Below are 72,089 nucleotides of genomic sequence, written 5' to 3' on the forward strand. Positions count from 1 at the left end.
CACCGACGGCAGTGTCAGCCATGCAAGGCGCCATCCAGCTCGTCGGGAGCAGCTGGGGTTAGGTGTCTTGCTCATGGACACCTTGACACTTGGTCAGGTGGAACCGGGGATTGAACCACCAACCTTCCGGTTCGTAGACAACCTACATGAACCACTGAGCCACTGCCGCAATATATGAGAGACTAAAACTCAAATAAATATAAAAATTATTTTGCCCAAATATCTTGAAAAATGTAGAACTGCATTCTATTGACTACATTCTAATCCCTAACATTTAAATGAAGTTCTTAGACTTAAAAATATCTACTAAAAATAATTTTAGAGTACATGACCTTAAACTCCTAGATGACCTGTTAATACACATATTTACACAAATCAATACAAATTTAAAACCCTCACACCACGTACAGTGTTTCCCACAGGTTTACAATATACTAGCAGGCATAGCAGATTGAAAAATCCTCCCACAGCACAAAAATAGTGACAAAAACAACAACAATAATATCTGCTTTTTAATATGTTTATTTATTAACCCTCTGGGCTCTAAGGTCTTTTTGGGGTCCTTGAGATGTTTTGACATGCCCTGACATTTGTGCTTTTTTCAGTTGCTTATAAACATATTAATGGCACAGGTCTAATTACACGCTATTTAGCACAAACAGGTCTACCATAATATGTGAGCAACATGTATGTACATGTTTGTATTTTTGAGAGAATAATGTTTATGCATGGTTATTGAAAGAACTAAAAATTAAAGTTTCTGAAATAAGGCCACAAAACACATATTGATTATTTATTCACAAGACTTTTGAAAATTGTATCACATAGCCTAGAATATTTGCTTCAAACCTATGTGAGAATCATCCTGACTACTCATTCAGATAAGACAATAAAGTATTTTTACATTTTTAATGACGTGTTTAGTGTGAGAAAGCTTTATGCGAGGAGGCGTGATCTCTCATTAATATGTATGCATTTCACACCTGAGAAAGACAAAGACCCTCCCATAATGGCCCTATTAGGTGCTATCAGGCCATATCATTACGAGGAGCCTTGCACAAAGAATGAGGAGATTTTAAAAAGAATGGCTTTTAGATTGTTTGGATTTATTTACAACACAACATAATCCAAAGATACACAACAAAGGACAAAAAAGCACATTAGTAAACACACTGATCTAAAGACAGAGGCTTGAACAGTCACACAACTTTGTGCCATTCCTGAAACATAGTAGCTACATACCCGTCATTTCCAAGGTGTTTTATTTTTAATTTTACCATGTTCATGTACAGAGATAGTTGAATGTTGAAGTCAGCAGGACTCATCAGTGGGATCTCTCCCTGTAAAAAATAAAATAAACACCTTTGAACATGCTGATATCAAGAGAAACTATATGGCTGCACGACTTTGGGCATGCATTGTAGATTTTTCTGGTTAAAATTGCGATTTAATTATATATATATATATATATATATATATATATATACACACACACACACAGTGCTTAGAATAAGTGAATACACCCATGCTAAAGTTGACTACCCTTCACAATATAGACATGGTTTTATTTCAGTTAGCCTAACTGAACATTTATACATAAATAATATATTGTATTTAGACAGTATCACATATTTTACCGGAGGCTGAAATATATTTCACTAAATCATTATATAACCTAAGCAGTTATTCGCAAACAAAATAAATTACGCATAAGGCAGTATTTTAGCATGATAATCAGTGTCATAAACTAATCTCAAAACTGAGTGAAATATATGTAGTAGGCTAATATCACATTTAAAAAGTTTACACGAGCGTGTAGGCCTACGTATAGGGATATTGTGACTGTGAGGTAATCTTTCCTATGTCAAAAGCTAGCCAAAACTAGACAAAATATAGTCTGCAAATTAATTTGAGCTCTATAATCAGAAAAGGAATTATATTCCTTTATACACTAAACAACTTACTCCGAACTTGTATCCTCGGCGGGGTCAATTCTTTCTTCAAAATGCAGCCGTTCGTCGTCCGAGTTTCAAATTCCTCTGAGGAAAAGGTGAATCCTTCCTCGCTGTCCAGAATCATCTGAAGGAGTAGAGTGCCATTCTCAAAACGCGATGAGCTATCAGTGAATCTGATGAAGAAACGTATTTTTATGTCATTGATCGCTGGCCGTGTGCGATGCATAACGTTAGATCACCTATTTACCATGTGAAAAGCTCTGGGGGCGTGGCGGCCTCAGCTAATTTAAGATAATGAAGGGAGAACGAAAAAACTGTACCTCTCCTTGGTTTTAAACGGATTACATAAACTGGATTTTTTCTTCATTTAAAAGAAGAGAATTTCAGCTTCACAAAGAGGCATCTCTCGTATCTCTGTGACAAGTATTGACTTAGTTACAGTTCATTTTTCGGACGCGTTTCAGAATGGACTTCACTGACAGAGAGAAGGCAAAACGCGCATCAGGTTTATTTTCCTGGTAACGCTTTAGATTACAGCCCGGAAAGTACTGTGTAATTAAGAGGAATTTACAGAGTAACTTTCGGTAATTATAGTGTACCTATAAAGTACTTACATGTAAGTATAAGGGAACAATATTTTAAGTTTGGGGAATAAAGGGGTAACAACCAGGAGAATTAAAAAAATATTTATACTGTAAGTATTATAGAACTAAGGGGTTCTTATTCTACTATTATGATACAACAATCTTACATTTGGGAGCAATTTAGCGAGAACATACACTATGTAGCTTTTTGTAATAATTCTGGAAAATAATTAAAGAAATTTCTTAGTTTATTTATTCATTTATTTGTATTTTGTAATGTGTTATTGTTACTTTTTAAAGGAGTCATAAGCTAGTATTACCTTGGATACCCACGCTCTATTATAGTCTTTCAGGCCCTTCTAAAAAAGAAAAGTGGAAAAAAAATCAACACAGAGCTCCTCTGACCCTTATTTCTGAATGCATTATTGTCTCGCGAGATCTGATGCCATATTTTGGCTGTCGTGGACGGTCATTTTAATAATGCAAATGAGGGGTGCGTTGATTGGTGGCAGGAAGGAGGGGGCTTGACACTGCAGGTAACTTCAGCATTTCATTCCAAAATGACATCATGGCGCAAGTTGTGAATGAACCCGACCTGGCCGCGACCGTCACTACTGTAGTGTAAAACAAAGTGGAAAGATGTGGCTAGCATTCGTAGAGTCCATTCCCCATGTTTACCTCGAAGCTAACGTTACATACAATAGCCGCATTAGTAGTTAGCTGCTGTTTGTTACGCACAGTAGAGTAATAAAAACACAGTCTTACCGTTTCAATTTCAGGCAAGTCCCTGATTGTTGGAATGGCACCTTTTTCCAAACGTAGCTTCGAGGCCAAATTCGCCAGATATTGCCCCAATTTTGTAAAGGATTCCTGTGTAAAATGTTTAGCGCAGACACCTAACGTTGAGCCAGTTGATAGGGTTGTTGGAACAGCGTCATTAAAAATGAATTTCATCCACTGGTCCCTGGTAGTTTGGTCCGTTTTTGGTAGAGAAAACACATTTGAATGTTGATTCTGGCAGTCAACCACAGAGCAACTCACGTGTGCACTACATTTCTGCATCTTTCTTGACTGAATATGAGGGGGAGCGGGGCAGGGCGGGCTTCCTGCAGCATATGTCTGCGGTGTCCATATATGGTATATCCTGCCCCGTCTTGACGTCAAGTCGGGGGAGAAATTAAAATCTCGTATTTGAGTGCGTGTGCACGTGGGCTGGTTTACGAACCCTGGGGTAAACAAACGCTTCACTTTTGAATATCGGCTTCCCGGCCAATGTATAATCGTTAGGCAATCATAACATACATTGATTCTCGTGGAAAAGTGAAAATTACAGGTTATGACTCCTTTAAGATGTACTGTGTGTGTCAGTTTGTGTCTATTTGTGCTGCATCCAAATTGCCCATAAGGGGATCAGTTTGTTGTTGAAATTAAATGAAAATTTTTTATATTAGTTTTTTTATTACTATTGCAGATTCAGCTAATTCCTGGAACCACCAGGGCCCAGCAAAGGATAGCTATATAATAATAAATAAGTTGAGAGACCAGGCTGCACCATTTGCTATTTTAGATCTTTAGACACACAGCAAGCAAACTGAGGCAGATGATGTGGAAATACAGGTGTGGACCCGTCCAAACCCGAGCGACTGCATGCCCGCTGTACGTGTCCATGCGTGAAAACCACAGCACACCTGGGCACGTGACACTCCAGGGCCAGTCCCGCCCGAAGCAAACGAAGGGTCTGACCACGGGCCGAAGCTTTGCCGGCTCTCCGATTTCAACAGATTCATCCATGTTATTGACGCGTGAGGCTACGGATTGGATTTCCGTCAAAATCTGATCCATAGTTGCCGTGCCGATAGCCCCCACGGGGCTGGTTTCGCCATGCTGATCCTCAGTAGTCGAGCACGCGGTCGGTTGAGTCTTCGCTTTCTTCTTCCCGATGGACAGACCGGGGGTTGAAAATATAGGAAAATCTTTGTCATGAGGATGTTTAGGCATACTTGAAATAAAAAATAACTGATAAAATGATGTTTGTTTTAGGAAAAATGGGATTAAAATCTGTGTTTTAGCGAGGAGCGAAATCTCAAGCGTCCATCCTGCTCAGGGTCATGTGACAACCCCTTTATCACCACATTTAACGATCAAGATGTACTGGTTCTCAGAATCCATCGATATTAATGACAGAATCCATGTCAGCGTCCGTCAGCCACGTCTCTGTGAAGGCAACACACACACACAGACACATCTCTGAACTCATGTGTGTAAGATACTCATGCCTGAAGTTTGTCCACCTCGTTTTTAACCAATTGGACATTAGCAAGGATTATTAATAACTATATCTAATTTCACTGTTGTCATTCAGAGGTCTCCACATTGTCTGCAATGGTCTACAAAGTTGACAGTACATCTGAAACAGTGAACGTGAACAGTGTTGGCTGCGAGGTCAAATACTGTCACTTTGCTGACAATACAGACACAATCAGACTAGCACTATGGGAGTCACACATTGAATTAATTCAAAACAATCAAACTTCACTGATCTGGCTACAAGAGTATACCAAGGCGAAAAACACTTGACAACAACACGGAGCCCAGTCATTACCGCATTGGCCGTGCCAGTACCATTCAATACAACACTCCTGCACTTGACTGCACCACTGGAAAGTGCAAAAATAAAGGTACTTAAACAATGTCCAAAATGTCTCTGTGCTCAACCTAATTTCAATCCAAAACAGAGTTCCACCGATGCAACAAATGCAAATTTCTGAGAAAATCTGACAAATACACAACAAAATGCAATGGTGTCCTGACATTCCTGATAAAAAACAACAAAGTGGACCTAAAAATCGCAAACTCCCTGTTGAACAAAATCCTACTAGAGAAAGCCAACATCTCCCACATGGACGAGGTGGAATGGACAATTCTGGCTTTGATATATAAAAAAAACACATCATCTGCATATAAATATATATGTTGGGGTCTATCATTAATAAAGAGGGGGCGATTTCTACATTCCCCCGAATACTTTCTGCCAAGGCTTCCATCGCTAGTGCAAATAGATACGGGGAAAGTGGACAGCCTTGACGTGTTCCTCTGTATAGTGAAAACGAGGCTGACAGCGTCAAGTTTGTAAAGACCGAAGCTTCTGGTTTAGCATATAAAATACTAGGGGTGTAACGATTCATCTACTACAACGATGTATCGATTTATATTCCTATGATCCAACTACATCCTTCCGGACGACATATATCGATCTAACATCGTTTTAAAAGGTAATCAATCGATTTTATCGATACTAGGAAATAACGCATTGGATTTAAGCATAAAGGCGTTAAACCTTACTCGATTCAGTCTGCCCATCTGTGACGTCATCGTCACGCGCCAGGAGCAGCGCAAAGACAACAAAACAGCATGGCGGATGGCAGAGGAGAAGCCGACGAGCGAGAAATTATCAAGCCACCATTGCGGTCCAGTGTGTGGAAACACTTTGGCTTTTGCAAAGACGGAGGTGTTCTAAATAAGTCACTCGCTGTTTGTAGGATATGTAAAGGTCAATTGGTTGCACTTTATTCAAAGAAAATGTGAATGTATTTGCCATTAATTGTTGTTTACTTGTTTGTTCATATCCATAATTAATTGATACCCGATTCCTTTACAAGAAACAACATGAATCTAGGCACTGTCCAGTATCCAGGTATTTATTTCAGTCACACTGGTTGAATCTTTGGCTAAAAAGTTACTGAATCGATTTCAAGTCACTGAATCGTTTCGGATCGTATCGTTCTAAATGAGCCAATATCGTCCTTGAATCGTATCGACAACCATGAATCGTGATACGAATCAAATTGTTTTTAAAATGAATCGTTACACCCCTATAAAATACTGATCAATGAATTTGGCCCCAAATCCAAATCTTTTTAGAGTAATTAATATATAAGTTCAACTGGGCTAATGAGTGATTAATCATACAGAGAAACTTCTAAATCTCTAATTCAGTAACTAGGGTGTCTACTGTATTTCATTTAATCTCTTTTGATCTTCTTTGTTTTTCCTTATTTGAAATGAGATTATATCCCCCTAACAATTGAGTCCCACAGTACTGAGTCTGTCACATTGCCTATATCATTTTCAGACAGAAAGTACCCAATTTTTTCTATTATGTAATAACAAAATTTAGTTGTCAAATCTCCAATTATAGGTCCCTTTTTCTGACTTCAAATTTAGATCCAATGTTAATGGGGCATGATCTGATATTAATCTGTCATGGTATTGAGATGATTTAACCATTTTTGAGAGATTGGAATCTATAATAAAGAAATCAATTCTGGAATAGGATTTATGCACTGATGAATAAAAGGAATATTCTCGAGCAGATGGGTTTAAACTAGTGCTGTCAAACGAAAATATTTAATCGCCATTAATCCCATCAATGTCATAGTTAACTCGCGATTAATCTCAATTAATCGCAAATTTTTATCTATTATCAATGTCTCCTGATTTCTTTTTGTCCCATTATTTTTTCTAATTGTAATGCTCTTATCAACATGGAAAAGTGGATCGGCTTGCTTTGTGCAAATGTTTTTTATTGAAAACAACATTGCCATATACTGTGTTCAATTTCACACTAAAACATTCTCACTTGGAGCAAATAATCTCTCACACAATGCAACACTGTCCATCAATAAAAGGGTGAAAGAAATACTGACGAGGTCCTGATATTGATGAGGGTGCGGAGAATTCGCATCAGCTGTGTGTGTGTGTGTGTGTGTTTGGCCATCATCAAGTGGTTTTTCAGACTGGACATGCTGCGATGATGATAGCTCAGTTCACAACGACAAAACACACAGATCACGTTGGTCTTGTCAATGGGCAGTTAAAGCTGTGCATCTTTAACTGTGTCAATAACACAATTAAAATCTCCCCCTATAATCACATTAGACAAAGCATCGTCAGGTATTTTGTCTGAAACCCTTTCAAAAAAGGATGGGTCATCATAAATAGGACCATACAAGTTAACTAATGTAATAGGAACTAAATTGATTTCTCCACAAACAATTAGATATCTACCATTATTGTCGGCAATCGTCTGTTCATGTGTAACGGTACCTACTGGAGTGCCCTTGAGAGCCACCTGAGGGTACTCCACACCAGACTATTAACACTCCATTACAGACTACATTTCCCAATACCCACTGCCCCGGACTCATTACTGATTGCATCACACCTGTGTCTCATTATCACTGATTGCATCACACCTGTGTCTCATTCTCTTGTTAGTTTCAGTCTATTTATTCCCTGGTCATTATGTTTGTCACACTGCATTTCTGAGCATTTCTCCCTGGTTCCCTGTTCCCCTGTTTTTGGATTCCCTGCCTGTTCCCTGGATTTCTCTTTTGCCTCTGCCCCCTGCCTGTTTTGTTTGTTTGTGTAGTTTGACGTGTAGTTAGTGTCTTAGACAAGAGCTGCTCTCTCCATGCAAACCGTTATCAGAAGTCTACAAAAATATGATTAAACCATATTTCATTTTGTAGTTACTATGATTTTTTAATAACAACGTAAATTAGTATATTTATTAAAATCAAAACAGTAAACTTGAAACGGTAAACCTCTGCTGACACGGGCTCCAACACCAGGAGTGTCCAAAGTCGGTCCTGGAAGAACATTGTCTTGCAGAGTTTAGTTCCAACTTGCCTCAAGAATTTCATATAAACAGAAACTACAACATAATCATGTCCTCAATTTTTAAAACCGTTAACTACTGCAAAATGTATAAATGCCTCAGATAAAAAACAAGAAAGAAACTTAACCAACTCTAAAGGTTATTCCCAAAAAATATTACACCCTCTTCATACTGGTACTATGACAACACCACAAACACTCAAACATGGTAAAGGAACTTTTACTGAAACAATTAAAATGTTATAAAATGCAGTAGGATGAAATAACAATGCGAACAATTTAATAAAAGAACACCTTAAAATAAAAACACTAAGTTTAGCATTCTAAACAAAATAAGTGTCATTCTAGACCATTTTTTTTTTTTAAAAAGAAATCTGAAGTTTCTGAAATCACTTAAACGTAAGTGTGACACATGTGCTTCGCACTTTCAGTTAGCAGGTTTATCCTTCAAATTGTCAGCTTCACTTGATACAGGATTGTCCAACAAACTCTTAGATTCAGCTGTCAGCCAACAAAACCTCACTTTCTATTTCAGCACACTCGTCAAACCAACTCTCCATCTCACCTTCCTAACCTTCTCCAAGCAAATCTTCGACTTCAGGTTCAGCTTCAGCCTTTCCATCATGCTTCTCCTTGCTGACTGCAATCACAACGAACACATCCCCATTTCCAGTAAATATTCCTTTAACATTCTGCGCATCCAAAAGCAAGTTGCCCAGTCCCTCTTCCTGTAAATGATTCTTCAAAACTGTATTGGACAGTTTCAATTCATCTTCCCCAAACTCACCTGACAGAGAGATTTTTGCTGTGACCGTTGGCTGAAAACTGACCATCCTTTGCAGCAGCCCACGTTTTATATGGTTAAACTTCGCTTTTGCATCAAAGTCAGCCTGCCAAGCATGGCACTTGACACCGCAGTGACGGACACTGACCCCGACACCATTGATCTCACCAGTCAGTGTTGTAACTTCTCCTTCATCAACTGTAAGTGGAGAATCTATGGCCAGATCAGAAAGAGCTGGCACCTCTTTCATTTGTGTAGATCAGGTGGCTGTCACATACAGATCACCCGCAAACTCCCTAGTGGAGAGATTGGTATTTTCATACGAGTTACCATTCACCAACGACGCCACTTGGGTCTCCCACAAATTCAGCTTGATACCATCGGTGTAATCAGCTACGTAACAAGTTTGCATATCCACTGGTACTCCCCTGATCTCAACGCTTTCACTTGCAGAACCGACATGAACTGATAGCAACCTAAAAGTAGCAACCTGAAACAAAACAAAAAGTCTTTATTTACTTGTGCGCACAAACGCAAAAAAACCCTCTATTACATAATCCTACATGTTTCGTTCCGCACAACAGAAAACACATTTAAAATAATATGACTCAATAAATAACAATTTTTAGATTAAAATGATTTTTTTATTAATATGAAAAATATAAAATATATATTTTTTAACACATGATGCACTTAAAAAAATAACTGCCACTACAGAGCAGTAAATGTCTTAATCACTGATTTAAGAAGTTCAGTCATTCATTAATTTGTTTTGTTCAAAACACTAATTTATTACAAAAAAATACATTACGCTTTACAGTTAAACCACAGATCCCATTCCTGACAATCGGCTTCTTCTGTGAAGAAACATGATTGTGTGACATTTCTGTAAGGAAAATGGCCTAAATCTCCTTATGATGGCTCTATTCTATGATTTATAGAGCTAGTCATAACTTTGTAGATATTTTATCCGTTTTAAGGGATATTTTAATGGCCAATTCAACAAAAACAAACTAAACAACCTCTTAAATATGCAAAGTGTTCTAAAAATGTTGGTCACCACTGTGCATGTGTAATATATATGGTAAATGGACTGCATTTATATAGCGCTTTCACAGACCCAATGGCCACCAAAGCGCTTTACATTTGCCTCACATTCACCCATTCACACACTCATTCACACACCGACGGCGGTGTCAGCCATGCAAGGCGCCATCTTCCCGCCGTTAGGTGTCTTGCTCATGGACACTTGGTCAGGTGGAACCGGGGATTGAACCACCAACCTTCCGGTTTGTAGACAACCTACATGAACCACTGTGCAATATATGAGAGACTAAAACTCAAATAAATCTAAAAATTATTTTGCCCAAATATCTTGAAAAATGTAGAACTGCATTCTATTGACTACATTCTAATCCCTAACATTTAAATGAAGTTCTTAGACTTAAAAATATCTACTAAAAATAATTTTAGAGTACATGACCTTAAACTCCTAGATGACCTGTTAATACCTGTTAATACACATATTTGCACAAATCAATTTAAAACCCTCACACCACGTACAGTGTTTCCCACAGGTTTACAATATACTAGCAGGCATAGCAGATTGAAAAATCCTCCCACAGCACAAAAATAGTGACAAAAACAACAACAATAATATCTGCTTTTTAATAATATGTTTATTTATTAAAATGTATTTTAATTAACCTACAATTACACTCTAATATTATAATTTTGTAAGACTGGTGCCAGTAAGTCTGATCGACCCCTCGAGGAAACAAAAGGCCCTCATAAAAATGAACACTTGAACTATCTCTTGCATATGCAACAGGAACTTCTGAGATGCAGCACACAGTGCAGCTCACACCTCACACACACTGGTAAAATGGTCTCATTCTCCCAACTACAATGAAAAGCTAAAAAGAAGTTATGAACTATGAGAAAAATGATGTGTCCCTTAATTCACAACAATTCTGAAACAAACAACATATATTTGTATGTCAGACTCTGTTTTTCCATCCCCAAGTTTAAGACCTATTAAACTGATAATTTTACTTATTCTAAAATTAGATAGTTTTGTTATACTATTTAAAACTTTATGACCTTAAATTTGATCAAACCAGTTTTAAGGCCTCGCAGAAACCTTTGTACTAAAATGCTCTATTTTTACACTAAGAATTTGTGTTTTCTACATATGAGGACAGTAAACTTTAAAGTTGTGTACTGTTTCTTGATTTAGTGTTATTGTTTTTATGTTTTGTTTTTAGATTTAGGGTAATTCAATATATGTACTACAGTGATATACTATTTTGAATTTTCTAATCTTTCACTATGGGTTTTCGCACCGGAGGAACCGTTTCATAGTTCTTTGATGAACACGACAGACATCAGCAGGTTTATTAGTCTGCTGTCACTTTAAGACCTGATGCACAGCTCTAATATACTGTTACACAACATGTTATCTTTTTTCTAATATTTACATTCCAAAACTGACTGATTTTACCCGAATACTCACCAAGACTGACATTTTCACATCATTTTGTGTATATTTGACTGTTTAATTGCAATAAGCCACAAAAAAGAACTCAATTTGGTACTGAAAACACGCGAGTTGTGTGAGAGGTAGGGGTGTAACGGTATTCAAAACCGCGATACACCACCCACTGTACGAACCGTGATACTCTCATGTCGAACCGAACGCGCCCCGGCCCAGCTCTTACTTCACCTTATGTCACAAAACTATTTTTTTCTTCCTTGACATTTGATTAAATAGTCATTAGTACACTTTTAACAACTAATAAGAGCTGTATTTTTACTAAATATTAGTATAATAATATTATTTACTAAATATTCACTAACTTTTGTCTTCCAACCAAGTGCAAGTCACATGATTTGGGTGATCGATCACGCTCGGCAGTTTACATTCACACTGCATGATGGCAACTCCGCGTCATATTGAGATTGCAGACCCTCCAGTCACAATTACGTCTCCTGGGCACATTTTGGTTTTCCAGTGGAGTACATTAATGTAAATCGTGTCATAGACAAAACGCAATAACTGCCGTAAGTGTTTCACGTAAGAGACCTAAGAAACAGGAAATTCTTCCCACTGCCTTTAGAATTAAGCTAATATACAATTACAATTATATATTTTTGTGTAATTGGGTAAACTTAATACACAAAAGTGATTATTAAAATACAGTAGAGATCAATATTAGAGAACTGTCACGTATCTGGTCCATTCCCTTCCGGACAGTCTCCCACTCACAACTCTTGCACTTCACTACAATCCCCATCATTCATTGCACTGACGATTCACACAGCTGATTCCACTAATCACGCTCACACTTGAGAACCATCTCACACCCTTTATAACCCTTGGACTTCCTCTCTCTGTTGCCGGATATTGTTTCTTTGTACTGTATTGTCAGCGTTTAACACTCCCCAAGTGTTAGCTACTTACTGAGCCTTCCATTGAATTCTAGTCTTGCCTTGTCCTTCGTGTTTTGATTCCTGCCTGTGTCACTTGGATTCTCCCTCAGCCTAGCCCTTCGGATTCTGTTTGCACCTCGTCGACCCACGCTTGCCCTTAGGGTTTCTCTGTGCTATGCCTCTGCCATACCTGTCTGCTGTTCATTGACCTTGCCTGTACTAAGACTACGTTTTTGGAATAAAGCCTTGCGAATGGATCTGTACGTCTCTCCTCTGGTTCGTTCTGTTACAAGAACACCCTACAATGTCCTAAATTTCAAGTTCATTTGAAGTTATCTGAACAGGAGTGAAAGCGCAGTCATATTTTAGCATACATCTAAAATGTTAAACTAAGGTTTAAGTTCTTCTTTCAAAACACCATCATGTCCACATTCTCTGGTGAGAGGCTTGCTCTCTGTGCCGTAACAATGTCCCCTGCTGTAGATCTCATTACAGATATCAACTATCGAGCCGACCGCATTTTAGTCAATGTTTTGCCTCAACTTAACAACAAAGTGAAAGCCAAACTGGTGGAGGAAATGAGCAATGCAAAATACATTGCTTTAACTACAGATGGGTGGACCTCGCGTGCAACTCAGTCCTTCATCACGATCACGGCGCACTATATTACGACAACTGGGTAATTGCAAATCCCATTCTCCAGACACGCGCCGTCTATGAAAGCCATACGAGTGATCTTCTGTCGGAAGTGGAAAATTGACAGAGAAAACAAGACTGACAACGGCAAAAACCTAGTGAATGCAGTTAATGGGTACACTTACCCTATATGAATATTTCAGTATCAGATATTACATGGGTCTGAATTGATAGACATGTGCCGGAGAACTTTTAACAGCCACTAAAAAAAATCTTGAGAAATTTCATGCATGTTGCATAATGAATTAGGGCTGCACAATTAATCGAAATCAATCACGATTTGAAACGTTGCGATTAGCTAATCGCAAAAGGCTGCGATGTGGATGCAATATGAAAAATATGTCCCAGAGCAAAAGCATGTCCTCTTTGTGTGCCAGTCTAACAGAAAGTGGCCATAATAACAGTTAAGTTGTGACCTGCCATTAAATAGAAGAACTTCTAAAAAATATGTCTGATTGTTAGTCAAACATATACTTACAAAGCCAAAGACGATCTGTGCTAGGGCTCTTCAAAGAGCCTTTGGGGTGTAGTTAGCTGATGTTGACACACAAGGAAAGGGGAGAACAAGTTGAAACATGACTGAATATGAGTGAGATATATGTTTGCATTGCTTCATCAATGATTTTTGATTAATCGGGATTACTGCTAGATTGTTCACTTACAATAATCAGACGGCAATTGATTCTAGGAAAGAGTTTTTATGGTAATAATTTTATGTTATACATTCCAAAAGTTAATAAAGGCTTATGTCTAATACAATACTAAATCATATATAGGGTAATATCTGCTAAATTGGGCCACTTTTTGGTAAATCGTTTGGGACAATAATACAATACCATATATGCCTTTTCCATGTGCTTTTATGATTAATAATGACTTGATCATTTTGTGTTGAAATTATGTAATTATTTAGGCCCTACAGTTCTTGAAACATCAGCTGTGCAAACTTTTTTTGCATGAGCAGTTTCAGGTAAAATGGGCCAGTCAAACTGCAAAGGGAAATAGTAATTTATCATCAATTTTAATTTTAAAACAAAATTGCTTATACAGCCACATAACATTTAAACTGCATTAAACAAACATATGTGCCATTAAAAAACAAACATTTTGGGTGCAAACTCACATATTCAAATGTGCAATTAAAAAAGTCAATTTTGGAACAGCATAGATCAGTGAACTGATGTCAGTGGTGTGTGTGTGTGTGTGTGTGTGTGTGTGTGTGTGTGTGTGTGTGTGTGTGTGTGTGTGTACAACACATTTAGAACGAAATGTGCAAATTACAAAAATTCACATTCAAAATTGATAACTGATATGTGTGTGTGTATGTGTGTGTGTGTGTGTGTGTGTGTGTGTGTGTGTGTGTGTGTGTGTGTGTGTGTGTGTGTGTGATGAAAACATTTTTCAAACACAGTGTTTGCAAATGAAACACTCGTCATCACAGATACCGTTCTCTTCACCACAGCTCTCATGAAACCAGGCAGAACACGGATCACATTTGACCCATTCCTCAGTAGCCTTCGGGTCATTTGGGTCGCCATAGTGGGTGTTGTAGACTTCGCAAGGTGACTTGCTTCTCTTGCCCTGCTTTTTTTCCCCTTTTGGTTGCTTGCTGCCCGGTACTTGCTGGCTTGCTTGGCTGGTTGCTTGCTGGATGACTTTTTTGTTTTAATATATTCAGTGTTGGTCACTTGTGAGGTTATATGATGGTGGCTTCACTCCCTTTGCGGCGGTGAGTGTGAGTGACACAGATGATGGCCCATTTTACCTCAGTGGGTTAAGGTAAATTGGGCCGCCAAGAAAAACATCACTTTTTAAAAAAATATGGTCATATACCTAACTTACAATATTATTTATGATTGATGCCATCAAGACAGATATTATGCATAGTTTTTTTCTGTGCATGTTTTTTTTTTAGAGATTTATCATCCTTATAATAGTTTAGTTAGATTTGGGCTACGTCCACATTAATCGGGATACATTTGAAAACGGCGTTTTCGTTTAAAAACGCTCTCCGTCCACACTAGCGTTTTCAGGCGTTTCAGTGTGGATGAGAAACTTCTAAATTCACCTTTACTGCGCATGCGTGAAACCTCACAAAAGCTCACTGAGATGATACAGATGGAAAAATAAATAATAAAGTTATCGCGCAATTCGTCTAAGAGGATAAGTTTGTTTAGCTAAATCTCTCCCCATCACTGATGCGTCCAGGTCGCACTCAGTCACCATATGTTTGGTCTAAAACGCGACTGAGTACCGGTACATTTTCTGTCATCTTTGCAGGACTGCGATATGAAGAGTGTGCAAAGTAACATATTTTAGCAACAGTGTAAAAGTGAATAGCACATAACAGGCACAATACCGGTAAACATGAATATATATTGGTACAACATGGATCACATGACTAAACTTACGTCATCGTTTTCAAATCCCTCCGGCTTCACAGTCCACACTACAACGCGAAAACGGCGTTCTCAAATTTATCCGCTTTGGAGAGCGTATTCCAAAAGCTACGTATTCATTGCCTTAAAACGCTGTCTCAGTGTGGACGGAAGGCCAAACCGGAGAGAAAAATATACGTTTTCAAACGAAAACATATTAGTGTGAACATGGCCTTGGTATGCCAGGCTATTTACCATGCAGCTTTCTGGTGTAGTCTTGATTTGAATTATTCCTCCGCTCACCATAGCAACCATAAACCAATCAAATCACCTGTTACTTGTCAAGCACAGTTATGACAACAGTTTGAAATCCTTTGCAGTCATTGGCTCTAAATTCCAGAGGGGCTGGGACCCCCAAACCTTAAATGGCCCATTTTACCTGATATCACCCAGGTAAGTACAATAAATGTGTACAATAATAATAATATGCAACGTTTCGACCCTCAGGTCTTCATCAGGCACAATATCAATGTAGAGTGAAGTCAACTTTAAATAGACACAGGTGATCACCTTAATTGGGCACACATAAAAAAAATCATATGACAAATACAAGTAACGTGACAAATATTAGACGCACTCGTATTAGTGAACATCGCAGTAATATTAGAGATATGGAGATATGCGCAGTCCTATAGCGTCTCACTTTAGACAAGTAGGCCATAACGTCAGCGCTTTGCAGTATATCCGTATAGAAAAGGTTACAAAATCCTCAAGAGGAGGAGATTATGAGAAGAAATTATTATAGAGGGAATGTTTTTGGATTTATACTTTAAGCACTTTGTCACCTTTAGGGTTGAATGAGGATTTTGATATTAAGCCATTTTTATAGTGATGTGTAAAAACATTTTTTATTATTATTTTTTTGTGTGTGTGACTTGTCACGTTACTTGTATTTGTCATATGCTTTTTTTGTGTGTGCCCACTTAAGGTGATCACCTGTGTCTATTTAAAGTTGACTTCACTCTACATTGATATTGTGCCTGATGAAGACCTGAGGGTCGAAACGTTGCCTTTTAATACATTATTTTGGAGCAGTAATTTTCAGTGTGCGGACTTCACACTTCTTTATTAGTTTATATCATTTAGTTGTCCTGCACCTGAGCCCAATTTGGGTGTTCGGGATGTGCACACCATTTTTGTATTTTTTGACTTTTCAATAATAATAATATAGCATTACAATATCCAGAAATCAATTCCAACAGTACATTGGGATTCATTTGTTGTTGTTGATGATAACTATTAGCATTGTTAGTGTCCTCTGACACAATTTTATTATTTATATTTTTTATGCATGTAAGTGTCTGTGCGCTTTTGTGATTTAGCGTGTGAACGGGACTTTTATTTTGGTATGCTAGTGTGACGTCACAAGGCTGCGTCGCGCTACTATACTGTTGTGATTCGGCTGAAGAAAGGTTTGTGTTTTAAATCATTTAAAGTATCAATCTATGCAAACCTTTCCGATAATTTTATCGTTTTTACAAGAACTGTAAAACGAATACGTTTTTTATATTCTTGTACGTACTTGTACTACACGTTATGTTTATGAGTAAAACGCATCTATACTCGAGTAACAGTAAAAGATGCGTCTCATTTAGCTCCCTATATCGTGCATGAGGTTATTATCAGTGAATCAGTAGCACAAGTGCTATAGTTTACTAATGTGATGATTATTCTGCCGCCTTATTCCATTACGTGTTTATTTACTCCTGTCATATTTCGACTGCCCTCCACGTGCACCCGCACGACGTCATTTGCTGACATTGGTGCGGCAAAATGAATTGAATACGTTGTGTTGGCCTTTTATTTTCATTTTATTGATTTAATGTAGCTATTGCAGCCTTGTGTGGATTTACATTGTTTGTTAAATGTTTTGAGAACATACTGAATTGTTTTGTATTTTTGAATTTCAATTTAAAAAGATGAATAAAATAAATAAAGTTCAGCATTGTTTGCTTTTTGTAACCAAATATCTTCCACCCAAGTCACAGCACGACAACAGCAAACGTTCAAGTCGTCTCATTGTTTTATAAACCAACAGGTTATGAGTCATATGGGTCTTGTAATCTATTATTTGTCTGTAAATAACAGGAACCGTAGTCCTGCAATAAAAGTAAAATAACTGAGCACAGTGAAGAAACGTCAGCTTTAAAACTTTGAGTAATGGGTCTTTGGCAATTGTCAGCCAATTGTTTATAGGCTAATTAACGTAAATTACCATCGTAATGCTGATATTAGTGTTATCATTATATGTGAAAGGTCTGTTATATAGGCCTAAACACATTAACATATATTTGAATTTATTATTATAAATGTCAGCAAGTTATTTAACATTCTTTAAAAAAAAAATTCTATTCAAATAATCATGAAAGACAAATGTATCACGATTTAAGCAGCACAACTGTTTTCTTGTATCATTGGTAAATCATCACATTATAATTATTTCTGAAGGATAATGTGACACTGAAGACTGGATAATATGCATTAGCAGAGAATAAGAAGAAAGTGAGTATTTGAAACCTGAGAAAATGGCACCATCTGTTAAAAAATAGTAAAAAAAATATATATATAAAAAAAAAAGCCTTGCCAACTGAATGAAAGCCGATTAACAAAGACTGCATCATTTCATAGTTAAATGGCCCTGAGATTAAAAATTGCAGTTTAATAGGGTTTTCAACGGGGACATTTCTGTCCTTTAGCTCCTGATTGTTACTATTTTGTGTTACAAGTGTAAAATAGATCAGTTTTCTTAACGCTTTCTTGAACGTTCGATGTCGCCGTGATATAAATATGTCTGGGAAAAGATTGTTTATTAAAAGCTTTACAGTGCATAACTTCTTTCTTTCTTTCTCTTTTTCTTATTTCATTTGTCATATTTGAATTGTATTTCAATTGAATTAAATTTCACAGAAGGTAAAACAATAACTACATGAAATCAATTAAATGAAAGGCCAAGCCAAAAATTATTCAGACACCTTAACAAGCACAATAACAAGCACTCTTGACAATTTGTTAATAAATCTCCTCGCAATTCTATTTTGATGTAGTTTGTAGTTTCATTGGCATCTTCAATCCTCACATGTGTGTTGCAAGTGTCATTTATGCAGTGTCAAATTATTATCTTGATATAGTTTATAACTAAAGTGTTACTGGTACCGGCCAAAAAAAAAAAAGTGCATCCCTAGTTTTCATGAAAGTGTAATATTTTAAATATAATCTGCAAATATTAAATACCAAAGAAATCATAACTAATGATGAAGTGTATACTTTTTGTTCATCTCTTAATTTGTAGTGCTAATTTTGAGTGGAGGGAATAAAGATCAATAACTATCACTCTGAATGACTCCCTTTCTAGGGAGATTATTAAGACTTTTTCTTTCTTTTAATTATTCTCTTCTTAAACAGGACAAACTCCTGGTGAAGCGACTGAGATCCACATGACACACTATTGTAAAGATGGCGTTTATTAAAGAGGAGAGTGAAGACGTGAAGATTGAAGAAACATTGACAGTGAAACATGAAGATACTGCGGGACAATCAAAGATGGCGTTTATTAAAGAGGAGATTGAACACATGAGGATTGAAGGAACATTCAGTGTGAAACATGAAAAAACCGAGGAACAGAAAAAGGTGCTGTTTAATAAAGAGGAGAGTAAAAACATGAAGATTGAAGAAACATTCACAGTGAAACATGAAGATACTAATGAACAAACAGGTTGGTTTCATTCTCAAACCGAATTCAGTCATATGATCCTTATTATAATGTCAAGCTCTACAGAAATTAATGATAGTTTTGAAGAGAGCAGGGCTCCAGACTGCGACCAAATGGTTGACTTTTGCTTTTTTCCTTCCGGTGCGACTAATTTTGTTAGCCATTTCTAATGCCAACAGCACATTGCCAACTGATAAGAGCTGCCTTTAATGTTGCATGTGAGAAACATCAAATGGCAAACGAAAGTGAAACAAAACAACGCTACACGACACCGTTACTACACAGCTCTGGGAGATCCAGTGAGAAAGCGTTTGAATTCACCACAGTATTAAAAACATTGCTACGGCAAGATCTAGTTGGAAGCATTCGAAGATATCAGATCAAACAGCACTGATGTGGAAACCAAGAGAAACATTGTGCCATGAGCGACCAAGTTATAAAAGGCTTTATAATCCACAAATTAGGTTGGATTAAATGTAGCAATGCTAACTAACCATGATATTGTGGCAGAATGTTTTTTTTTTTTTTACGTTATTCATGCGCAGAAGTCAGTCTCTTCACTCGCGCATTCCTGGCTTTTTTTCCTTGTAAATAACTCCATCCCAAACTATTCCCAGACTCCTTCCCCCATCAGCAGGTAAATACATATTAGTCCCCACCAACAAAAATAACACCAGTGTTTCCCCAACCATTGTTTTGGGCGGTGCGGCCCCTAAAATGCTGACGAAATCCAGTCATAAAAACGGAATTTAGTGTATAACGCGGAATTTCTCGGAATTTGTTCATTTTTTGAGTAATAAATAGAAAGCAGTTCAGTACACTTGAAATCAAATCATGATGTAGACTAGTGTGTGTGAATATTAAAACACAAAGACTATTTAACCCTCTGGGGTTGTTCGGCCCAAAATGGACCCGAAGCATTTAAATATTTTTTTTTTTTTAAATCATTGCTTTATCGGAATGGTCCGAAATTTGGTGACTTTGTTGGTACTTGGCATATGAACACCCCAAAAAATTGGGGACAGGATTTGAATAGTCTAAGTGGTTGTAAAAAAAAATAGTCACACTCAGGACCTTCGGGTCCAAATGGACCCGCATAGGAAATGAATGGGAAATTGGCAAAAATGTGAAAATACAGAGTTATTTTGTGCGTACAAACTACAAATCAGCCACGATCCGGAAAAAAAGCACACAACAGTGAAGGGGTGAATCTATAAAACATCAAGAGTGCAAAACAGACACATCCACACACACACACACAAACACACTTTTATACACATACACACTAATAAATTCAGATTACATATGGGTTTTGAATTTTTAAAATGCTCAGTTTGTCCACCAGATGGCATCCATCTCATTTCAAAAATTGCTTTCATGAGGCCTAGGCTTGACTCTAAAATGAAATACAGCTTTAAAAAAAATATAAAAAAATACAAATATTTTTAAAAAATTTCTATTATATTCAATGGGGAAAAAATGGGTCATAATTATTGCATTAATATTAATTATAAATCATTTTTATTTTTGAAATTATCTCAAAACACCAAAAATATTATAAAAAAAATATTAATCCCACCCTTCCGGCCCATTTGGACCCGAAGGTCCTGAGTGTGACTCTGAAATGAAGGACCCCAGAGGGTTAAATAAGAAACCTGCATGTTCTGTGTGAATGAATGGTGCCGCCGACGCGCAGTTTTTATTTACCACACACACACACTGAAGCACGTGTGACGGTCGCGCTGTTTTTTTGCCTATATGAAGACACAAATGCATGAACTTCCTCTCCAGGCTCTAGATTCACTCTGAAAGTCACTTTGTGATCATTTAACCGCTTTATTTGAGAAAAACTATCATCATGACATAAACACACAGAAACTCAAAAGGTCTTCACGGCAACCCGTCAAAATAAAAGTTCGGTTTAACGTGACAGAAATATATTACTGTTGTACAGTAGAATTTAGATTATGTCCCTATGTAATAATACTAACACTAATCGAAATAAATTATCATCCAAACTTAATTTAAGGAATAATAAATTTTTGTTACATGTTTTAATTTTAACAGTAAAGCTCATTGTGCAGTGCGTAATTTGACCAAAAGTGTATTTAATTTCTGATGATAAACGATAAAATTTGTGTTTTATGTCTTTATTTCATAGATTTTTATTTTTAAATGTTGTATAAGTTTAATGATTCATAATACATGATTTCAATTAATTAGACATGCTTTTTGATTATTAAAAAATTCACACCCATTTAACATACATAAATTAATCATATTTTAGCTCCTACAACTAGAGAGTCTGGGATGAGCAAGTTAAGAAGAGACTGATTATCTGCACAGTTGTTGCTCACGAGTAAAGCAATGAACACCATAGGCCCTGTCCCAAATAGCACCTTAACACTTTAGGCGCCAGAGTTTTTTTCCTAAAACGTTCGATTTTGACATCTTAATTTCAAAAGGCTATATCTTAAAAGTTATAAAAGATAGAGACTTTCTGTAAATTGGAGAAATATTAAGGATGACCCAACGTTTATGTAGGGATTACATTTTCCCATCTAATTTGCATATTATGACGCCATATGGTGGCGACAATCTTGGATTATAGAATTTTCATGAAAAGTCATGTTTAAATGATAAAATGCAGCACTTCTTTCCCCCCAAAATGTCCATCACCTTCTGTATGCTACATTGCACAATACTGAATGCTCAAGTATATAGTAAGTAGTAAACAAACTGTGTAAATCATTACTAATAAATGGTAGAAACAAACCGAATGAATGTAGCGGTTGGCCTTTTGGTGTAGAGATTTTCCATTTAGTACATACAGTAGGCAGTCTGGTTCCATGTATGGGGCACATATACACTCACCTAAAGGATTATTAGGAACACCTGTTCAATTTCTCATTAATGCAATTATCTAATCAGCCGATCACATGGCAGTTGCTTCAATGCATTTAGGGGTGTGGTCCTGGTCAAGACAATCTCCTGAACTCCAAACTGAATGTCAGAATGGGAAAGAAAGGTGATTTAAGCAATTTTGAGCGCGGCATGGTTGTTGGTGCCAGACGGGCCGGTCTGAGTATTTCACAATCTGCTCAGTTACTGGGATTTTTACACACAACCATTTCTAGGGTTTACAAAGAATGGTGTGAAAAGGGAAAAACATCCAGTATGCGGCAGTCCTGTGGGCAAAAATGCCTTGTTGATGCTAGAGGTCAGAGGAGAATGGGCCGACTGATTCAAGCTGATAGAAAAGCAACTTTGACTGAAATAACCACACGTTACAACCGAGGTATGCAACAAAGCATTTGTGAAGCCACAACACGCACAACCTTGAGGCGGATGGGCTACAACAGCAGAAGACCCCACCGGGTACCACTCATCTCCACTATAAATAGGAAAAAGAGGCTACAATTTGCAAGAGCTCACCAAAATTGGACTGTTGAAGACTGGAAAAATGTTGCCTAGTCTGATGAGTCTCGATTTCTGTTGAGACATTCAGATGGTAGAGTCAGAATTTGGTGTAAACAGAATGAGAACATGGATCCATCATGCCTTGTTACCACTGTGCAGGCTGGTGGTGGTGGTGTAATGGTGTGGGGGATGTTTTCTTGGCACACTTTAGGCCCCTTAGTGCCAATTGGGCATCGTTTAAATGCCACGGCCTACCTGAGCATTGTTTCTGACCATGTCCATCCCTTTATGGCCACCATGTACCCATCCTCTGATGGCTACTTCCAGCAGGATAATGCACCATGTCACAAAGCTCGAATCATTTCAAATTGGTTTCTTGAACATGACAATGAGTTCACTGTACTAAAATGTTCCCCACAGTCACCAGATCTCAACCCAATAGAGCATCTTTGGGATGTGGTGGAACGGGAGCTTCGTGCCCTGGATGTGCATCCCACACATCTCCGTCAACTGCAAGATGCTATCCTATCAATATGGGCCAACATTTCTCAAGAATGCTTTCAGCACCTTGTTGAATCAATGCCACGTAGAATTAAGGCAGTTCTGAAGGTGAAAGGGGTCAAACACAGTATTAGTATGGTGTTCCTAATAATCCTTTAGGTGAGTGTATATTATTCATATGACACACAAAAACAAGTAGACAAGACCTGTTTAGTTCAAAAGCTCACTCGCCACGGCAAGGCACAGATCATGAGTGAGATGATACCCAGTGGCATTAGACAAAGTCTCCACCACAATATTGTCGCTGCAATTGTGGAGAGGCTCTGATAAAATGGCTCACTCACACACTATCTCCGCTTTTGATCGCACTGATTCAATGCCCTCTAACTCGAATATTTTGTTTAGAAGCATGACTTTTTTTGAGTCGGGGATGAAGTATGACATGTCTGCCATCTAAATTTAACACCCAATTTGACAAAATCGTCCGTTTTATTCAGTGCCGCATCTTGAGTAAACTCGACCGTGGTGCCTAGAGGGTTAAACACTTGCGGTCTTCCTACGAGTCGCACTCTCGTGATGTAACACCGCTTTGACTGTTGGGAAGAAGTCTGCTGTGGAGCTCGCTTCAGTGCAGGTTTGGCAAAAGTGAGGATCGAGGGAGCATATCGACTGCAAAGGAGGCACTCGCGAACACCCTTCTGAAACCAAAAATGACAAATGAGACACAATTCAGTCTCATGGACTTAGCGGAAACGCGCACACGGCAGTCATTGTAAAGCTATTTGGGACAGGACCGTACACCAGATTTACACCACAATGACATTTTGGGGGCCTGAAAAAAACTGGATTCAAAGTGCAAGTTTTTGAAAAGATACCATTATCATCATTGTCATCGTAGAAGGGGGTTGTTTGTTTCGTTTCCCTGGCCTGCATGTATTCTGACGCACTGATCAGGAAGATGAATAGTAGTCCAAATGTCAGACTTGCCTTGCTTAGGTTTTGTGCTGTAATACCTCGTTTGAGGTTCTCTTCCACATCATTGACATCTCCATCATGTCGCTAGGCTATCTCCCGATCCCGCAGTTGTTTTTTTTAACCGCCCATTCCCGCCCGCAGCAAAGTTAAAATCGCCCGCTCCCGCGAGATTTGCGTTGGGTCCCGTGGGACCCGGCGGGACTCAATCCCAATGCAGCCCTCTACTGCAAATGATCGAAGTCTTGGATACCGAAGCAGCACTGAAGTCAACGCGTTTGGTCCGAACAAAGTTGACCCAGGCACGCAACACAGACATGGAAGCTTTAGCGTTAAGTTCTGCCAGGAAGACTCAATTGCTACGTCACTTATTACCTTCTCATCTATCCAATTGTGTCTAATACTTGCGGTATAAAAGACCAGTACTTACACATGTTTGAGTTCGCAGATGCTGACGCTTTCATTCACCTCCATCCTCCCCACCACCACCAGGATGGTCCCTTCCCCTCAGTCCTCCCCACCACCACCAGGATGGTCCCTTCCTATACCTCACAGGGGGTCGGCTGCGCCCCTGCCTTCGTCTTCAGGCAGGAAATGCAGAGTCCGGACCCTCGGATTGCGAGCTATGGACGGGGCCTACGCCAAAGAACTTTATTGCTTGCTGGGCTATCAATAAATGTATTTATTGTTACAGTATTTATTCTCCCGAGTCTTTCTGGTAGAACTGCTTTTTGGGAAAAAGTGGACTCTGTGACCTGTTTTAACGGTGTTTTTGCACCCAGCACAAACACAGTAATTCACCATCGTGAAAATACGCCTGTGTATACCTAACTAACTACCTAACTTAAATAGCTAACTAAAATGAATGTCCTAATCACTAATTCTATCACTCTATCACTCATACAATTATCAACACAGCTCACAAACTCACTTTCTCAGCGCCCTGGGAGACGTCTCCCTCTTATGATGTCAAGCGATCCGTTTGAGGGGAGGAGCAGTTTTAAGTGAGAACTGAAAATAACGAACTTTTTCATCTTATATTCTGCCTTTAGGTATCGAAAATCATACAAAACAATACAACAACTTGTCAAACGTGTATTTCCCCTAACTATTTTGTGTTAATCATAATTACAAATTTAACCTGACATACGCACTTTAAGTAGTGCATTATACTATGTGCATTTATTGGGAAATGCGCGTGGTATCATGGTGAGCGTTCGTAACCTTGCACGGAGACAGCGCTCTTAAGAGCTAAGATAAATCGTTATCTGGAAACTCTGCCCAGGGGTGTCCAAACTCGGCCCTGGAGCTCCAACCCTGAAAAAAAATAACCTGACCTGCCTATATCCTCGGTAATCCTGAAGACACTGATGAGCAGAGGTGGGTAGTAACGAAGTACATTTACTTCGTTACATTTACTTGAGTATTTTTTTGGAAAATTTGTACTTTTAAGAGTAGATTTATTTGTGGGTACTTTTACTTTAACTCGAGTACATTTCTAATGAAAAAACTGTACTTTTACTTCGTTACGTTGGGCGACGTTCCTCTCGTTACTTTATTTTAATGCAATATGTTGTTAAAAGCGTAGTTTATTCTAAGCGCGCGCTAGCTCTTTTTTCTGGGCATGAGCGATGCTCAATTCACAAATGAATCACTCTTTTGAGTCGATTCTGTTCAAAGACTTCATCAAACAAGTTGGGCAGATCTGTCTAAATCGGTTCGCGAATCAGTTTGAATGATCTGTTCAGTTTCCTCACGCACTGAATCGTCTCGGAGTTGTAACAGGAAGATTTAAGAACATCAAGAGCGGTGTATGAAGTGGCGGTCCACAGTCTAAAGTACAGTCTAGAAAGTAAATCTGCAAATGCATCAAATTTTTTGCCAGCGATGAAGATCTTTATTAGTTGAAAATCTTCGTATGTTACTTCGTAAGTTGTCTGTGAATGAATTATTCCACACGACGATACATTCGATTTCATTTCATTCAGGTAATACATTTTACAACCAAACAGATTATTACGCCATATAGCACTACTACAAAGTATGGCATTACCCTTTTTTGGACATATACATTACTTTATACATTAAATAAGCTATCATCGTCCAGTTTATGAATGTGTACACACACACAATGTGTGTGTATTGCGCAGTGGCGTGCGAACTCGACTTGAAAACGAATGCCTTTGCCTGCCTTAGACTCAGTTTAAAGATGCTTTCATAAATATAGCCTACATTTAAATACATTTTGGAGAACAGACAGAAGAAGATCCGTGCATTTGATCGTTGTTTGTGTTGGGCATGACATGACTGCGAGCATGTGAAGAGTTTTAACACTTTCTAATCTGTGTCAATGGTTCCCACCCCTTTACATATGAATGCAAAACTCCATAGAGTCACTTTATTCCGACATTGTCTAATAATCCAAATGTAGTTGTATAAGTTATTATACTATTATACAAACCAAAAGACAGGCAATGGTTTTCGGGCTATAGATATAATATACAGATATACAGAAATAATGTTTGTCTCTTCTGTTTTTGTTGCAAAGATAGCTTATCTAATTATGATAATAATAGTCATTTAAATGAAAAAATATCTAAATAATATCATGTTTTATATATATATATATATATATATATATATATATATATATAGGCCTATGTGATCCAAAGTAACTAGTAACTAACTACTTGAGTAGTTTTTTCATTGGATACTTTTTTACTCTTACTCAAGTAACTTTTAAGATTATTACTTTTACTTTTACTTTGAGTAAATATTTCTTTAAGTACTTGTACTTTTACTTGAGTACAGTTTTTGGATACTCTACCCACCTCTGCTGATGAGCTTGTTCAGGTGTGTTTGATTAGGGTTGGAGCTAAACTCTTCAGGATCGCGGCTCTCTAGGACTGACCTTGCCTACCCCTGGGTTAGATTGCTCAGGTGTGTTTGAGTAGGGATTGATCTAGACCAGGGGTGTCCAAACTCTGCAGAGTTTAGCTTCATCTTGCCTCTACACACCTCCCTGGAGGTTTCTAGTATGCCTAATAAGACCTTGATTAACTGGTTCAGGTGTGTTTAGTTAGAGTTGGAACTGAACTTTGTTAGGCAGTGGCCCTCCAGGAGCATGATTGGACACACCTGATCTAGACTCTGCTGGGCAGTCTCTGACCTAAAGTCACCAACCTTGGTACGGCGTGTATTGTTCTCATCAAGCCGGAAAACTTTCAAAAACACATGGATATGGCTATTGTAGTTCAGGGTCATATCACCAGCAGTTGGCCTTGTTAATCTACCTACCTACATGCATCTGCCCACCGTGTAACGATGGTGCCATAGTGCTTGAGCCTGTTATCAGTTTTTACAGCTATATTGATGGGTTTGATGCTTTAAATGTCTAAATGTTTTGTTGTCTGTTGCTTTGTGCCATTAAACTGGGGTTAACATGTAGTTGTTCTTTTTTTTTGCCTTAGATCTGATGATGCTAAAAGAGGAGATTCGAGATCCGAATGATACAGTAGAGAAAGATCAGTTTGAGAAACGTGATATCACAATTGGAGAAAAGTCATTAAGTTGCTCACAGACTGAACAGACTTCACCAAAAAGAGCTCAAAAGACAGCAAATAGAAGTTATTTCACCTGCCAAGAGTGTGGAAAGTGTTTCACTCAAAAAGGAAATCTTAAATGTCACATGAGAATTCACACTGGAGAGAAGCCATACACATGTCAACAGTGTGGAAAGAGTTTCACACATCAAGGATCCATTTATACCCACATGAAAGTTCATTCTGGAGAGAGCCCGTACACCTGCGAACTGTGTGGAAACAACTTTAATCGAAAAGACCATCTTAAGACTCACATGAGAGTTCACACTGGAGAGAAACCTTTCACATGTGATAAGTGTGGACAATGTTTCACACGTAAAGAGAGCCTTAATAACCACTTGAGGGTTCACATTAAAGAGAGCTTTTGTAAATGTCATCAGTGTGGAAGGAGTTTCACAGACAAGAAACAGCTTAAGAGGCATTTAATAACTCACTCCGATGAGAAGTCTTACATGTGCCATTACTGTGGAAAGAGTTGCACAAACAACACAAACCTTAAAGTCCACATGAGAATTCACACTGGAGAAAAGCCTTACAGCTGCCAACAGTGTGGAAAGAGTTTCACTGGAAAAGAAAGTCTTAAGATTCACATGAGAATTCACACTGGAGAAAAGCCTTACAGCTGCCAACAGTGTGGAAAGAGTTTCACTAGAAAACAAATTCTTAAGATTCACATGAGAGTTCACACTGGAGAGAGCCCTTACACCTGCAAACTGTGTGGAAAAACCTTTAATCGAAAAGGAAATCTTAAGACTCACATGAGAGTTCACACTGGAGAGAAGCCTTACCCCTGCAAACTGTGTGGAAAGAGATTTGCACAACAGAGAACCCGTTATAGCCACATGAAAACTCACACTGGAGGGATCCACATATCTTTAGTGTGAGAAGAGATTCACACATCGCATAGATCTGAAAAGTCATTTGCAAACTCATTCGCAGTGAAATCGCAGTGTTCTAAGAGGTTTAGGATAAGGAGCAATTTAAAAAATCACCTGTGCATGCATAGCTTTTAAACGCATTAAAGGGTTAGTTCACCAAAAAATGAAAATTTTACAAGTGGTAAGACTTTTCATTTTAGGAACACAAACAAAGATCCTTTTAATGAAATCTGAGAGCTTTCTGTCCCTCCATTGACAGCTACGCAACTCCCATTTTGACGCTACTCCCATTTAGAGGCTAAGTTCATAAAGAGATTGTAAAACGAATCCATATAAATTGAGCGGTTTAGTCCAAATTTTCTAAAGAGACGCGATCACTTAATATGATGAACAGATTGAATTTAGGCTTTTATTCACATATAAACATTCATCAATGGACAAAAATGGAAGCGGATATTTGCTTGACTCAATGAGGTTCATTCTCGTGTCACGTAGCACGTTTGACCTTTCGCAAAAACCAATGAGGTTTGTTCTCGCACATCAAGCAGGTTCGGTTGAGGTTCTGTTTATGTTTATACATATGTGAATAAATGCCTGGATTAAATCTGTTCATCTGTTATTCGTGTCTGTTCATAAAATTATCGTCTAATATTGCTCGAAAATTTCGACTAAACTACTCAATTCATATGGATTCGTTTTACAATCTATTTATAACTTTTTGAAGTGTCAAAGTTGCGTAGCTGTCAATGGAGGGACAAAAAGCTCTCAGATTTCATCAATTTGTGTTTTGAAAATTAACGAGGAGAGGAAAGTCAACTGTTTGCAAAGATTTCTTTAAAAATTGGAGCGTAAACAAAGACGTTTGGAATAGGCAAACATGATTTTGATTGGCTGGAGATTGTGATGGTTACTGATTTGCATAACTGAGCTGCTAGAGTTATTTGGTTGTGATTAGTTGGACAAGAAGTAATAGGGGAAATGTAAATTTACCAGCAAGTGGCCTGAAAATATTAAATTCTTGGACTGGTTAAAACCAGTAACACGAAATGATTTGAAAGCTGTTGCAGCATTAGTAAGAAATGCTTTAAATGTGGCTCTATGGGTGTTAAGGCCGTGGACTTGCACATGCAAGGAGAAAAGCACAAGCGATATATGATCTCGGATAGTGGCAATTCATCACTCAAAAAACCTCTAACAACAACACCTACTTGTTTTTAAAGCATATTTTTCCGGCTCAGAATCTGAAATCTTTCACGTGGACGAGACCAAACTACCTACATCACAAAGTTTGATTTGACTCATTAATCACTCATTTTATTACATGATTATAGATCCACAAGTTTCCTACGTCCCATGAGGCCTTGCGTCAAAAGTGGGCGCGTCTTCCACTTTTGCGAGACGTGATACTCATTCATTCATTCGACTATCGATTAATAATTAATATTTATATTAAAATGTATTATTTAATTTATTTCACTTTTTATCAATTAAAAATTCAACGAAAATGTTTTTCCGCGACGAGTTCTTTATTACAAGAAGATCAACTTGTGGCAGTTAAACTGGACGTTTGGTTATGGCTAAACTTGAAGATATGCGCTGCGGTGCTCTTGAACCTGCAGCTGCGAGCCGGCAAACCTAAAGTAATACTACCCACCGGATGAAGAAGGGTTGGCTCTCCACAGAACATAAAATAGTCATTTTATTTTATTTTTCATGTTTGCATTTATGAGGAAAAAACAATGTTACGGACGTGACAGTTCTCTGAAAGCGGCACTAAAAGACTGCTTTAAAAGGTTCACAGAGACCTCAAACAGAAAGTAAGCCTTTATTTAAAGTTAATTTCGTTTTGTATTTGTATCTTAATTTTAATCAATGTTTCATCAACAAATTACCTGGATTTAAAAAATAATAAGTAAATATAGCAGACAATAATCAAGACACGGAGGCGCCGGCGCCTGAACTGCAGCTCGTCTCATAAATGAACCGAAACTCAGCATAGTCTACTTGCCTCACAGACCTGAGAAATATAAATAGCCTATATTATATTATATATATATTATGAAATGTTTACTGTGAGTCATTCATGTTCTGAATATATTGCTTCACAGTAGCCTTCACTTAAAATCTTTAGTCTAAGATTGTTGGATAATAAAATTTGCCACTGAATTAGTTTAGTCCGGTTATAGGCCTATACAACAGCGAACAGCACATGTTGTCCCTGAGCTCGGTAACGACATCTCTCATAAAGGTTTGCGACTTAGTTTAAATAGTAAAACATTATCCGAGAAACACCTTGCCTCTTCGCTAAATAGCACACAAAATACCATTGGTATGCTACTTCCGCTGCCTGACCGGAAGTTGCACCCACTTTATTTTTTTTACAGTAGTGCCCCCCGGCGGAAACAGGTGGATACTTTTATTATTGGCTGATGACATATCCTTAAACTGATGCCCCACTATGAACTGATAGGGATTTTGAAATTATGGGAATGAGTAGCATATTTGTCTTTGAGTGACGACAAGGTTGTCATCACAAGGTATAATAGGGATTTCTGATAGACTTGTTTCTCTTCATTCTTTCATGCCTCATTCTTTGACCGAAGTGGACGGGTTGAATGCTATATACTGGTCCCATTGTTTTGAAAGGATGAAAGAGATATGTGTGACAACCTTTATCTCTTTTCTGTTGCCATGTTTCTGCTGCTTAGTCCTCTGCTTCAATTATTGTATTTGCCAACAAGACACTTCTGTCAATTGTTAGACATTGCAGCAGATTGTATATGGCTCAGATTAAAGGAGTAGTTCACTTTTTAAAAAACTTTTGCTGATAATTTAGTCACCCCCATGTCATCCAAGATGTCCATGTCTTTCTTTCTTCTGTCGAAAAGAAATTAATGTTTTTGATGAAAACATTCCAGGATTTTTCTCCATATAATGGACTTCAATGGGAGCCAAACGGTTCAAGGTCTAAATGACCGTTTCAGTGCAGCTTCAAAGGGCTTTAAACGATACCAGACGATGAATAAGGGTCTTATCTAGCGAAACGATCTGTCATTTTAAAAATAAATAAAAAAGTTAAAGTTTTATAGGCACAAATGCTCGCCTTGCGAACTCTCCTGTTCAAACTCGTTCATCAATGACTCAAAAAAAGATTTGTTCATTTTGATGAACGAGTCAATGACTCGAAAAAAGATTCGTTCATTTTGATGAACGAGACAATGACTCGAAAAAAGTTTCGTTCATTTTGATGAACGGGAGAGTTCGCAAGGCGAGCATTTGTGCCTATAAAACTATTATTATTTGTGCCTATAAAACTGTTATTATTTTTATTGTTGTGAACATGTTTATTATGATTAATCTCCATTTTTTGTTTACAATATAATGCTAACCAATCATTGCACTCAACCCCAGAGGATATGACCTGTTTAAGATGATCAAACCAGTTATTTTTGAGTAATCGACTCTAGGCTGGAAATCACTGGAAATCGGAGTCACTGATACTGAAGTTATTTTACGCTACTATTTGAAGCTTCTGCTTTTTGAGCGTGGAAGTGTGATAAAGGCCAATTGCAATGCCCTTCCTCCATTGTAGATAAAGTATTTGTTCAGCAGAGTGAGCACAGATGGTGGGTGTAGTGTCAAGCTTTTAAAAGTGTTTTTAATGTGAACAAACATAGAATATTGAGAAAAAAAACTGTATAGTACCATAAATTAACCATAACTTGTTGTGGTGTCCTTGAAGTGACTGAACATTGTGAGGTTGGGGAGTGTAGAGATGGTTTAACCCAGGTAAGGACCTTATAATATGCATATCAGAATCCCTAGAGAAATCAGAGAATTTGCACAAAATAAACGCAAAAAAAAAACCTCAGATCTCCATACATCTGAGGTAACTTATGAAGATGAGGGCAATGATGAAACAAGCAAAAGGAAGGAAAGGTTGAGAAATACCATAATTTAATCAGTGTTGTCCTATTGAGAAGTAATGTGAATGTTTCACTTCACAGGCGTAATGCACCTTTCCTGAATTGTATGGAGAATGATTCCGATAGAGATGATACGCCAGGAAAAGAATCACGGATCGCAGCTTCCACTGTGGTTGATTCTCAAGGTAATCATGCTGTCTAATACTTGTCTCCTTTCCTTTTTATAATTTTATTTTCCTATTTTTAATGCAATTTTTTGGGAGATTTTTTATTATTTTTAATTGTATATACAGTACCTTTAAACTACTAGATTTTATCAATAAATATTCTTTCAACTTAAATTCAAAATAACTCCAAAACATGCATAACCAAGCTCAAATCATATTAACCAATGGTTTAACGCCCAGGAAGAGGCACTCAAGAGTGGAGTGAGCTCTCCTATCCTAAGACTAAGGGTGCTTCTCAATTCTTATTAGTGCATCCTTGCTTCCTTTCCTCGGGTCTCAGCTCCACCCCCTGTAGGTAGCGAGGGAAGGCTGCAAGGAAAGGAAATGAGGATGGAGGAATCGCATGAAAGCTTTTTTATACAGTGGAATACTTGATCACTCGAGCGTCACTTCACAGCGTCATCAGCTGCGCTATCTACCCTTATGTTATATTAGTTTGGTTAAGAAACTCATAATAAATAATAATAAAGCAAGATACCCTGTTGAAATTTGTGAGATGTGTGGTTTATATAAACTGAAAAGGTAAAGTATAAATTAAAATTATTGTGACTGATGTGAAGGGGGAGGAGAATTTATGTGTGCGTCACGTTTAGTCAATAAATTATGTTTTATTAAAGGGTTAGTTCACCCAAAAATGAAAATTAAGTCATTAATTACTCACCCTCATGTTGTTCCAACCCCGTAAGACCTTCGTTCATCTTCGGAACACAAATGAAGATATGTTTGATTAAATTTGAGAGCTGGATCACTCCTCCATAGGCTTCTTTAAGGGATAGAAACTTGACGGCCCAGAAAGTCATTGAAGAAAATGTTTAAATAGTCCAAGTGACTACAGTGGCTCAACTATAAGTTTATCAAGCGACGAGAATACTTTTTGTGCGGAAAAACAAACAAAAATAACGACTTTATTCGACTATTCCTTTCCTTCTTTGTGGACCTGAGACGAGAGTTCAAGAGATTTCCACGACGCCTGCGCGAGAACTGAGAAGAGGACGTTCTTCTTCTACTACTTCTTGTTCAGTTCTCGCGCATGCAAGGAAGAAAAGGAATAGTCGAATAAAGTCGTTATTTTTGTTTTGTGTTCCGCACAAAAAGTATTCCCTTATGAAGCCTATGGAGGAGTGATCCAGCTCTCAAATTTAATCAAAAATATCTTCATTTGTATTCCGAAGATGAACGAAGGTCTTACGGGGTTGGTCCAGCATGGGGGTGAGTAATTAATGACTTAATTTTCATTTTTGGGTGAACTATCCCTTTAACAAGGTTCGGGAGGAGCAGGTGCAGATAATTAACCCAATTAGCGCAAGTGGAGTTCAATCTGAAATCAAATCAGGATAGGATAAATCACAACAGAACCCACAGTTGTTCCTTGACAGTTTATCAGCATCCCACCTCCACCCCATCTTCTCACTTAGTTCCATCTCCTCCACCCGGACAGCACGCCAAATCCGCATAACCTTAACCATAATTATTATATGTAGATGTGAACTCATGAAAACTCATGACTCCTCAGGAAGCCTCCTCACTCCTCGATCTTCGATCCTTCCGGTGCAATTAGAGAATTAAGATGTCCTTCAAGATGGCTGAGCTCGATCGGTTTCCGGGTCATAGGATGGAGGAGCGAGGAGACGAGGATGGATATTTAGAAGCACCCAAAGACTATAAGACTATGACATCCACAATCCAGTGAGCCAACCTCTGCTTGGAGACAGCCTTTCCCTTCTGCCGGACTCCGTCAAGTCACCTTCATTTATATAGCGCTTTTAACAATAGATTGTTTCAAAGCAGCTTTACATTGATAATTGGAAATTAAAGTAACAGAGATAGTTTTGGCTTTACAGCAGCTCTAGAATTAAGTTATTGTCCAGCTAAAGCTAGGTTTGGATTGATTCGTACTTATCGAGAAAAGGTCTGATAGGGGTTTATCAGACGGCCTTAAGTGTTAATTTTGCATTAAAAGATTGTATTTGTGTTTTTCGAAAAAAAACTTATTTCATACTTATTGCATTTAAATAAGTCAAGCACTTTTCAAGTACCTCTTTGTTAATATGGCTGTTTTCAAGGATTTTCCAGGACTTCAATTTCAAAAAGTCAAATTCAAGTACTTTAAGCACCTTGTACGAACCCTGTTCATAGCATTGCATTAGGCCTGCCTTGTAGAGGGCACTCTCGCTGAATGTGCTGATTTGCTGCTCAGGAAACATTTCTGATTGTTATCAATGTTGAAATCAGTTGTGCAATATGAACAATCATTCTGCTAAGAAAAAGAACATATTCATATGCACCAACATTGTAATATGGTCCGATACCGATAAGTTGATCATTTTCATGTTCGCCAAAAACTGATAAATGACTGATGAACATAAGTTTAAAAAGGAGGTGTTTAACAGACTACAACATTTCATCTCTAGAATAATAATTTGAATATGTTGTTTGAAATATAATTTTTAGTTATCAGGTGTATAACCAGTTGACATTATCAATTTCTATATACTGTATTTGTCATTTTATGAAGATTGAGTTGCATCTGTGTTTCCTAATCAGTGTATAACTGATTTCTTTCAGGTGTTCAGAAGAAACTCATTGAGAAAACTACAAAAAAAAAGCAAAAAGTGTGCTGGTCAAATGCTGAAGTTGCAGCTGTAATGAAACATTTTAAGGCACATATAACTAAAGGAAAACTGGCCACACAGACTGAATGCCAGCAGTGTAAGACCGCTGAGGATCCTGTTTTGGCAAGGCGCAGTGTACAAAACATCAGAGATTTTGTAAGAAATCGAGGAATTAGCTTGAAAAGGAAAGCCCAAAATAAGTGATGTTACATCAAATGTCTCATTTGATGCCTTTTCTATTAGGATTATTACTTGGTTGTTGTTTTTGTTATTTTCATTCTGTAGCAAAAAACATTAAAGAACAGTTAAACTTCTAGATTAGTTAAACTGCTGCCTTAAGGAATTGTTTGTCCGAAAAAAATTACAATTATGTAATTTCCAGACCCTCATGTTGTTTCAAACCCGAATGACTTTATATCTACAGTGGAACCCAAACATCTCCTTTTGAGATGAAGATGGAAAATTATACGGATTTGAAACATACGGATTTTGGGGGGTGAACCACCCCTTATAGACCAGTTTCTCTGCATGTTGTAGCATTTATTGCATTTCCAGTATAATTGGTTAAAACTGTAAAAAAAAGTTGTAATTAAAGTCCTTCTAAACCATGTTGGTCCCTGTAATGTTTTAAGTTATTTTATGTATTGTATTGAGAATCCAGTACTCTTTAATCACCTTAATCTTGGTTATGAACCATATTACCACGTTTTTGTGTTGTGTATGGTCATGTGCCTGTAAAACACATGTAATACAGAGAAATGTTCCCACAGTTATTACTGCATGCTGTGTGCTTCGCAATATTTGTGAAATTCAGGGTGAGGTGTAAGAAGATCAAGGTCCACAGTGCATGCAAGAGATTGATTCACCACAGCCAGAGGAAGTAGTTGAGAGCATCAACTGTGCAGGGCCAGAGAGAGTGAGGGAAGCCCTTACGTGGTATTTTACTTAAGTATTGGTTTCCCTATGTTAGTTATACTGTATATTCAATTGCTAACTGCTACTGTACATTAAGAGAAGACATAACAGAAATTTGCAGAAATTCTGAAGAGCGTGTTCCAGGGCCTGCCAATATCCAGCAACTTTGCATAGCCATTGATGAGGAGTGGACCAACATTCCACAGGCTGAACAACCAAGCAACGCCAGTGAAGACGCCACTGATCAAAGAAGCAGCAGTGCACCTAATGAACCTCAGCAACCAGAGGAGACAGTCGACCAATGGCAAGACTTGAGCTCCACCCAGGCGGAGGAGGATGATGAAACCGAGCAGCGGTACATTGTTCCTGCTGATCCAGCCTAATGGGGGCCCATCACAGAGCGAGTGAGGGAAGAGTCTATACAACGCAGGCCTGCAGTCTATCAAAACCGGGATGCGAAATATCCAGCATTTGTGGAAACATCTCCCACGCTTGCACTTCCTGCTGGAGACAAGCCAAGAAAGCCTCTCCTTTTAGTTAGGCTGTTTGGGTTAGTGCCATTCGTGCCCAAGCTCACAAAGAACGGCACTGAAGCTCTGTTGTTTGGCTTTCCAAAGAAAAGCTCTTCGAGAGCCAACTCAAGTTGGAAGGCAGTCCAACTGTTCATGTACCCTCCCTGTCCTTTGCATTCTGTTAGTAGATTGAAAAGGCTTTGAGTGAGGTATTCTGCAACAGGGTGGATAACATGCCGCAGTCCCAATTTCTGTTGATTGTCTTTAAAGACAAGTACCATTGGAAATTCTTGAAGAAGGGCGTAGAATGTCCACCACCGCTGAGCACCTGGTTCAATGACCCAGTTCAACAGATGAGAGTGATGAGGATATTCCCGCTAACCGATTCACTGAAGGCACCACCACTCATCATTGGTGAATCCCTTGTGCAAGTCCTTTTAAGTGACTTGCACGAACGTAATGATCGTATCCCAACCCATTCACTTAAAGAGCAGACCCCCCCTTTGTTTGGAAAGTTAGTCGGGTGCAGGACCGTTAGCGATTTCAGCAAGGACCTGGTGAATCGGGATGCTTTCAAGTACCCACACACCTTCAAAAGGGCGGTACAACTTGTTGAGGCGGCGGGTCAGGACGTCCAGCAGTGCCTGCAGCTGGCCCTTTCCAAATTGAAGTACTTTCCATCAATTGTCTTTTGGGATGAGAATCGCCATCCGAAGGCAAAATGGAACTAAAGAAACTATATCGAGCTATATAGTCAAACTGAGATGCCATCCACTGAAGCTCAGGCAGCGGCACTAATGGGGGACATCTGTGCCAATGTGGAAAGAAGCAATCTGACATATGCCAAACACATGCAAAAGTACAAAGAGGGGGGCATGCCATGGTTACATACATGCCTACAACGTCTTCCAAAAACCATGCCAAAAGATCAGAAAATCTCCGTCCTCACTTTTGTGAGTTCTATTGCAATCATTCAGAACGGGGATTTTGTTTTGTTTTCATCCCTTGGGTCCCTCATGACCCAGCTCCCAATGAGCCAGCAACAGCTCCAGCAGGCACACCTGCTATCTCCACTGATACTGATACACTCTCCACGTGTCAACCGGCTCCATGACACGGTGCCATACAAGGTAGCCGCAATCCAAGTCAGTACAAATAAACAAAAAGCTTTGGCTGATGAACTCATTCAGTTCCGACATTTTAGCAAAGACAAGACGTCACCAGCAGAGCTGCTGCAAATTGTTGATCGTAATGGACTTAAGACAACATGTCCTAATATTTTTGTTGCACTGAGACTGTTTACCATGCCAGTGTCTAACTGTAAAGGAGAGAGGTCTTGTTCTACTCTAAAACGAGTGAAAAATTAACTTAGGACAACAATGACACTTGCAGGCTTCCTGCACTTTCCCTGCTTGCCATTGAACCTGAGCTGGTTAGGGGCATAGATTTTGTACAGTAAGAGATTGTAAGGTGTTAGAGGATTTGTGTATAATATCATTGCTAATTTGGTGGTTTTAAAATTAAGTGACATGGCATCTGACGCACAGAAGCCAATGGCACATGTTGGTATGCTTAGTGATGCATCCGGTCTTCATTGGCATGTGCCAGTGGATAGTGTTGCCACTGACATTGTTGCAAAACACTGACACCGAGTCATGGAACATGTCGCTGAATGTTGTGACACCTCCATTAGTGACTGACAGATGAGTTGAGCAGCTATACTGATGTAATTGTGTCACAAAATCATAAATAAATAGCCCAATTTAGTGATATTTTATAATAAATGTAATCCAAGTAATTGAAATTCATAATTTGAAATGCATAATTAAAACCATTAATAAAAACAACCTAGAACATAGCATTTGTTGTATGCTCTAAATTTTACCATGAAATATAATGATTAAAATCCTTCAGAAATCTTTTTTTTTTTTTTTTCATTGTTGTGTGACATTATATTCAATCTATGCATTAAAATGTTTGTTTTTTTCATGAGAAAAAAATATTTTATCTAAAATACACATTTTAGTCATGTCCCTGGCTTTTCACTCAGTCCTGTTACCCTAACACATCCCCAAACCCCCCATCCCCTCTGAAAAACTTGGAACATTCCACAAGACACATTTTCAACAGGAAGTTGCATCATCTAAGTAAGGTAAGTCCTCTCATTTTATTATCTGTATATTTGAGGAATTTGTAACTATGACTGAGAAGGTCAATCTCAACATACAGTCCTGTTACCTAAATTATTTCTGTGATGTTATTTGTTGATTTTAAAAATATTAACTTTTAGTAAGTCACTAGAATTTGCTCAGTGTCCTTATGCTATTAGCATGTATGCTATGTGGTCATTTGTCATGTATTTGATAGTTTTTTTGCTTAAAAACTCAATTCTGTTACTTTCAGTCCTGTTATTTATATGACAAATAACAGGAGTGAGTTAAAGTAACATTCGCATTAGCATTAGTTTTACAATGTGAATACCATACTTCCAGGGAGCCAGTCCACCACGAAGTCCACCACTCTTCGACAAGCAGCTTTCCGACCAAAACATCAGTTTCAAAGACACTTTCAATAGTTGGCGCAGCACAAAGTCATCAATGACAAAATCTTAAATTTTGCCTTTAGTATCTTCCACAGTCAAATTTGATTGCAAAACTGCTGCAACTGAAGCGGCTTTGCAATACGCCCCCTCTCTGCTGGCATCTTGTATTTACTGTTCCAAGGTTGACATTTGGCACTACATGCTGCTTCGGAGACAAGTAGTCCACTTTTACCTCTGCTGTGACAAGCTGTCCTTCAAATACCTTGTAGTTGTCAACAACTCCAGGAACCTCACAATTAACATCTACTGACATGGTTAATTTTGACTGTGCTGTTGTGGAAATACACGTTTCCCCACTGAACTGATGCATGATTTCCATTACACGAGAGTAGATGTTAAAACTTCATGCTGATTTGCACTCAGCTTTCACCAAGATAAGCACCAACTAAGACGTAGCTTTACAGTAACCTATGCGTCTCCATCCATTTATGCTTCCTTCCATATGGTGATGTGAATATCCTTCTGTCTGGTGTTAATGGCTTAAGTATATTTCCTGGCGCGTCAGCACACACAACGGCTGCGATGCTGGCTCCGGGGATCAACCACAATGCGGTCTCCCCTGCGGATCAGCATGACAACTGTCTGGATTGAGCAAAGTAGGGTACATCTCTGGGGTCTTCAAGTGGGCTCCTTCCATCCTCAGTGTTTCGTTGACTAGCCCACGACACCTCAAGAGGGCTCGGCAGTGATTCTGGCATCCCAGAGTCACCCCCCTCCGTCCCCCACTCAACTCAGCCCAGCTTACTTACCTGTACAGGCGTTTCTATCGTTCTATTATGCTTGAGATCCCTCCTGCTGCTGAGGTTGCTCCTTCCTCGTAGTTCAGTGGCATAAACCCTTGATGTGACCTAACCATTATCTCCCAACCACAATCTCTAATGCCGCAATCTCACCGCAACCCGAACATACGCGCCAACTCGTTTGACTAAGCCTGTCGAAACCTCACTGTCTTCGTTTAAGCAGGTTCAGTGGCAACAGTTTCAAATGGCATACTACCTAACAACCCGACCATACGCGCCAACCCGTTTGACTAAGGCTGTCGAAGCCCCACTGTCGTCGTTGAAGGAGGTTCAGTGACAATGGTTCTATATGGCATACTATCTACTCACAACAACCGACCATATGCGCCAACCCGTTTGACTAAGGTTGTTGAAGCCCCAGTGTCGTCGTTAATGCAGGTTCAGTGGCAATGGTTCTGTATGGCATACTACCTTCCGCAAAACACAACAATATCTGTCCAACACAAATCCTCATTCATGCAAAATACAGTACATGGGATTGTAATAACTATGCAAACTATACAAATAATCCAACAGACTCTTCAAATTTTTCAAGAATTCTTCGAAACCGTAGTGTGGTGGCCTGTACACAGCCAGCCAGAATCTTTCTGTCTCAATCACAGCCAGTTGCTGCTCCTCTCTGCTGCTTCAGATAAGTTCTTCACTGTGCGACGCAACTCTTGGCCACTGAATCCGACGTCTCTGAGGAACCGGGTTGTAGAGTGTGCCACAAATCCTCGACAACCCACTTCCACTGGATAAACCTGGACTCTCCATACTCGCTGTTCTGCTTCAGTGGCTAGATAAGCATACCGCAGTTTCTTCATCTCATACGCCTCATCCACAGCATCCCCCCATGGCACTGTTAACTCTATCAAGTGAACAAGGTAGCAATCTCAGGTGGAAAAATAAGCCATTGATCAACATCTGCCCGCATTTTCCAGTCTCTAGCAGCTTCCAGTTGTCCTGGGCGAGAATTGGTTTTAACACCTTTTCTTGGTGGTTGCTCGCCTGGGCGGAGGAATACTGTCTTCTGTGTGTAATGTTTTGCTAGAACAGGTGGCAACTTATTGGTCATGTTACGCTTGTCTTCCAATGCTAAAGCCAAACATCACAGTACCTGGTCATGGCACCAAGTAAACTGTCCTTGGCTAAGAGCCACCTTACATCCTGTCAAAATGTGACTTAATGTGGCAGGTGATGAACACAAAGGACATGAGGGATCCTCTCCTACCCAGAGGTTTAGGTTCTGTGGTGATGGGAGAACATCATATGTTGACCTGATAAGTAAACTGATCCTACTCTGTTCCATTGACCATAGGTCTTGCCAGCCCATCTTGCGATGTTCCACACTCTCCCATCTCATCCATTCTCCCTGCCTGGCCTGGGAAATGGCCTTTATACACCTCATCTTCTCCTCCTGCTTTCACACCTCGTTGACTACCAGCTTCCTCCTTTGAGCTGGGCCTGCCTTGTGCCATTTAGGAGGAGCTAAACTGAGCCCAAAACCCCCTCTTCCATGCTGTCCTTGCCCCACGATATCACCAATTTGAAGGGCAGCCTTTGCCTCTACCACAGATTTCTTTGCTGACCACTTTCTTCCATTTTTTAACACAGGTGCTGCCTCCCTTACACATGCGTCACGTGACTCTACTAATGTCATTTCCAGTCTGACCATGGCGCACTTAAACTCATCGGTTAACTCTCTGGGGTCGGCAATCACGCTGGCGTGATCTGCTCGCTTTTTCTTATCAGTGCAAAAGAGACTCAAAATACTCGGTTGATTTTGATCTTACATTTAAGTGTTATACATCATTAGTTCTACCAGAAAGACTCGGGAGATAAATTGAAAAGCTATATACATTTATTGACAGCTCAGCAAGCATAAATTTATGAGTTCTTTGGCGTAGGCCCCGTCCTTAGCGAGCAAAGCGAGGTTAGCCGAATCTGCATGTCCCGCCTGAGATGAAGGCGGGGGCGCAGCCGACCCCCTGGAGGTAAGGAAGGGACCATCCTGGTGGTGGTGATGGGGAGGATGGAGGGGAAGGTACCGTCTTTGTGGTGGTTGGGGAGGATGGAGGTGAATGGCAGCGTCAGCATCTGCGAACTCAGACAAGTGTAAGTACCAATCTTATATACTGTGACTGTTAACACCTGATTGGATGGGGATGAGGTAATACATGGCGCGCTGATTGAGTCTTCCTGACAGAACTTAAGCTAAAGCTTCCATATCCTGTTAAGTTTCTATTTTTTTTGTGGATACTCACAATAAAAACAAAGTGTTGTGCTTTTCACCAAATAAAGAAAAACAAACATGATGCGAGTTCTGCGTTCTCTCTGTCAGTGAAGTCCATTCTGAAACGCGTCCTAAGATTAACTGTAACTCCGCGATTACTTGTCACACAGGTACGAGAGATTTTTCTTTATGAAGCTTGAATTCTCTTCTTTTAAATGAAGTAATTTATATAAAAAACAAATATTCTCAGTTTATGCAATCTGTATGAAAAGAGAGTGCTGTCAGTATTTTTTTCCCAGCTCATTACACTTCATTACGCGTTAATCTGACACGCCCACGGAGGACGCACGCTATTCAAACGCAAATGTCGAGGCAAGCCATGACAATGCCCACATCAGCCGTTCCACCGCGGCGGTAAAATGTGTGGTGTATTTGCTGCCTTTTACCGCTAAGAGGCGCTACAATCATAGACTCTGAAAAGTGTTCGTTTATTCCGGTTTATTCTCTCTAATGCGTAATCTGCTGCCGCACCGCGGCTGATTCAGAGCGATTGAAAGCTGTTAGCAGAAGAATTCAACAAGTGAAACGTAGTTAAAATAATTCATAATCACAATACTGAAATTAGGCTACTGAAATGTAATTGAATAAATAATGAAAACATTTCAACATAAAACATTGCAATAAAAACATTTAGGCTACATCGATGAGGCTTTACAACTTTAACAGCGTAGCCTATATACGGTAGCTCAATGATCAACGCAATAACACGAGCTTCGAGGAGCTTCAATAGACCCGAGATCGAATCTCAATGTAGCATAGGCCTACATGTTGTTAACCGATGTTGTCCTACAGCGTTTATATTTTCCCACCTTGATGCTTAAATAGGTAACTGTTTATATCTGTTTACTTATTTAAAGTCAAGAGTTTTGTTTGATTATCATTACAACATAAATTTGCTACATTCCTGTAGAACCGCAGCTGCTGCACAAACGACAATAACTGATGAAGGAAGATTGTCAGCCGATTGCATCAGAAAATGAAAATGAAGAAGCTCGTCTTTAGTCTGCTAAATTATTGTGTAATGTAAAAGAACACTAAAATTACTTAAGTTTGAAACCAAGTTCGAACATTTCAAGGTTTAATTTTTTTAATTTAAAACAGGGTTGCATCGGGTTTAGAGTTTATTTCTTTTGCGATGCAAAATAATAAACACTAGGCTAATCTTATTCTTGCGACATTTTAAATTTGTATTGCCAAAGAAATTACAGCTAAATTAAACAATTAAAACAGTACAAATTGTCCAAAGAAACATAATTAAATTAAAAACATGCGTTTCTCTTTGCCTCTTTTTGCCTTTAGTGTTCTTCACTGGCTTCTCAGACACTGTTGGTATTGCCTCACCATTAATGAAGAATGTTTTATCTACTACTTTGCCTTTAATTATAGAGATGCTCCTTGATTTAGATGGCTTAAATTGCATTCTTGCCCATTCAATGTTATTGGTTAATTTACCCAATAACCGATTAGTGCAGGCACACTGTTGTAGTCATGGTTGTCATATCATCCATGTATGCTCCGATTGGTGGTACTACCCATTTTAATGGCTTAAATTGCATTCTTGCCCATTCAATGTTATTGGTTAATTTACCAATAACCGATTAGTGCAGGCACACTGTTGTAGTCATGGTTGTCATATCATCCATGTATGCTCCGATTGGTGGTACTACCCATTTTAATGCCCTAATGATTACTCTCATTGCCATGGTAAAAGCCAGTGGAGAAATGGTGCATCCTGCCATTATTCCAACCTCTAAGCATTGCCATGCAGTGCTGAATTCTGAAGTTGAGAAACTAAATTGCAAATCTCCAAAGTAGGCTTTCACTAAATTTGTTATTGTCATCGGTACACTGAGAAAATCAAATGCTGCCCAAAGAAGCTCATGTGGCACTGGACCATATGCATTAGCCAAATCCAGGATGGAGCTCCTTCCTCTCCTTTTTAGCTGATTGAATTTGTTGCTAGATCTCAATGATGTGTTCTAAGCATCCTGGAAAACCTGGAATGCCCGCTTTTTGTATTGAAGTGTCAATGAAGCAGTTCTTTAACAGGTAGGTTGACAATCTCTGAGCAATAATGCTGAAGAAAATCTTGTCTTCAACGTTTTAATAGTGAAATAGGACAAAACTGACTGATGCTTGTAGCAACTTTTTCTTTAGGTATAAAGACTCCACCTGCTCGGCACCATGGTCTAGGTACAACCTGTTTTTCCAATTCAGCCAGGTCCTGGGCGCTGCACTGAGGGGCGTTTTCACACACCAGTAGATGGGACATCGTCTGTCTGGTGGTTCCATGTTTTCATAAGTGCTTTGCACCTCCCCTGTTCCACTCGTAATCTGTTGAGGGTCTTCCAGGTTAGCCATGGGAGGTCGTGCCCACTGGCGAGACATTCAGTCGAGGTGATTCCTCTCTCCATCCATTCCAGGGCTCGTGTATTTAGCTGGTTCCATTCATCTTTCCAAATGTGGGTCCTTGCTATTTCTTCGGTTGTCTGGAGAGGTGGGACTGTCAGCAGTGTAAGAAAAAATGAAGTAGATGTCGAAGATCTCAAAAATGAAGTTTATTACAGCATAGCAGTGGTAAGGGACACGAAGCACCTTGGGTTCACTCGCGTCAGAATGAACCCCGAACTCATCCCAACGTAAACATTTTATGCCGTCTTACATCTATCTTTCCCCTCAGCATGTAAATGAAGCTCTCTCTTAAATGTAAATTGAGAATAACAAATTCGTCTTCTCTCTCAGCGTGGAGCTGAAACTCTATCTTAAATGTAAATTGAAGAGAACTAAAAGTGGTACCTCTGTGTCCATGTCTTTGATATTCTTTCAAATAAGAATGGCCAAATGTTTAAGGTGATGTCATCTCTTTGAAGCTCCCTAATCAAGATGGTTCTTGAATACCCGCTGTCATTCCCACGCTATAGGTAATAAACGTGACTCTGTGATACTTTTAAGATTGTAAGGAATTAATTCTATGATAAATAAGCTCTTTTAAGTGAAGGAACATTTCAATATATCTATATTGGAGTGGAAGTTGGATCGGAGCAGACTATAATTTCTTACAGCAGGAAACCAGCTCTTGATTTCAGACGGGGTGGGGGTGCTATGTGTCCGTGCAGGGGGTGCCAGTTAAATCTGTGTCTGTATAGCATGTTAAAACTTTATAATCGTTCATATTAACAGATTAATAGATGTTTTAACCGGAAGTACATAATGGAAATTTTAGAGAAATTCTAAATAAATGCATTACAATTGAACTAAACCCATTATATTTTAGATGAACAGATAAAAAGTTAATGTCAAAGTGCAAACATATATCTTATTTCTGTTCTTGTTTTGATTGGTTAATTTTTAAGGTGGATGAGCAGTTGTTTGGAAGCCTTCAGAAAAACAACTATTTTCAAAATAGCATGGCATCATCAACACACGTGCTCATGATGAGGAATATAATTCACCACAAAAACACTGGGACAAACCGAAAACTTCAGGACCAGCAGTTGCAAAAGGGTCTGACAGTCCAGCACATGACAAACATCACATTAAATGATGTTGGACAAGCAGTATTAAGTGTGAGGTACACAATATTATCACATATACAATGCTAAATGAGGTACAGCTTTTCTGTACTTATGTAAAATTTTATCCCAACCTTGTCATCATGTGAGGAATTGTTTTTGTAAATATGACTCATCTTATACATCATGTACAGTCTGTATTAGTGTATGATTCAACTGTTCCCCAGGGTCTAGTATTAAAAAAACATTAACAGAACAATCGCAATACATTGCAAAATCGAATCGCTGTACTTGTAGAATCGCAATTCTTAAAAATCACAATACATATCGTATGGGCACCCAAGTATCATGATAGTATTGAATTGGGAGATAGGTGTATCGTCCCAGCCCTATGAGGAACTGGACACAGTTTTCAGTCCTGCGGTACCAGTGAAGTATTTATGAGACAGAATTACTGAACTATTAAGGGTGTTGTCTTGCTTCTCTGTAACTTCTATTCTTTGAGTGTGTGTCTGAGACTGATTAAACACAATGTGTGTGGGACCAGGAATGAGGAAGCTGCTTTACAGACACGCCTGTTTTGCACACGTCACTCAAACACAGAACCAGGAAACAAGAAACAGTTTCAGTTCAGGGAAAGAGACACTGAAGTGTAGTTGAGCTGTTGTGTGTTTGTTTCTCTGTGTTTATGCAGTAAAATGGCAGAAGCCAGGTTTTCTCCGGATGAGTTCCTGTGTTCAGTGTGTCTGGATCTCCTGAAGGATCCAGTGGCCATTCCCTGTGGACACAGTTACTGTAAGATCTGTATTACAGACTGCTGGGATCAGGAGGATGAGAAGAGAGTCTACAGCTGCCCTCAGTGCAGACAGACCTTCAGTCCAAGACCTGCTTTAGCTAAAAACACCATGCTGGCTGAAGTGGTGGAGAAACTGAAGAAGACTACACTTCCTGCTGACTGTTACGCTGGAGCTGGAGATGTTCAGTGTGACGTCTGTACTGGAAGAAAACACAAAGCCATCAAGTCCTGTCTGGGGTGTCTGAACTCTTACTGTCAGAGTCACCTTGAACAACATGAGAGTTGGTTTAAAGGAAAGAGACACAATCTGACTGATGCCACTGGACGACTGCAGGAGATGATCTGCCAAACACATGATAAACTCCTCGAGGTTTTCTGCCGCACTGATCAGAAGTTTATATGTCTCCTGTGTACGATGGATGAACATAAAAACCACGACACTGTATCAGCTGCAGTGCAGAGGACAGAGAAACAGGTATGAACTTGAAGGAGTCTCATAATACTTATTTACAGGCTCATCATTTTGTTTATGGCTCTACTAGAATACATTTACATATTTAATGTCTGTTTTCACCCTCTCTGTTTTAGCCCTAGAAACTGAGACATTATTCATAATATATTCTTTTGTGTTATGCAAGAGAAAATCATACATGTATGGAAAGACATGAGGATGAGTAAACAATGAAAGAATTCACATTTCTGGGTGAACTATCCCTATAAAATTGATTAAATAAATTGATGAAAATAACCTTAACATGCAAGATCTTTAACCAATCAGACTTCACCTATACTGGATTTATATCTGTTTACCTGATGATTTGTGTGATGTTTCTCCTGTCACTGGTTTGTCCTTTAGCACCAGCTGAAGAAGACGCAGAGGTCGTTCCAGCAGAGGATCCAGCAGAGAGAGAAAGATCTTCAGCAGCTGAGAGAGGCTGTGGCGTCTCATAAGGTGAGTCTGGAGAAGAAGAGAAGTTTGAGACGTCTCAGTCAGGACTCACTGAAGCTCACTGTGTGATTGTGATGTGTGTCCTAACAGCGCTCTGCACAGACAGCAGTGGAGGACAGTGAGAGGATCTTCACTAAGTTCATCCGCTCCATTGAGAGAAGCCGCTCTGAGGCGACACAGCGGATCAGAGACCAGGAAAAGACTGCAGTGAGTCGAGCTGAAGGACGACTGGAGCGACTGGAGCAGGAGATCAATGATCTGAGGAGGAGAGACGCTGAGCTGGAGCAGCTTTCACACACACAGGATCACATCCATTTCCTGCAGGTAACAGAGATCTAGAAGAACAGGATCATAGTGGACTTGAGCAAGAGACTCACAGAGAAACATTTCATGAGAGCAGAATGAGCCGTTGACTGAAGTGTTGATCTGTGTGTTCGGTTATTATACAATCATCAGTCAGACTCTCATCTTCTGCAGTGTATTTAAACCACAAAACCTGACCTTGGGATCGTGTCAAATGAGACAGAATGAGTCAAAGACTTCAGAATTAATCAAATCTACTCAGTCCTGCCGTTTGACGCCATTGATGCTCTTGATCTGTTACTATGTTATTGCCAGATGTTTGAGCACCCAAGTGTTTTCCTAGAAAGTTTAAATATAGTGTAAATGGCAAATGCTAGAACGTATTGCACTAGCATGATATATCTGCTTCATATCTGTTGATATAAACCACAAACCCTGACATTGGGATAATGTCCTAAGAGTCCTTGTGAATTTCAGAGGCAAAAGTTTAGAACTGCTCAAAAGTTATTAATAAAGGGAAAATCTACTCGTTGCCTTTGACCGGCTTTTCCTGATTCAATTTACTCAACGTGACTCCATTGAGGCACTTGACATTTATATTATTGCCAGATGTTTGATCATCCAAGTGATTTTCTAGAAAGTTCACATACAGTGTAAGTGTCAAACACTAGAACTTGTGGCTCTAACATGATGTAATGAAAATGAGAATGAAGCTGATGTTGTGAAAGTGCTGGATTGAGGAGAGTTATTAAAGATCAACAAGAGCCGCACAAATCTGACAGTAGTGCAGGTTATTGATGAAGTGTGGAGGTGATGAGCTTTGATTTCTGTTTTCTGTAGAGTTTCCAGTCTCTCTCGGCTCCTCCTGAATCTACAGACGTAAATGACAATCCCTTCAGTCCTCTCTCCTCTTTTGATGGCGTGAGAGAATCTGTCCTTCGGCTGAGAGACAAACTGGAGGATTTCTTCAAAGAAGAGCTCAAGAAGATCTCTGACAGAGGTAAAGTCCTGGAGATTCTGCTCTCAGAAATGATCCTCCATCATCTCATATCATGTAGAAGATCATATTAGAAATGTCTTAGGAACGGATGCAGGGATCATTTTCTCTTGACATGATAATCACACTCTTCATGTCTGTTGATTTCCACAGTCATTTTCACCAACATTGTTCCCAGAACCAGGAGCGACTTCCTACAATGTAAGTCACTAAGAAAACAAGCAGATAAACTCACTGAGTGTGTTCATGTTCTTCCTGTAGAAGGTGAAAGAAAACATAGTTGATCATGTAAATTAGCGGTTTTTCAACGAGGAACATCGGGCGCTGGAAGCAATATCTCTTCTAAGGTGCGTAAAAAGATTTACAAGATGAAACTTGTAGGCCTGGTTTCACAGACAGGGTAGGGCAGTTAAGTAGCTTTTATAAAAGCTTTTATAAAATCATCATCCTGTGACCGTAAACTGGCCTGTCAATCATCCTGTCACCGTAAACTGCCCTGCCAATCATCCTGTCACTGTAAACGGCCCTGCCAATCATCCTGTCACCGTAAACTGCCCTGCCAATCATCCTGTCACCGTAAACTGGCCTGTCAATCATCCTGTCTACCCTGTCAATCATCCTGTCACCGCAAACTGCCCTGCCAATCATCCTGTCACAGTAAACTGCCCTGTCAATCATGTCACTGTAAACTGCCCTGTCAATCATCCTGTCACCGTAAACTGCCCTGCCAATCATCCTGTCACTGTAAACTGGCCTGTCAATCATCCTGGCACCGTAAACTGCCCTGTCAATCATCCTGTCTGCCCTGTCAATGATCCTGTCAGCGTAAACGGCCCTGTCAATCATCCTGTCACTGTAAACTGCCCTGTCAATCATCCTGTCACCGTAAACTGGCCTGTCAATCATCCTGTTTGCCCTGTCAATCATCCTGTATCCGTAAACTGGCCTGTCAATCATCCTGTCACCGTAAACTGCCCTGTCAATCATCCTGTCACCGTAAACTGCCCTGCCAATCATCCTGTCACTGTAAACTGCCCTGCCAATCATCCTGTCACCGTAAACTGCCCTGCCAATCATCCTGTCACTGTAAACTGCCCTGCCAATCATCCTGTCACCGTAAACTGGCCTGTCAATCATCCTGTCTGCCCTGTCAATCATCCTGTCACCGTAAACTGCCCTGTCAATCATCCTGTCACCGTAAACTGGCCTGTCAATCATCCTGTCTACCCTGTCAATCATCCTGTCACCGTAAACTGCCCTGTCAATCATCCTGTCACCGTAAACTGCCCTGCCAATCATCCTGTCACCGTAAACTTCCCTGCCAATCATCCTGTCACCGTAAACTGGCCTGTCAATCATCCTGTCTACCCTGTCAATCATCCTGTCACCGTAAACTGCCCTGTCAATCATCCTGTCACCGTAAACTGGCCTGCCAATCATCCTGTCACCGTAAACTGCCCAGTCAATCATCCTGTCACCGTAAACTGCCCTGCCAATCATCCTGTCACCGTAAACTGCCCTGCCAACCATCCTGTCACCGTAAACTGGCCTGTCAATCATCCTGTCTGCCCTGTCAATCATCCTGTCACCGTAAACTGCCCTGTCAATCATCCTGTCACCGTAAACTGCCCTGTCAATCATCCTGTCACCGTAAACTGCCCTGCCAATCATCCTGTCACCGTAAACTGCCCTTTCAATCATCCTGTCACTGTAAACTGCCCTGCCAATCATCCTGTCACCGTAAACTGGCCTGTCAATCATCCTGTCTGCCCTGTCAATCATCCTGTCACCGTAAACTGCCCTGTCAATCATCCTGTCACCGTAAACTGGCCTGCCAATCATCCTGTCACCGTAAACTGCCCTGCCAATCATCCTGTCACCGTAAACTGGCCTGTCAATCATCCTGTCTACCCTGTCAATCATCCTGTCACCGTAAACTGCCCTGTCAATCATCCTGTCACCGTAAACTGGCCTGCCAATCATCCTGTCACCGTAAACTGCCCAGTCAATCATCCTGTCACCGTAAACTGCCCTGCCAATCATCCTGTCACCGTAAACTGGCCTGTCAATCATCCTGTCTGCCCTGTCAATCATCCTGTCACCGTAAACTGCCCTGTCAATCATCCTGTCACCGTAAACTGCCCTGTCAATCATCCTGTCACCGTAAACTGCCCTGCCAATCATCCTGTCACCGTAAACTGCCCTGCCAATCATCCTGTCACCGTAAACTGCCCTTTCAATCATCCTCTCTGCCCTGTCAATCATCCTGTCTGCCCTGTCAATCACCCTGTCTTCCCTGCCAATCATCCGGTCACCGTAAACTTCCCTGTCAATCATCCTGTAACCGTAAACTCAGTTAAAATCCTCAATTTAATCTAATATAATTTCCTACTCTTTCTGAGAGAAATGTTGTCGCAGGTTCATCTGCCAGTCGTGGGTCTTTCATGCGGATACTCTCCTCATGTGTTTGCAATTTGAATGTAATGATGCATTTAAAAGTTAATGGCTAGACGTATCTTTACAAAAGTTCACAATGCTGCTGCAGATGCAATATAATAATGTATCCAACATTGAATAAATACATTTTCGTCAGGTTGGATACTGATAATTAATCACTCAAAACCCTTTATTGAAACCTCTCTACACAACCACCGGACTCGCACGTCCTCCATGTCTGTAGTTATTTATTTATTTTTTTTACACTTTTCACTCGTGTTTGTAGTTCTAACCGAATCCTCGTCTAACGCGCGATGGGTTGTGGACAGTATCAGCCGTTAGAGTGCGCATCGATCTGCTATTCGGATTCTGACCGGAAATAGTAGACCATCCGGGTCTCTTTGGGACACTTATTTCAACATACTACGATTTGGGACGTACTAATACTATTTTCGAAATCTATTTAGGACGGATAGTATGCGAATTGGGACGCAGCACAGATCTTCAAACCACATTAACAGAACCTCTGACTCTTTCGGCAAAATCAAACTATCGCCTCAAAACCATTTTATCTGCTGAAAATCAAACAATGCTTTCAGATCGTACACACATGGGTCAATATTATAAAAACTACAGATCATTCGACCTTCCTCACACTCTTCCTCTTACGCACACACACACCTGCTCTTCCTCACACTCTTCCTCTTACACACACCTGCTCTTCCTCACACGCTTTCTCTTACACAAGCACACACCTGCTCTTCCTCACACTCTTCCTCTTCACTCTCCTCTTACACACATACTCTTTCTTCTCTCCCTCTTATATTTTTTGTTTATAGTACATTTATAGGTTTAGTCACAGCATTAGAAATAAGTGCGAACAATTTTGAGTCGTTGTGTGTAAACAATGACAACTGTGTTGTAGTTGTGTTTAACTTTCGCCTGCCTGTGTTTAGCGTTTTGAAACATAAGTGCATCACAGTATGTTTTAGTGAGTGAGAATGTGAAAAATTGAAAAAAGAGTGCAGGAGATTTGCAAACAGTGTTTTAACTATCTGACCTTGTTTAATGTTTTACAGAAAGAGTGATTTATTTAACAAATTGGTTTAAACTATTGAGAATTTGGTTCAGAGAATTTGGTTTAGTGTTTTAGCAATTCAGAAAAATTGTAATACACTCATTGGTAAATCAATTTAATGGATACTTGCTGTATTAGTTTCTTTAAAAAAATATATAAAATTAAACGTGAACTCCTTCTACCATTTGAATAATGTAAATATAATAATAAACCTAATTATAATAAAGAGAATAATAATCAACATTAATATTCAGGGAAGACGATTAGACAATATTTTATTAAGAGGGGGGTGTGAGGGACCTGGATGATGGATAATGATAATGATGATTTGCACGGGATATTAGACGGATCTGACAGATTCATAATTCCTGATTCTGATGTGTTTTCTCTCCCTCAGATTCTCTTCCGCTCAGTCTGGATCTGAACACTGTGAGTAAACGCCTCCGTCTGACTGAGAACAACAGAGTAATTACTGGCACTCCCCCAGTCCAGCCGTATCCTGGTCATCCAGACAGATTTGATGATGTGGATCAGGTGTTGTGTAGAGAGAGTGTGTGTGGACGCTGTTACTGGGAGATTGAGTGGAGTGGGAAGTTTGGTGTGTATATATCAGTGTCATATAAGAACATCAGCAGGAAGGGACGGGGTAATGAGTGTTGGTTTGGATATAATAATCAGTCCTGGAGTTTGGAGTGCTCTCCCTCCAGATACATATTCAGACACAATGACAGATTGACTTATCTCCCTGTGAAGCCCATCAGCTGTAGAACAGGAAAGTGTGTGTGTGACAGCAGAATAGGAGTGTATGTGGATCACAGTGCAGGAACTCTGTCCTTCTACAGCGTCTCTGACACAACGAGCCTCATACACACAGTCCAGACCACATTCACACACACACTCTATCCTGGGTTTAGGATTTATACTGGATTGTTTTCTCTTTTCTCTAAATCTAACAGATCATCAGTGAAACTGTGTTGATGAGTGAGAACAGACTGTAGAGATTCTACCCATAATGCTTTGAGCCGCATGATAAACCAGTAACAGTGAGATGTTCTAGAGTCTCTTATTTTCTCTTCACATTAATAATCTTACATTAATACTTCAGCTGAACTTATGGCACTGAAATAACAAAATAAATGAATTCTCATATAGACAGTAAGATCATTGTGTATGTGTGTGTTAATACCTTTCAATTGAAAATGTATCGTTAAATAAATATTGATATTGAAAAATTGATAAATGTCAGTTTATTAATAAATGTGAAATGTATAAACCCAGGTCCTCTGATCGCACTGTAAACCCTTGATCAGTGAAAGTATGAGCACAATTATTCTGATCTAATCCAGTTTACTGTAAATAAACCTCGTCCTGAACAGACCTGATGCTCTGAGGAAAGATAAAACAGTTCAATCCAGATAACTCAGAAATATATAAGGTATGAAAGAAGGAAAACTGTGACTGAAATCAGTCCAGATGGACACAAATTAAGTGTCTTCATGTTTCACTCTGAATGTTTCTTCAATCTTCACGTCTTCATTCTCCTCTTTAATAATCTTTATAATAGGGCTGCCACTGACGACTATTTTTGTATTGATTAATCTATTGACTAATTTATCGATTAATCAAAACGATAAATTTTCTGCCACAAATCAACAATTTTACTAAAGAATGTTTTATTTAACTTGCAACTTTGGCATTCAGTAGTGTACTATAAAAAAGTCGGTGTAATGTAGTGACATGCCCCCACAGAAGAAGATTTAGAAAAATAACCTCTGAAATGATGACTTCTGGTGAATATTGTATGCTATCATACATTATAGCATATTATAATACAACTTATAAGGCCTATATATTTATAGAATAGCAAAGTAGGCCTAATCAATATACAATACTGAACCACATAGATATATAAAGGCTATCATGATCATTTTGCCAACAATGAACCATGGATTTGTTTAGTTTATAATACATTTAATTTTTAACTTAAACAAATACAACATATAACATTCAAAACTCATCGGCTTAGACTGCATTTGAAGAAAAATAAACAACAGTTTTCGGTAGCCTTGTGCGAACTTATTCAATAGAATTAGACTTTTTTCTTTTAGTCATTTTCCCTACCCATTTTCATTTTCCCTACATTTCCCGCTGTTGTCACTTGTCGTCATCGTTGCTACGATACGTGACTCACAATGACTAACGACCAATTAAAAGAGTGTAAAGTATCTAGTCAGGTTTTGGGGAATATGTATTCAATAATTAACAATTAATTATTATTCATTATTCATACGGGTTTGGACCAGATAACCATATTTTAAATCGCCCAAAGAGGGCGTTATGTATATTAACTGCATCTGTATTCATAGATGTACACAGACAATTAACCACAAAGGATTATCATTAACTGTATATGTACACATATTTTACAGACAGGTTAAAATTAGCTCAATCGTATATCAGTCCTCAATCAAAACGGGTTATGATTAAAATATTAACATATAAATTGTCTAGTATAAATAACTTCTAATGGAATTAATCAACTACCAAACAATCTGTTCGCCAGCGAACTGACCGTACGGTATTCTATCAATCCTCACAAAAGTTATCCTTGTAGAAGGACAAGAAAGGCAATTTCTCAGGCCTCGGGAAACAACCTCACTTTTCCATAAACAAGATACTGTTTAAGGTATCTTTAATTTGTAAGCTTGCAGCAAAGATCTTTAACATTTAAGTGACTTGAAATGAGCAAGAGACGGAATCAATAAAATGAATATAATGAATTTAATATCGGAAAACTACGTATACAGGTGAACTAACGTTACACAGAATAAATGTATTTACAAACACAATAAAAACATCGACGAACGAGAATGCATAGATAAAGGGAGCGTGAAGAAAAAGATGGGAAGAGAGAGAGAGAGAGTTGGGAAGGTCCCGAAGGATCAACAGAGTTTGGCAAATTACAGACTTTAAAACCTTTGAGAGACAACACGGAAAAACACAATCTTACTGCTCTGAGAGCTCGATAAAATGAGTATACTTGCATGGTCCTTATGTTGCTGACACGCCGCGTGTCCTGTGTGTTCCGTTGGAGCGTCACATGGTTTGCAGCTGGTCCGAGGAGCGCGCGTGTGTGGTGTTGGAGCGTCACGTGGTTTGCGGGTGTGTCCGGAGCGCGTAATTTCAAAGGCTTAAAGGTCTTTGACGTAAAGTTACCAAATAAATAATTCAGACTAAGTTCCTTTCACTTCGTGGAAGTGAACAGAGTCGAATACGGAAAACAAAACTCAACAAAACAAAGACAAAGACAAAGAAAAGATTCCTGCGGGAATCACGGAGCACGAGAGTTACATGGTGAATCGACGGAGGTGAGAGAGAAGAGAGAGAGGAGGTGCTTGGTGCGTCTTCTTTAAAGACACTTCTGTTCACGCCTCCTCTGGCGTGAACGCACCAATCAGCTGGGAGAAAAGTGCGCGGCAAAAGTGGTTCTTTGTCCTGTCGAGGCCTACTTTGCATGCTTTATGACAGTGTTAAACATGTGGTCCATTTTACTCCAGAGATGATAAAACATAGTAAAATGCATTTCATCACAATCTGCAATATGGATTCAGCTAGGACACACCGCGAGGTTTACATTGATCCCAAACACCCACATGAAAAGTATAGGAATTACAAAGATACAGCTTACTGCAAAATTACACATACTTAGGTTTCATTTAAAGGTACGATAAAATCACAGATATCCCACTATGACGTGGATAATCAGGCAAATATAAAAACAGATCAAATATACCTTAGTAAATGTCTTTAAATGAGGAAATTTATTAAAGCTTCGTGTGTGTTTGAATCTGCGTGCGTTGAGCACACAACGGGGGGGAAGGGTTCGTGGAATTCCTTTGAAGCCTGAACCCGAAGTTGTAAAGTGTTCTGGTGAATCTCGCAGGACATTTGAATATGTCAGTTCATTGGGTGTTTAAGAGAAAGAACCTTCAAGATTTCTTATAATACCCCTGCGTCACAAAGTTAGCAAGATGTAATGTAAATTAACAAATGGGGAACGAAGATTGAAGTTTATAGAGACCAAACGTGCCACACATGAATTTGGTTAATCATGGTATGCATCAAAGGTTAATCATGAAAGAGTTCCCTGCAAATTCTTCCCCGGTCGTAAAAGTAATCAGTCTTGTAACAGAACACCGTTCTGTGTATGTGTGTGTGTGTGAGTCTTTGTGTGTGTGTGTGTGTGTGTGTGTACCCCCACGTTCTTTCTTGAGGAAAGGGAAGGTTGGGGGGAGTCAACTGACACAGTCCAGACTCTACAGGGCATTCTCTGATGATGTTCCAAGATGTTAAAAACGCTACGCGGCTGATCATAAACAAACAGGGGGAGAAATTAGTATCTACCGCACCGTCGTTTTTTTTTTTCTTATCATAGCCTACAAATGTCTTCCTTCATAGTCTGTCTGACATATATTAGAAGCTATTTGTCGGTCATGGATTTGCACTGAATTGATTCTCAAAAAATACAGAACAAAGTGCGTTCCGTATCAGTTCAATACGGAACAAGACTTTTATGTGTCAAATATGGGACGATTCCGTATTATACGGAACGGTTGGCAACCCTAGTCACCCCACTCAACTCAGCCCAGCTTACTGACCTTTACACCCTCCTGCTGCTGAGATTGCTCTTTCCTCGTAATTCACGTGACCTAACCACAATCTTACAATCTCTCCGCGCCAACCCGTTTGACTAAGGCTGTCGAGCCCCACTGTCTTCGTTAAAGTAGGTTCAGTGGCAACGGTTCCGTATGGCACAATGCTGAATAAAGTCGTAGTTTTTGTTATTTTTGGACCAAAATGTATTTTCGATGCTTCAAAACACTCTAACTAACCCACTGATGTCACATGGACTACTTTGATGATGTCTTTATTCCCTTTCTGGACAAGGACAGTATACCGTACATACATTTTCAATGGAGGGACAGAAAGCTCTCAGACTAAATCTAAAATATCTTAAACTGTGTTCTGAAGATGAACAGAGGTCTGACGGGCTTGGAACGACATGAGGGTGAGTCATTAATGACGTCATTTTCATTTTTGGGTGAACTAACCGTTTAAGTTTTTCGAGGTTGTTTCCTCTTCGAACGCTGCACTGTCCATTATAACCAACGGGCAGATGCTTGGCTTTCTCCCTAAAATGTTGTTAAGCTGTTCGTATAATAGAAAAGTATTTTTTCCTGCCCCACTTTTGTTATTTGCATCTCTTATTTCTTTGTATTTAGTTTTAAGGTTTTTAATTTTCCACCTGTGGAACCCCCTCTCCCCCATTTTCTGCGCATTTTTTGGTACATGCTTTAGTTCCTGTATGTCTCTTCCAGGCTGGCTTGCACAGATGCATCCCTTCGGAGTGAAAGAGGGAAGAAACCTCGTCACTGGCCCATGGAGATGTCTTCATTATATTAAAATGTTTGCGCAAACAGCACATCCACAACAAGTTTCAGCAATAGCATCTGACGTGTTGACATTGTACGCAAATCCGAGAGTGGTCGACAGACTCGGATTTCTAGAAATTAGATTTGAATAGGATTTCAAACCGTATATGAATGTAGCTTGAAACGGATTTCATGTGATTTTTTGCCATCCACACCTGCTAAATCAGATCAGATTTCAATCGGATATGCAAAAAAATTGGATTTGGAGTGACAGTCTGAACGTAGCCTTAGTCAAAGCCCAGTAATTTTTTGGAGGGAGGACTTGGGGCAGAGACTTCTCATCTTGTAAAAATGCAGGAGAGGCAAAAAGAGTTTCTGGGTTAGAAAGCTAAAATTGCTTTTATTTTTTATTAAACAGTGCTTTAATGAACAAATTGTGTCCTTGTCTTTAAATTAATTCAATTACAAGTAAACGTTTCTCAAGGATAACAAAATGATCTGCTAATGCTGTAAACTACAGCCCTTACTTGCACATTACTATAACATTAAAGCTTAACAACTCAAATAACAAATTGTATGAAAACATGTAAACTGCACATAAGGCAATTTTTGCATTAACATGTTTTTACTCTAATTTGTTATTGTTATATAATAATTTACACAGTTGCTGTTATTTTCATGACAACTATTTTAAACATACATTAAATAATCAAGATATCATAAACAAGTTAAGTAAAATATAATATATAGGCTAATATATAGTATTTATTTAGTGAAAGAGTTAGCAAACCAGCAAGCTGTGGACACTGAATGACTTGCCTGAGGTAAATATAAAGCTATGTGAAAAACTAAGCGTTTTATTGACGTATTTCCGCTGTTGAAACACTGATTGAGTGTTTACACGAGTTATGATGCCTTTCAGCAAGTATACTGTATCTTTCAACATACCTTCGGGTGTCCATTCATGTTTATTCTGTAACTGAGGAAGAGATGATCGCGCTCCGCGCTGCCGCATGCATACAGTGATATCTGTCACGCCACATTTAAGAGCGCCTAAACGGCATTTATTGTTTGCATTTCGTGATCAAATAGACATAATTTGAAAGATTACACCTTGCTTATTATCAAAAGTAACAAAACACTGAGCTTATTGCGATTATATGTGGTTAATGGTGGTTAGGCAACAGCCCTGTATTCGTTGTGTGTACACATAACACATGAGGTGCAATGAGCCGGGGCTGGGTGTGGCGTGTTCGGTTCGCCATGAGAGTATCGCGATACGTATCGTGGGTGGTGTATCGCGGTTTTTCGGTTCGGTTCAAATATCGTTACACCCCTATTAATAATCATACAATATTACACATGTTTGATATCATTTGAAATGTCTCAGTGTCTCATTTTCAAAGAAGTAAAACTAAAGCTATTAAAGTTCTTAAGAGTTTAGAAATATCTTCCTTACAGAGTAGGGTGTGTCTTCCAGGCATAAGGTGTCACAGTGTCCGGGTTGTGTTTCCCCGAGTGTCCACTTGAGGTCTCTTCCACATACTGTCGCCATTCACTCTGGAACTGCATTCCCCATAATCCTTTGTCTGTTCTCATCACTTGTGATTGCACTCAGCTGTTCCTTATCACATTGTTAGTTTCTGTGTGTATATATACCCTGTCTGGTTAGTGTTTGTCACGGAGTCGTTGATGTCACTTCCACTTCCAAAGTTGTTTCTCGCCTGTTCTTGTCTTGTTTCTTTGTTTATTGGACTGCTAATATGGATTTTGAACCCTGCATGGATGACTACGAATTGGATTGCCCTAACAATAAATATACTGCTTTTGGATCTACCTGTTTTCTTGTGTTCCCGAGACAAAAGGTCTCCTGCTCTCAAAAGGCGTAACCTCTGAATGCAAATTTCCATTGTTAGCACATGTTTCCATGTGAAAGAAGTTTCTGTCTATATAATGAAATGCAGCAAAAGGATCAGGGCGATTTGTACCTCAAATTGGCCTTTGAATGCTGAGAGTCGCCAAGACTCAGCATCACGTATTTCATAATGTTAAAGGTTCGCATTTGAGGTTTTGTATCAATTATCTTTAAACTGTTTATGAAATTCGCATGTTACATTTACCTGACCTAATAAATTGTAAACATTTGATTTTATTCTAATCGACTCTGACATTATTTTCAGTAAAGAGTTAAAAAGAATAGTCAAACATTCGCTCACAATTAATGATGCACAGATATCATTAAAACCTTTTTCATTTATGGGGTCAGATGAATATACATGAGGAAACGTATTTCATTTAATCAAATTACTTTGCCACGCGGAAAGACAGTAACGCGCAGAGACCTTCACCCTCTGATCGAATGCCTCCATTGGGTCGATCGAGCCGGGCTTTACAATCCCTTCCAACAGTAGAAATGCTTTTCTTAAAACGTATTGAAGACTTGTGGAACGTGAGGTTGCAAATTCCCTTGTTGCTTGAGCGTTTAGTTACGCTGATCCTTCTGATTGGAATCAGTTACAAGATAAAAAGAGTTAGAGTTTTAAAGAGTTAGTCTCTCTAAATTAATTTAAGAGTATTTTTAATGATTTGGTTACAGATTTACATTTTGTTTCACTGATATTGTATGCATTCTTTGTATATGTCAATAATGTATTTGTTTTCATATTTAACCCTCTGGGGACCAAGGGGTTTTTGGGGCCCTTGGGATGTTTTGACATGCACTGACATTTGTGCTTTTTTCAGTTATTTATACACATGTTAATGGCACAGGTGTAAATTCACTCTATATAGCACAAACGGGGCTACCATAATCTGTGAGCAACATGTATGTACATGTTTGTATTTTTGAGAGAATATTATTTATGCATGGTTATTGAAAAACTTAAAAATAAAAGTTTCTGAAATAAGGCCACAAAACACATATTGATTATTTCTTCACAAGACTTTTGAAAATTGTATCACATAGTCTAGAATATTTGCTCCAAAACTATGTGAGAATCATCCTGACTACTCATTCAGATAAGTCAATAAAGTCTTTTATAATGTGTATGACGTGTTTAGTGTGAGAAAGCTTTATGCGAGGAGGCGTGATCTCTCATTAATATGTATGGCATTTCACACCTGAGAAAGACAAAGACCCTCCCATAATGGCTCTATTAGGTGCTATCAGGCCATATCATTACAGGAGTCTTGCATAAAGAATGAGGAGATTTAAAAAAGAATGGCTTTTAGATTGTTTGGATTTATTTACAACACAACATAATCCAAAGATACACAACAAAGGACTGGTTTCTGGTTAAAATTGCTTTTTAATTATATATATATATACACACACACACACACACACACACACACACTGCTTAGAATAAGTGAACACACCCATGCTAAAGTTGACTAATAAGAGGAATAAAAAATCGTAATGCCTTCATTTAAAAAATGAGGAAAACTCCAACCTTTAGGGACATGAATAATGTCCCTGAATTCTTTGTGAATGAATAATGTATCGCAAATAATTAAATGTTCTTCTTTAAAATACAGGGTGCATACGTCTGGACACTTCTATCCCCAGAAACTCCTAACAAAAGCTGATGTCTTTATTTTGAAGCTTATTTTAAGCTTATTTGAAGCTTATTTGATGCTTATTTGATTTGAAAAACTTTATCCAAAACTAGTCAACGAAATTTTGTCTTTTATTTCGTCTGTAACAGTGCGCATCTGTGCGTTCATTCATTCATTCATTCATACACACACACACACAGAGAGAAACATGATTCACATTTAAACAGTATGCTATTTTTCTGTTTACAGACACTAACGTTATTCTATATCGCGATTAGAACAAAGCACAAGCATAAAACACTTACACTTCTCAGCTGAATCTGTTGGTCCTCCTCGAAGTGAAACCAGCACTTGTTGTTAAAGATGTATGTACATTAATGGACTGGTTTGTCAACATCTCATCCTCAACCTCGGTCAGAAGGTTTGTTAGCAAATAAGTTCATGACAGCTTCAGTTCCCAAGCATTGATTTATTCCAATAAATCCACAAGTAGTTTGTTTACATGTAGTTTTATGAGTGTGGTTTCTGAAATAAATGAATAACAATGAATAAATTAAATAAACGTATCAAATATTTAACTACAATGCTGGCAAATATATATTGCAATAATAAAGCAACACTGACTTTGGGAATTGCAGTATTAAATGAATTTAAACTAATGACCACTAGGCGGAGCCCTTGCTCCAGTAATAGAACAGAGTCACAAGATTTTGCTAAACAAATAGAATGGGCCTACTCGTGATAAATCACTCTAACAACACCCTCAAACTGTAAATAGTATACTAAATGATAACATCACACAAATATTTCAGCGATCAATATCAGCATGGTTAATAAATGCATTTGCAATAAACACAGAGTGACCGTATATTTGTGCATGTCTGTTAATCGGAACTCTCTTCTTAACAATAGCATGTGCATAAATAGAACCACAAACAACAATAGCCTTGAATAAACATACCTGCGTCTACTTATACACATACAAATTCACTTAAAGTATATTAATAGAAACTTACGTTGTCAAGAACGCACACACATCCAAACAAACAACGATGTCTCGTTACAGCCGCAGATATGAACTTGTCCGTGCATGTCCCGACTCCGCCCACATGTGATGTCACAGATTAATTCAAATTAAGAGTTCGACAGGGATTTTATACACTTGTTCTGTTGTAAATGTCCCAGGATTATTCCTCATAGCCGCGCAAGACGAATCTGTGTGTGTGTATATATATATAATTAAAAAGCAATTTTAACCAGACTGTACACACTGAATGCATTTAAATGTTTTACCGTTACAGAGACTAGGCTTCAATTTTTTCACAAAGAGAGAGACCATGGTGTCATTTTTTAATAAATCATTATGGTACATTTTTATAACATTCTCATATTCATAACCTCTTGATATATAATACAGAAAAAACACACAATGTTGTCCACAGGTATCAAAGGCATAATCCTGAACTTGTTTGCTTGAGAACTGAACGATTGTAGAATTGTTTTTTAGAAAGTTATGAAAAGATGCAGGAAAACGATGTGCATCTTGTGCATTACCAAAGCTGTCAAAAAAACAGCTGACGCCATCTCGACGTATGTATGCAGCGATCCAGTGTTCCCCTGGTTCGTCTGAAGCTTGTGTATTCAAAATTAGCATGCATGGTACATCCTTTAAAGGCTCTTTAGGTAGGTAATCGCTCGGTAGTACGCCTAAAAAATTTGTGTTACTGGAAATGTTATCCATGATCACCGTCAGTTGCACTGTGTTCATTTCAAAGGTATTCAGTAGTGCTCTGCGAACACCTGTCTCCGATTTGATATTTCTATAATTGAATCAAAGACTGAGTATATTAAAATATTAACAGGATGTGCGAGGGGTACTCTGAAACGTACTTCTAATCTAATGTTTCCTGATCTAATTAGTGAAACGTGTTGACCACATTCCTCGTCGGGTGTCAGGTTAAACGCATAGAGAGTGTATCCATGCAGGAAATCTTTTTATTTTTTATTCTTTATTTGATTGGGACCAAGCGGCAACCTCCCCGTCTCTCTCTTGAAACCAACACGGAAGTGAATTAAACTGCAATTCATCGACTGGCCGCTTGAGGCTGACTGCAAAAGGGAGTCAAATTTGCATCTCCCCCATGTTAAAATGCCCAACTTCACAGCAGAATAAAATATGTTTACAACCTGGTGGCAAATAGTTGTTTTGGTCTATATAGCTAATTTTGCCCTTCATGACGACTATGAGGGGGGTGAATTTTTTTACAACTCGTCCGTTTAAATTATATTAAGCCTTAAAGTTCTGCATAATTTAGGGCGTGGCCACTTGATTGACAGGCGGATTGCCGCTGCTGTCACTGCTAGTCGTTTGTCTGCTGTCTGTTAGCGTCACCCTCTGCCGTGTTTGTGCTTTTTTCGGGATTATTTCATACAATTTAATACACGTATTATACCTTCGCCCATGCACGCCGTTGGATTCCGTCGTTGTCGAGTATGGAGAGAACAACCAGCGCTGTATTTCCAGTTGTTTCTATGGATGTATGGACTATGGATGTCTGACAATTTCATTGCTTTTTGGAGTTTAGATTTAAAAACGTCTGTAGATATAGAGACCACACACTTGTTATGCGGTACTGTTGCTCTCATGGAACAGATATGCTTATTTAACTTTTTAGTGTAAAATAAAAAGTAGCGTCAGATGAAATCCTGCAGGTGTCAGTGCTTTCTCTCCGTCCATGCAATAGATGCACACACTTAAATGAGCGCGGATTTCTAGTTCATTTACTTGAACTTCTGAGGTAATATCTTTGGTTTAACCCATCTGAGAAATTGAGAGGCGGCCAAAATCAGATTTTAAAATGGACTGAATAAAGCTCTTTACGAACTTGACGTGCGAGGCCATGTGTGCACATGAATCACTGTCACACGCACAAGCTCAGAGCAATATTGTAAGTTACTGTCTGCATGATAATACATTTTTAACTAGCAAAATAATAATGCATCACGATACGCATAGTTGACTGCTTGTATGTTGTGAGAAATGTGTGTGATCTGTGTTATGTACTGTTGTATACATGCTGCTCTTTGTCGGATTAATAAAGTTGATAAAAAAGTAAAGTAAATAGTCTCACTTTTAGTTACGTCTTTTAGTAACTATTGTGCAAAAACATTAACATAAACTATTGGCTTTACTTCTTCAAACAGCGGTCACTTTAGCGCGAGGCCAGTAGCATATAGCATTAGCACCTCAGCTCCACCCACGTCCCGCCTCTTTGCCCATTTTCTGTTATCCGGTAGTGACGAGAGGTGACGCGCTGCCAAGATGGCGACGGTCGGCGACGCCCACTTTAGGCTTCAAAAACGCTCTTCAGAAACCTACGGGTGACGTCACGGATACTACGTCCATATTTTTTTACAGTCTATGATTGGGACAGTGCATTTTAATGAACATAACATGGAGTACATGCATGTAAAAATGCCGGATTTTAGCCAAAGGCTAATTTCCATCCGTTGTCCCACGGGCCAGGATCATAGAACTCACAAAACATTACAAAGTAAAATTTTACATCTACAGTCAATTCATAAATTAGCGATCTATAACCATAGACTGATACTTTAGATGTCTGCCTGTGGCTGTGGTATAAATACTGGGAACTATATTCTCTGAAGGCGAAGCACTGCTACTTGGGCGGAGTGATAACCGCAGCACCTGAGACGCGCCGTGGTGAGGAGCAGAGAGTTCGTTTCAGAGTTTGGGTACGGTACGTCTCAGGTGCTGCGGTTATCACTCCGCCCAAGTAGCAGTGCTTCGCCTTCAGAGAATATAGTTCCCAGTATTTATACGGTTAAAATATGTCTGTGTCTCATGTGACTTTGTTTTTTGTACACTCTGTGACTATACAAATCACAACATGTAAATAGGAAAATGTTTGCGCTATTTTGTCACTTATTTGGATTAGTATGCTAGCTGCAACCATTTACATCCAGTCTTTGTGCTAAGCTAGGCTAGCGGTGGGTGCGTCAAACAGACTTATAGCACCCACGGAGATGAAAAAGGTATGTATGGACTTATCTAACTCTGGGGGATAAGGTGAATAGGCTAAAGTCCCAAAAAGTCGGAGTGTTCCTTTAAGTTACTGTTATTTGAGCACACTAAGTTTATTAACTAAATTCTGAGTCAGATGTTTCTACCAATTAAAGTTGTTACTTAATAATACCCTTTCTATATTGTATCCTTTGTTGATGGTTAGAGTCATCAGTCCATGTTTGTGAGGATGATCTTCTTCGAAAGTACTTCAGAGATGGACACAGTTACAGTGTCATTGTGGATTTCTTGGCATCGAAGCACAACATTAAAATGAGCCTTCGTACCCTAAAAAAAAATTTGAACAGACTGTCCTTGTACAAACGAAAAAACTACTCGCCTTTGGACGCTGTCCGGACAGCTATCGTTGGCGAGTTGAATGGTTCTGGACAGCATTACGGTTACCGCACAATGTGCCAGACCCTGCGTCAAAAATACAATCTTACAGTGAGAAGGCAAGATGTAATGCTTATGATTGCAGACCTTGATCCATTAGGCATTGAACAACGCTCAAGAAGAAGATTTGTGAGAAGGGTTTACCATTCTTTGGGGCCAAATCATGTCTGGCACATTGATGGCTATGACAAATTAAAACCATACGGTTTGGCTATAAGTGGTTGCATTGATGGTTACTCACGCAAAGTGATGTGGTTAAACTGTGGAGCTAGCAATAACAACCCAGACATTATAGCTGCTTATTACCTACAGTGTGCCACACAATTTGGAGTCATACCAAAGCTTCTTCGCACAGACTGTGGCACTGAAAATGGAACTATGGCTGCAATCCACTGTTCTCTGAGATCAGTCCACACAGATGACCTTGCAGGGGCTTCAAGCCACATGTATGGCTCCTTAATCACAAACCAACGAATTGAAAGCTGGTGGTCATACTTCAGAAAACAAAGGTATAATAGTCTAAACAGTCATGATATTTAAGGGTTTTCTTGCTGAATTTTAGTTTAATAATCAATTATACATTAGAAAATAACCTATTAAATTAATTCTCAGCTTCACAGACAAGGCTTGTCCTAGACTAAAATGCATGTTTGAACTGTTTTAAATGAGAGCAACTTGCACTGCCAGGATCTTAAAAAATGTCAGTGCCATTGTTTTGTCACAAGATGTACACCAGTAATGTTTTTGTTCCGGGACGTGTTTATAATAATAATAATAATAATAGATTTTATTTATAACGCGCTTTTCATTCCAAAGAATCTCAAAGTGCTACATAAAAGAACAACAATAATAGCTGCAGAATACTAAGAACAATAAAAGCAATAGAACAATCAGCACATAAAAGCCTTTCTAAATAAAAAGGTCTTCAGTTCTGATTTGAAGGTGTCCAGGCTCTGTACTTCTCTCAGCTCACTCGGGAGGTGGTTCCAAAGCCGAGGTGCAGCTCAGCAGAAAGCTCGGTCCCCCATAGTGCGAAGTCTTGTGGTCGGGACCTGAAGAAGTCGGTGACCTGATGATCTGAGAGTGCGGGAGGAGGATTTCAAGGTGATGAGTTCTTGTAGATAGGGTGGTGCAAGACCAGTGATACATTTGTGTGTGAATAGCAGAATTTTGAAATCGATCCGGAATGAAACAGGGAGCCAGTGGAGTGAGTGTAAGATGGGAGTTATGTGATCATATTTTCGGACTCTCATGAGGACTCTGGCAGCGCTATTTTGGATGTATTGTAGCTTCTGCATGTTTCTGGCAGAAATCCCAATCCGTTACAATAATCCAACCTGGTGGAAATAAAAGCATGAACAAGTTTCTCTGCATCTGAAAGAGTTAAAAGAGGACGTAGTTTGGAGATATTTCGAAGATGGTTGAATGAGGTTTTGCAAATATATTTAATGTGTTTGTTGAAGGTCAGCTGCGGGTCAAACCAAACCCCTAGGTTTGTAACAGAGGAGGAGAAAGTGATGGCTTGGTCGTCCAGGATGAATTGAGATACGGGCGAGGAGTGGATCTGTTGTGGGGTTCCAACAAGTAGTGCCTCAGTTTTACCGGAATTTAGCTGGAGGAAGTTGCTAACCAACCATACCTTAATCTCCAGAAGACATGTGTTGAGTCGTGACAAGATTGCGGAGGAGCTTGGAGCAGTTTTAATATATAGTTGCAAATCGTCCGCATAACAGTGGAAGGATAGTCCATGCCTGCTGATGACAGAACCGAGGGGAAGCAGGTATAGAATAAATAGGATAGGGCCGAGAACTGACCCCTGCGGGACACCACACGTAACAGGGAGCAGCCTGGACTCATAATCTCCTAAAATGACTCGTTCAGTCCTGCCAGAGAGGTAGGACTGAAACCACTGCAGTGCTGTTCCCGATAGTCCAACTGCATTGTGGAGGCGGTCCCGAAGGATGGTATGGTCAACCGTGTCGAATGCCGCTGTTAGGTCGAGTAGAATGAGCAGTGATGGTGATCCTGAATCAGCTGCCATGAGAAGGTCATTTGTCACCCTTAGCAAAGCTGTTTCGGTGCTGTGGGCCGAACGAAAGCCTGATTGAAAAACCTCATATAAGTTATTGTGTTCTAGATGGTTGTGAAGCTGAGTGGCGACTTCCTTCTCTAGAACCTTTGACAGAAAAGGGAGGTTGGAGATTGGTCTGTAGTTTCCCAGGACCTCTGGGTCTAGGGTTGGTTTCTTAAGTATCGGACGAATGACAGCAGCTTTAAGGGCAGGAGGGACAACGCCTGTTTTTAGTGAGAGATTAATAAACTCAGTGATGATTGGGCTGACACTGGAAATGAGCGACTTGAGCAAAACAGTCGGGATGGGATCCAGGATGCAGGCGGACGGCTTCATTTTATTGATGATTTCCCCAACATGGCTCTGCTGAACCTCGGCAAAGTAAGGAAAGATCGTCAATCCACCGGACAGGGGGTTGGAGGACGACGGAGACAGTGATGGAGAGCCAGATATTGAAGTGCGGATGTTACACTGCTCAATGATGTATTGTAGTGATCCACTAGTCCGTCCACTGTTGTAGAGGCTGGGCAGTTTATATTGGACTGAAGGTCTGCAGTGAATGAAGTTGGGTTTATTTGCTTCCAGTTCCGGAATGATATTTGGCGCTTTGGTCTAATGATGGGCAGTGAGAAAGTAAGGGCCATAGAGACCAACTTGTGATCAGACACTCCCAGATCTTTAACCTCCAGGTTGTTTATGGGAGCCGCGTCAGTAATGACAAGATCTAAGGTGTGGCCCTTGGTGTGCGTAGGAGCCTTCACATGTTGTCGGAGACCAAGACAATCAATCAGACTCATGAACTCTGTTGTAAGATGGCAGGAGGGTTTGTCAACATGGATATTAAAATCACCAAGAATTGGCTTCCGGTGGCGCAAGAGAGCGAGATGGACGTGTAACGGTTTGCTCCCCACAGTCGTTTAAAAAAATACCTCCTAGCACTAGAAAAAGCAGTGAAATAAACTAAACTCGAGTATGAAAGGAGGAAGAATGCAAAGAAGTCATAAGATCGACAAGAAGATGAGCAAAAATCAAGTAAACTCGGATGTGGATGTGGATACCGGGCCTGACGAAGATGGCGGTGAAGGAACAGCCTCAGGTAACGCTTCTGAAGCTAAAGTTACTGTTAACCAAAACACTCTGCTCGAAAGCCTGGCGCTTCTATCCAAAGAACTGAAGGACTTCAAGCAAGTTGTGAGACAGGACCTGAGTGATTTTAAAAATGATGTCATGAAAACTATGAAGGATGACCTCGTTGAATTCAAAACCGAAGTTTTGCGAGAGGTGCAGAGCCAAAACGCCAATATCATAGAGGCTCAAACACGAATAGCGGACCTGGAATTAGCCTGCTTAGAAATGAAAGATACGCTGATAACAGTCGTGAAACAAAACTCGGAGATGCAGGACAAGCTAGTGGATTTGGAGAGTCGCTCTAGAAGAAATAATATTCGAATTTATGGAGTACCGGAAGAAAAAGAAGGCAAATCGGTCACTGACTTTGTAAGTGAACTATTCAAAACCCACCTCGAACTGCCAGCTGAAGTTGAGCTCCAAGTCCAACGGGCACATAGAGCGCTCGTTTCGAAACCGGCAACAACCGCACCACCGCGATCAATAATAGTGAACTTTTTACAATTCTGTACCAAAGAGATGGTTCTTCAGAAAGCATGGCAGAAGAAGGTTGAAATCGATGGCAAGCGAGTTTACTTTGACAACGACTATGCAGCTGATATCGTCGAAAAACGCAAAGCATATGGGCCAATCAAAGCTGCCCTGAAGGAGAGGGGGATCCGATTCCAGACACCCTACACGAGGATGCGAGTACACTGGGACTCCGGGCTACGGATCTACGGGAGTGCGGATGAAGCAGCTCAGGATTTGATTAAACGTGGATTTCAGATAAAGATTACCGCATCGAAGAGGAACGCTGCAAGAGCTGTTGAGGAACGTCTGAATGAACTGTTGCCATGGAAACGCATCAACACTTCGGACAGAGCAGCTCAACGTGCAAGAGAGAGGCTTACAGAGTTTAGAAGAGACCTGCCACTACATAGTTAATGAGATAACTATGGCCCAGAGGAAGAATAAATGAGGCTAACTTTACAAGTATTAGTAGCAAAATAGCCTACGCATTTAATTTTTTTTTTTGATTCACGACAGGTTTCTCAGGCAGGCTAGCATGGGCCTACCTATGGATACTCCCTTCTGTTTATTTTCGACTCTATTTCCATTTTGACAGTCCGCAATAAAAAATTAATAAATAAGAATAGGCTAATAATAATAATAAAATTAAAAAAAGTCTTGTGACTTAATCCAAATAGTTCATGAAACTGACTGAGGAGCTTTCTTAAACGCTTAATGTTGGACATTTCTAGTGAAAATGAGTATTTCCTCATTACTAGGGAGGGCCCCTACGAAAATGAGGCACCTTTCCCTCCTCCCACCAACAGGGACCATGAAGGATGGGGAAATCCATCCTTGTTTTCGGAAGGCACAAAGTTCTATGTTCAATTGATGTTCAATGTTTTTTTTACTTTTGTTATGTTGAACTCTGGATTACAACTTTTCATCCATGGGAATGATATTACGTGAATGAATAACATAAAGATACTGTCGTGGAATGTTAATGGTCTTAATAATCCCATTAAAAGACGGAAGGTAATGACCAGGTTAAAACAGCACAAATCTCAAATTATATATCTACAAGAAACACATTTGTCTGGGCAGGAATGCGAGAAACTTAAGAGGTTTGGTTATAACAATACATTTTATAGTTATTTCCGTCATGGGTGTAGAAGAGGGGTGACTATACTAATTTCAGATTCAGTTAAATTTGAATGTTCTAAAGTGATTAACGATAAGGAAGGAAGATTTATTATTGTAAAAGGAAAGTTAGAAAATGAAAAAGTGACACTGGTTAATGTTTATGCCCCTCCCAACAGTGGAAAACATTTCATCAAAACTCTGCTCGACAACATTATTCTGGAAACAGATGGCATTTTGATATGTGGGGGCGATTTTAATATTGTGTTGAATGATAAACTAGATACAACAAACAAAAACAAAAAATGCAACCACATTACTAAAATAATCAAAACTACATTTAAAGAATTTGGTATAGTGGACCTTTGGAGGGAATTTCACCCCCTTAAAAAGGATTACACGCATTACTCGGCCCCTAATGATAGCTACTCCAGAATTGACTATCTATTTATGAATAAAAATGAGTTGTACCGAGTACAGGAGTGTGAAATTGAAGGTGCAGACATATCAGATCACTGTGCAGTTTACCTAAAACTCCAGTTGAAAACACAAGAGAAAAGTAAATTATGGAGACTAAATGTTGGAATTCTGAATCATAAAAAAATAGCTGAAGAGATTAAAGAGGAGATTAAACTATATCTAGCTGTAAATGACAATGGAGAGGTTAGCCCTGTCATTCTGTGGGATGCCCTTAAAGCAGTCCTGAGAGGGAAAATTATAGCTAAGACAGTGTCTATTAAAAAAGCTAGAGAAGAAGCATTTAAGAGAGAAAAGGAGAAACTATCGGAAATTGAACAGCTACATAAGAGCACACGCGATTCCTCATTATTACCTCAAATTAAAGAAGCTAGGGATAATATTGATAAAATGTTAAGTATAGAAACTGAAAAGAAGATTCGATTTTTAAAACAATCATATTATGAAGTGGGACCAAGGGCTACCAGATTACTAGCAAAAAGATTAAAAAAGCAACAGGCTGATAGAACAATTCACAAAATAAGAGATGTAGACACAAACCAGATGACATATGAACCCAAAGAGATTGAATCTAATTTTAGGAACTACTATAAAAATCTGTACAGCCAACCTCCATCACCCACTACTGACCAAATGAGAATGTTTCTAGAGAATCTTGACTTACCAGCAATTGGGAAAAAACAAAATGACCTTTTGACCTCACCCATTACAGTATCAGAAA

The 72,089-nt window shown here is 39.2% G+C and overlaps 2 protein-coding genes across 2 annotated transcripts; both read left to right on the forward strand.

Moving 5' to 3' along the window:
* Positions 1 to 16,927: 16,927 nt before the first annotated feature.
* LOC130070385 (gastrula zinc finger protein XlCGF57.1-like) lies at positions 16,928 to 32,878 on the forward strand. The gene is made up of 4 exons (XM_056234761.1): positions 16,928 to 16,980; positions 18,971 to 19,280; positions 27,641 to 28,652; positions 32,658 to 32,878. The coding sequence occupies exons 2-4, from the start codon at positions 19,022 to 19,024 to the stop codon at positions 32,776 to 32,778; spliced, it is 1,392 nt and encodes a 463-aa protein (XP_056090736.1). The 5' UTR covers positions 16,928 to 16,980; positions 18,971 to 19,021; the 3' UTR covers positions 32,779 to 32,878.
* A 13,755-nt stretch (positions 32,879 to 46,633) lies between these two features.
* On the forward strand, positions 46,634 to 53,868 carry LOC130070310 (tripartite motif-containing protein 16-like). The gene is made up of 6 exons (XM_056234674.1): positions 46,634 to 47,302; positions 47,684 to 47,779; positions 47,867 to 48,100; positions 48,920 to 49,079; positions 49,230 to 49,277; positions 52,988 to 53,868. The coding sequence occupies exons 1-6, from the start codon at positions 46,730 to 46,732 to the stop codon at positions 53,566 to 53,568; spliced, it is 1,692 nt and encodes a 563-aa protein (XP_056090649.1). The 5' UTR covers positions 46,634 to 46,729; the 3' UTR covers positions 53,569 to 53,868.
* Positions 53,869 to 72,089: the final 18,221 nt, after the last annotated feature.

Source organism: Rhinichthys klamathensis, unplaced genomic scaffold (genome assembly GCF_029890125.1).
Source record: "Rhinichthys klamathensis goyatoka isolate OS25496 unplaced genomic scaffold, OSU_Roscu_1.1 h1tg000018l_1, whole genome shotgun sequence".
Taxonomy (NCBI): Eukaryota; Metazoa; Chordata; class Actinopteri; order Cypriniformes; family Leuciscidae; genus Rhinichthys; species Rhinichthys klamathensis.

Coding starts and splice junctions, on each gene's coding strand:
- LOC130070385 (XM_056234761.1), top strand. CDS start 19,022: ATGGCGTTTATTAAAGAGGAGAGTGAAGACGTGAAGATTGAAGAAACA. Junction 19,281..27,640: donor AGATACTAATGAACAAACAG/GTTGGTTTCATT, acceptor TTTTTGCCTTAG/ATCTGATGATGCTAAAAGAG. Junction 28,653..32,657: donor GGGATCCACATATCTTTAGT/GTGAGAAGAGAT, acceptor TTCACTTCACAG/GCGTAATGCACCTTTCCTGA.
- LOC130070310 (XM_056234674.1), top strand. CDS start 46,730: ATGGCAGAAGCCAGGTTTTCTCCGGATGAGTTCCTGTGTTCAGTGTGT. Junction 47,780..47,866: donor AGGCTGTGGCGTCTCATAAG/GTGAGTCTGGAG, acceptor GTGTCCTAACAG/CGCTCTGCACAGACAGCAGT. Junction 48,101..48,919: donor ATCACATCCATTTCCTGCAG/GTAACAGAGATC, acceptor TGTTTTCTGTAG/AGTTTCCAGTCTCTCTCGGC.